Here is a 72089-nt window from a genome sequence, read left to right on the forward strand (position 1 = left end):
TGAACTCTCAAGAGGGAAATGAGGAAGAAACACACGGGATTCTTTGAAATAATATTTTCACGTAGTATTGCTGAGCATTTTCAAGAGGTGCCGGAACTCCATTCCACTGTGTTCCTGCTGGAGAAAAAACCTGGTTCAGGCTATGATGATTTCAAAATATTTTTTTGCTTTTCTAAATGCAGCCCTTAAGGCAGCTTTTTGGAGGAGGAGAATGTCATGAGGGAGAGAACTTCCCTCCTCCCCTCCACCTTTTTCCTTTTTAAAAACACCACCCTTGAGCCACTTTTACTCCCACTGGTGGAAAAATCAGGTACCTAGAAAGGGTTAAAGAGCCCATCTTCCTTTTTCTCACACTGCAACATTCTCAACTCTCAAAAAACCAGTTCCAGTAGCATAGCTGGAAAAGAGAACATAGTCTTTTAAAACAATCATGGAACTATACATAGCATGTAGTTCTTCTCTCAGCTGCAGATTCTGTGTAACGAGGCACTTTTGAATTGCTCCTTGACTTCCTTCTTAAATAACTTTACAATCACATCAACATTCTGATTATGTGAAATTCTAAACTCATTTCAGGTGCTATATTTTCTTTATTGTTTTTAATATACATTAAATATATTCTACTTGGCCCAAAGGGCTGCCTCAGTTCCCAGAACTGTGATTCCAAAAGAGGAAGACTTTTTCTGTCAGTAGTGAAATAGTTTCCCATCCCAGTATGGTCTGATGCTCACCTCCTTAGGAGATCTAGCCTGTAGCCCTTTGCCAACATATATTAAGCGACATCAAAGAGTGGTTTAAAACTGGAAGATCTTGGCACACCATGGGAGAGACAAGTATAAAATGCATGTTAAAACCCAAGTCAAATGTAGAGACAAAAACATTTCCTTAGTCAAAGATTTACCCTGAATGAAAAAAATAACTCCTGAACAGGGAGTGGCGCACTGTTATAAGTATTGTAATGATGACCGTAACAACAATTCCTATTATCATAATGAAAAGGAGAGAAGAAATGCTCTGTATTTCTTCCACATTTACCTATGCCCAGCATTTCGGGAGGAGCTGTAGCTCAGTGGCAGTGAATTTTCTGTGCATGCCAAAGGTCCCAAGGATAAAGGAGCAGGCACATATAGCAGGTGATGTGAAAAATCTGTACCTAAGACCCTAGAGAGCTGCTATCTCCCAAAGAAGATAATACAGATTTTATATATAAAAAGATAGTTCTGTATATAAGATAGTTCTGTGATTTCAAAACACTCCGGCCCCCACCTGGCCGGCAGCCAAGGGCCTGAGGCCGGGGGCCGCATATGCTGCCACAGAGAAAAAGTGGCAGCGTTCCCCCGGCCTTGTAGGGCCACGTGGGAAGGGGGGAAGGGGCTTGGTGCCTTAACAGCGCAGCCCTGCCCCTGTCCCTGCACTTGCCACCTTGTGCTTGGCCGACCCGCCCACCCAGTGACAGTGCAGTTTTCTGACCGGTCGCCTTCTGGGGGCCAGGAAGGAATTTTTCCTTTTTTCCCTGATTGGCCTTGGGAACTAAGTTTTTCGTCTACTTTGCACTGCTTGCTGAAGCTGTGGCTATTGGCTATGGTGGTGCTGTATAAGTTATCACTGGCAGGATTTAGTCAGGGGGATGTTAGCGGGATGGTGAGTACCCTTGGCACATCCCCATTGGTGGGGATATTGGGGGCCTGTCAGGATCGGCTGGCATGCTTTGTGGTGGCCAGTTGAGAGGGAAGGCTGCCTGGTGGGAGCCCCTGGAAAAGTCCTGCCCTCATGCTCCGTGGCGGGGGTGCTTGGAGCTTTAAGGGGGAAACCATATGCCAGGTCGGCCGGATCCCAGCCATACAGTTAGATGACTCGCATCCGGTGCAGCGGGTCTCGCCCAGACAGGTCAAGGAGGGGTCCAGGGGAGTGACCCCAGGGCTTGACCTGTACTGCTGATTAGGCCCTTGCCAGGTTTCAGTTGTTGCAGTTTATGTTGTTGCCATAAATAAAAAGTGGCCCTTTATTTCCCAAGCCTTGTGTCTGCCTCTTTATTTCGACTGAGGGTGCAATTCGCAGTTGTTGTGTTCTAAATTCTGACATGCAGACAGAGATTTGCAGCTCTTGTGTTTTGAAATCTGAAAAGATCAGTGCTTAACTTCTGAAATTAAAAATGTTTAGGCCTCCTCTGAAGTCAAAGCCTCTTGCTGGAAGCCCTTGTCTTTAATCTCAAATATGTCAGGATTGACTATGGTATTCACTGATGAGTTAAAGATGCACACCCTTAGCAACTTAATACTGCATATGTTCCAAGTGCTCAAATTAGGAGATGGCCTTTAATTAAATGCACAGTCTCCATCCATTGACTTTTCAGTGGTCCTTATAAGCCACACATCCTGCTCTGCCCAAATGATGCAGATAATTGTAGGGTCATTCTGAGTCAGATTTATGAAGTTACATGCACAGATGGCAATACAGAATTTGCTTAGTAATCTTCTGCCCTCTTCAGTTCAAAGTACAAACTGTACCAAGATCAACAACCTCCTGCTCCTGCTCCTGCTTTACTACACTGTGACTGAACTACTGGACTCAAACTTTGCTCATGCACTGAAACGGCAGAATATTTGGGTTTTTGTGTTTTTTGCTTCCTATTACCAACACATGTTTTGGTTCCTGTTACCCAAACCTCCAGCAATAACAGTCTCCCCTTTCTTCTCATTATGCTTGTGAAATGTAGGGTCCAGAAAGGAAAATATACCACTTCCCATTGCTGGGCTCATACAAATGACTCCCCCTGGAGAATGGGGAGCAGCATGAGGGGGAGTAGGAGGGCTGTCACAGCAGGGGGAATCTGGCAAAAATGCCACCCTCCACTTCTGAATGTAACTTTCTGTGGACCTGCAATCATCAATTCTGTAACTTTGTGCACTGGAATCTATCTCAAAATCTTTATATAAAATATAATGTATTTTGTGTGTGTGTGTGTGTGTGTGTGTGTCCTGAGAGCCAAGGAAGGTCATCACTGGATGTTAATGGAAATAATTAGCCCTGCATCAAGTTTTCTGTACTACAAATCCATCCACCACATCAAGCAGTATAAAGATTCTTATCAGTTCAATTTTCAGTTCAGGGTGGAGGGCATAGGATAGCAGAGATGCACTATGGATTATTCGTTTCATTAATTGAACTCCCGTTGGCCACTGAAGTCTCTCCACCTGTCGGTCTTCTCTCTAGATTGTGACAAAATAATATTCTCAGGAGACTCAACTTGTCTGAGGCTGGAACCAATCCTCTTGTAACCCCTTAATCCCAGAACAGATTTTTTTAAAAAAATGTTTGTTTATTTTTTTCATTTCCCATTCTGGATCTTTGCAAAGTAAAGACACTGGCTAGGCCTAAACATTTCTTCTGAGTAGAATTTGTGTCCCTCCTAGGGTTGCTAGCCTCCAGGCAGGGCCTGGAATTCTCTCAGAATTAGAACTGATCTCCAGGCTACAGAGTTTAGTTCGTCTGGAGAAAATGACAGCTTTTGAGAGGGTAGACTTTATGGCATCACATCACAGCTGAGATCCCTCCCAAACTCCATCTTCCCCAGGCTCCACCCTCAAATCTCCAGGAATCTCCCAACCCAGAGCTGGCAACCCTAGTCCTTCCCTCCACCAGTAAGCCCTCTAAATAGAATCCTGTCTTCCTTCTTAATGACCATTTGAACTAGATTCTTCTCAACCACTACTGCTCATTCCACTGCTAGATTCAAGGTGCACTGCTCCTTCTGCAGTTATTGTTCTCTGGGATGCTGAATTGACCTACATAGCCTCATTCTGCATGGGAAACTTTAAGCCCACTCTACTGAGTATTCACACTTATCAGCACTGAAGTGGCTTGGGCTCCTTGCATTCTGCACTGCATGATCTCAAGGCAAACTGGTGTCTGCTTTTTTATTCCAGATGAGTTGAGAAGCATCTGTTTCCAGCTGCCTTTTGTGGGGGCTGGAGTTGACATTTTTAAAAAAAATTCAGAGCATGCATAGTAATGTTTCAATGTTGGACTCCAGTTTGCTCACCACCACCCCCTTCTTCCTGTCCCTGCATTTGCTGATTGGGCAGTCTCATGCCCACCAGTTTTTTTTATTTTCAAATATGAGCCCCAGTTGTAAAGAAAGGAAATCAAAAAAGGAAATCCAAGAAGTGACCAGTAGGGAATGTGGATTGCCATCAGGGAATGGGACGCATGTTGTGCTTAAAGGGGTAGAATTCAGGAATATCTCACAGTATTGCAAATCTTCCCTAAAGGGGGTGGGAATTGGATGCTCATTTGGGACTTGTTTCAGGCTTCTCCTAAGCCCAAAGAGGAAAACACCCCCAAAGCAGCATATGGAAAAGGAGGGAGCGGTTTCCACAGCCATCTGAGAGAGGAGGATGCAATGCTACGATCCTTCTCTAAAAACTTCTCTGTGTGCCAGCCAAGATGAGTTTTTTTTTAAAAAATCTGTTTATTCAGACAAACTAATTAAAAGGCACAAACATGGAGCATATGTTTACATGACATTATAACAAGTATATACATTAAAAGTCTAGGAATGTGTTCTCTTTCTGCTACACAGAAAGCTCCTGAGCTTTTAAATATACAAAAGTTGTACAATTTGATGTCCTAATGTACAAAAGATCATTTACAAAATTATTTTACACTAAATTCTATTATTCCCCCCCCCCCCCCATTTTACTATGTAGTCCAAGCCCCTAGAACTGTTTTCACATAATGATCTGGGTAGCAGTTTCCCAACTCCAGACATTAGCCTCAAAAAGTATAGACTACGGTGCTTTCACATTGACACACTAGGTATAAACACAAATAATAGACTTTGACCCTCTCAGGCTTGCCAACATCCCGCTAGAATCAAAATACTGACCACCACTGCATTGTAATACCCTTATTCTGATCATACTCTCTCACCTTCTCCTTTCACTTAGTTCTTAATGCAATCTTAGTTATAGAGCATGATCTTTAAAAAAAAAAAGTGACTGACATGATAGCCTAAAAGAAACTTTCCCTAGATTTCCCATCCTGCTTTATGTACAGATAAAAAGTTAAAAGAAGTAAAAGTTATATGTAGGGTTTTTTTTAAGTATGACCATTCACAGGGGTTAGGAGGGGCATCTCCACTGCACTAGATAGGTCAGATAGTCACTGGGAACCACCCCCACCCCCGGTAACTATGTGTTAACACAATAAAAACAAACGTAACAATGATGTGGTTCCTTGCAGATATTTACAATGCTGGAGATCTGCACAACACTTAGAGAAGGAAGAAAGGTTTTTTTAAAAAAGAGAGAGAGAGAGGAAACACAAACAATAAGATGCACTCTCTTGGCTTGTCCTGAAGGGTCATCCTAACTAATTAGTGGTTAGAATAAAAACTGTATACGATTTTTATAGTATAAAACAAAAAGATAAAAACATATAAAAGACATTAAAATCCAGATTTTCTTCCCAGAAAACAGATTTTAAAAGACTTCAAATTACACCAATTTGCTATCAGATCAGACATAGTTTCTCAATTCCAAGGTGCTTTTCAAGAGGAGTGCCAAACTGGCTGGTTTTGGACAGACTCCTCCCTGCATGGACAATGTGTGGAGGCCCAACTTGACTATCCATAATATGGAGATGTTAGCCACAATGTTAAAGTGAGATGGGGGAATCTCTCCTAGAACTTCGGCCTCTGGTGAGTGACACTGCAGGGTACCTGACCAATAAATCATATTTCTTAGTACTGAACAGCAATAAAACATGTTTTTTCACTGAATGGGATATATATTCAAACATTCAAGACCTTCCTGTAAGTCAACAGTTGCTCCTGAAAGATTTATAATATCTGCATTGAGTAGGCAAGTCGATTCAATTTCACAGTTTAAAAAGTTGTCATATAATTTAGGTTTACAATCCTTGGCAGGAATAGCTGGAAGCTCAATTGGCTCGTAGATCAATGGCCTTTCTTCTTCATTTCCCTTCTGAAGATTGTTTGCTGATGTACATAGGAGGTCAACATAGAGCAGAACCACAAGTGACAAAAGGCACAGATTGGACACTTGTCAGCTTCCCTCAAGTTTTGATGGGAAATGTAGGCAGCTTGGTGGAATGTTGGACAAGTGACAGTTGAAAAGTCCATTGGACAGCAGTCAGAGAGCGAAGCTGCGAGACCAGGATGCCTACATTTCCCATCAAAACTTGAGGGAAGCTGACAAGTGTTCAATCTGTGCCTTTTGTCACTTGTGGTTCTGCTCATATTCTCAGATTCCTCCAACCTACTGACAATTCCATCTGGGTCATTGCTGGTCGAAGTCCCAAGAGGAGGGGAAGAAGAAATACATTTGGCATCAATTGAGTGTTTTGGATGGCCGTGGGAACAAGTTGGCTCCTTTACAGAATTAGGACTTGGCTTCCTTATAGACCATTCACTTCCATTACCACAGGGGGCTGATTAACACTCCTTCTGACAATAAGCGGCTGAACAGTCATATCACAAAACACCCAAACAGGAGTGATTTGGTAGGGCAGTAGAAAGGTTTTCATTTTTAGCAAAGTTAAGGGGAGAGTAGATTGTTCAAAAGTCAAAAGCGCCCTCTTAACTGCTGACATTGTTGACAGCCAGTTAATGGTAGTTAGATCTACTAACTGAGGATCTATTTGAAGGAGTTTACTTAAGGAATTGATGACAGTTCTATGTGAGGTCCAGCGTTCAGCATTCTGTCCAATACAAAGTATAACCTGGTTTAGCCGGAATATCCTTTTGCAACCCTGAAAGGTATGATCAGCCTCAGCAAAAGTTTGACAATGATTTAAGGGTGCAATTGGATACACTGGCAAGTTAGCTAATCTGATATCTTCTTCAGAGCATGGCGCCTTGGCATTAGAGGCTGAACAATTAGTTGAGGAAACATGTCTCTCCAAATATTTTCTTGTGAAAACTTCAAATGAGGTTCTCAGACATTCAGCTTTGCTGAACACTGAGGCAAGTTGCTTATAAATGTCAAGTATTGTTTTAGCTGTCAGTAAACATTGCTTAGCCACAAATTCCAAGACAGCAGAATGCTGTGTTTCATTGCTAACATGCTTTTGCATTTTTTCCAAACTGCCCTGAATGGACTCCTGTTCAAACATGGAGGTTTCACCCACTGATACAGAGCTATCTGAGGACCGGAAAGATTTTTGTTTCAAGCACAGCATAACTATTCCTTAAAGTGGCTGCAACAAGTCTTTTTACGTCCTCCCTCAGAAATTCAAATTCATCAGTACTTAGTTGTTTTGTTGGGGGAGGTGACTCAGAATTGGTACAGCTCCAGTTTTTGCGTGCCATAATGAGGAAAGAAGAATAAATAAAAAAGGAAACTCTCACCATCCAACAGCCAACTCCTCACACCTGGCCTAAATACAGGAAAATGCTGATATTCTCCCAGCCCAGCAACTTGTGTCTGTTTTTCAAAATATTACTTCACTTCAAGGCTGAATAAACATCCCACATCTAACTGGAAGCTGGAGGCTGCAGTCTGTGGAGGCTTGGCAAATTCTGGGTGTTCTAAATATCAGAGAAAATCCGTGGGAGAGGCTCAGCCCAGTGCTGCTACTCTATCGCCATCTCAAGATGAATTTTTTAGATTAAGAATTTAGAAATGAGAAGGAAGATTAGTGCAGTGACATTTCAGCATTACTATTCTATTTGTTTATTTTTAAAAAACGGAATAGGAATTTGGAAAGCTGAAGAGGAAGAGAGCTGTTTCCACAGCCATTTGAGAGAGGAGGATGCAGCGCTACAGTGCTAGCCATGCTAGCCATGATTCAGGTGGAGTTTTTAAGATTTAGAATTTACAAATTAGAAGGAATATAAATGCAGTAATGTTCCAGCATTACTACCCCGTTTAATTTAAAAAATTGCAGAAAAGGAGAACAGAGATGAGGGTGGGAGTGGTTACCGGCGAACAGCCAACCAATCAGCTCCTGGAGAAAGAAAAGGAGGGAGAGGAGAAGCAGAAATTGAGTAAGAGTTCCGCACATACATATGACGCACCAACAATGACTCAGAAGCGCCATTTTAAAAAGTCACGGTGTGTCCGCTGGGGGGAAACTCAGGGGAAAGAAGGACAAAATTCGATTCTGCGTCCCATCCCTTGCATGTGTGGAACTCTGGAGATCACGAGAAACAGAATGGAATCTGAACCACTGAAAAATGGCCGTGCATAAAGGGCCATAGATGAGAAACTTTAAAGAACTAAAAGTTCCTGCAGCCAGTATTCATAGCAGACTGTGAGGTAGCACAGACTCTTGTGGTGTGGCAAGAAAGAAGGACTATTTTACCAAACTAACAGAGCTTGCTGGAGCAGACCAGGCAGGCATCCAGTGGGCTAAAAAGAGATTCTACCAGGGTCATAACGTCATGGGATCTGAAGAAAGTAAACCAAACAGTGCAGAGCTGAAGACCAGGCTTCTCAGCCAGGCACATAATAAGGAACAATGAAGTAGAAAGAACTAGGAGCACCATGGCAGGTGTTTAAGTGGAAAGAGGTGGCAAATAATATATTTCCCAAACCCCTTTTAAAAAGCAGCTAAGGTGGCCCATCACAAAGGGTAATGGGACGGCACCCTGTAATTCAAGTCCATTTCATTCCGGGACTGAGTCTTGGCATTAAAACGTTTTAAGAGCATATAGACTTAAGTTGTCATTCCCCAAAATGCCAACCCTGGCAATTCCACATGTCCTTAATTTCCTGCTTTTTTTGCATTATGATGGCATTAGTTGTGACCCCACTATCATGACACACAGTTCACATGCCTGTTCATATGCCTTGACTTTTGTGTCTGCATCACACTTTCAGAAGTTCACATGCCGCAAAAAAAAAATCACTATAAATGGGTGGTGGATGAGCTTGTATCACAGCTGTTGAAAGCACATTCATGCCCATTTCTGTTTTTCTTTTTAACCCCATATGCAGATTTGTGCTGTATCGCTGTTTTGATATGTAAGCCTGGAACCAGCTCTGCCCAAAGGAAGCCTGTGATAGGCTGTTATTTTGCCCGCCAATTTCATTAAAATTGCTTGTCATGGTCTTCCCTTCCCTCTGCTCTCCTGCCACTCGTTAGCTTGGCAGCTCTGTTTCTTGTCTCGCTCCCTCTACCCTTGGCATCCAGGGAAGCCAGGCTTGCCCCATAACTCCCTGTTGCTGAGCAGCCATCCCCCCACCCGGTTTGCTTGCGATTCGATGGAGGGAGGTGGGAGGAAATAGTAAATACTATTTTGAAACAGTGGCAGGCTAGAGGGGGGGAAATCTTAAGTAAGCGGTTCTTCCCCCCCCCTTTTTTTTTGGTTTAGGAGAAATCTGATGACTCAAGCTAATTAAAACCAAGCTGTGAAGTAAGCATCCATTTTTTTGTACTACAAATTGCGAGCTCTACACTTGTCCCTCCCTTGGTCTCAATTAAAATCACCAGAGACGTTGTTAAAAGGAAGGAGGGTGTGTGTGTTTTGCCTCTAGCTGCCAGTTCTCTCCATTCTGTTTCATTGCCTCTGTTCCAGGACCTAAATTGCTTTTAATGAAAAATGCAATTGATTCCTTTTAAGTGAGAGATTGCAATGGCACAATTAACGTATGTTTTTTTTAAAAAAAGATTGGAAGGAAACTTTTGCCAGAGTCTGCAAAGGATTTCAGGATGAATATTTTGTCAGAGTCCGCAAAGGATTTCAGGATTTTGTGAGAGTCTGCAAAGGATTTCAGGATTTCAGGATGAATATTTGTCAGAGATGCTTTAGGCTGATCCTGCACTGGGCAGGGGATTGGACTAGATGGTCTGTATGGCCCCTTCCAACTCTATGATTCTATGATTCTTGTTTGTGGGCAGGAGCAACTGTTCTGCGGAAGCACAAACTGAGAAAGGAGGAGTGGCTGAGTGGGCATTCTCTGGAGAAGTGTTTCTAAATGTACTCATGCATGCCAAAAATAGTGCTAAAACACATTTCAAAGCAGAAAAAATGGCAAATCTATGTTCTTGGAGAAAGCGCGACAGTAACAGGAAGATGACAGGATTTGCATGGCTGGATTACAAGGATGTATGTACTAATGTGAGTATAGCGGCACAGTAGCAATACTGTGCTGCTAAAATAAGGACGTGTGAAAACTGCCCCTGTGTCTGATTATTCAAATTATCCATTATTTGCATATTTTGAACCATCTCAGAGTCTGTTCAGTATTTAATGAAAGAAAACCTTACTCCGCCCTGTTCAGCAACACCTGTTCTCATTTGTTCCATCTGCACACAGATGTCCTTTAAAGCAGACACAATCCTATATCTATATCTATGGTAAAATGAATAACATATTCCATTCAGCTCCTGGTACTGGTAAATAAGTCATAAATAAGTAAATCAATAAACTAGGATGCAAAGGTTAAATTACAGATGGTTTGGAGTCACTTGCAATGTTATTTCCTCATTGTGCAGTCAAAGGAAGACTGTGCTGACACAGTAAGTGAAGAAAAGAGACTGTTTGGCTTTTCCTAGCTTTTGGGCTTATTTTCCATCTACCTCATGGCTCTTTTCAGACAGTCTTGTACCTGCATGGTCTTCCTGATGGTGACAGCAATTCATGTTCAGGCACAGATATCAGGTAACTAGATTCTAAGGGTATGGGCAAACTATTTGATATGGGTTTCATTTTTAAAGCAGGAATGGCTGTTTAAATTAAGGTTCACTAGCAAACAACAAAAGCCAGAAATGTGGTTCATTCAGGAAATAAATGTCCTGTGCATTTCAATCTGAATTTTTTGCCAGGGACAAACTCTATATATTCTTTCTAACATTCTAACTAAAGAATTATAGAAGATCTTTTACTGTCCAAGTTAACAGTCTAGACAAAAACCTGACAATTTTAAAAGAAATTGATTTTGCTTTTGAATTAATTAAAAATTAATTTAAATAATTTGAAATTCCTTATATGAAAATGAATAATGTTATATTTTGCTGAGAATAATGAAGTCCTTATTTGTTATATGGCCTTTAATGTGTCCCTCCCAATTTATATGGCTGCAGATTCTTCAAAAAGGTTGACAAAATTATTTTTTAACACTGAAATGGTGATACAAGCAGTAACGTGCATTCAGGTCAAAAGGCAAATTGTCTCACACCTGTTTATTGTCAAATTACCTGTAACATTTGCTATTGAATGCTGTCATAGACAAGAGTGAAAAGCCCTAATTGAATTCGTTTTGGTAAATCTTATCCTATTGTTTGGTAACTTTGCAATTTCACTTAATCAAGATTTATTTTTTTTGTCTCACTAGATTGTTCTATCCGTAATGACAATCCTCATATAGAGGAGAACAACCTTCCTGGGCATGTGGTTATCACTATTGAGAAAGGCCCTGGTGTCACAATCACAATTGATCCTGAAACAGAGCATCCTGAATATTTTGAGATTAATGGCACACAGCTAATCTTGAACCATTCGTTGGATTATGAGGTAATTCATTGGAAAACCTACACAATTATGATTAGGGATTAATGGCATAATCTAGAGGTGGGCACGAACCGGGGGGAAAACGAACCATGCGGTTCATGGTTCCTCCCATTTCACGAACCACAAACCATGAACTTTCATGAACTTGCCTCAGTTCCCGAACCAGTTTGTGGTTCATGGGGTTTAAATGCCCCTTTCCCTACTGCTGCGAAGTGACAGGGAAAGGGGCATTTCACCCTGGCTTGGATCAGCTGCTAGTCAGGGAGATCCCCGACAAGCAGCTGATCGGGGGTTGAAATGCCCCTTTCCCTGCTGCTTCACAGTGGCACAGAAAGGGGCATTTCACCCTGGCAGGCATGGATTGACTGCTTGTAGGGGAGATCCCTGACAAACAGCTGTTTTAGGGGTTAAATGCCCCTTTCCCTGCTGCTGTGTGCCAGCTGTTCTGCTTCCCATGTTTGCAGGAACTGCTGCTAGCTTCCCTGCCACTTTTTCCCAAAGGGCTATGAAAACGCTTGGTTTTTATTGCCTTAGGCAAAGCCTGAAACATGCCTGGAAGGAAGGGGAAAGCAGCTATTTAATCCTTTCCTGGCTTTTAAAGCCAGGAGGAAAGTGCAGTAATGTTACAATGTTGCAATGTTGTTATGTTACAATATTACCACGTTGCAACACTTTCTTGCCTTTGAAAAAAAAAAGAGAGTGTGTGCATACTCCAAAGGAGGAAGGGAAAACCAGCCATTTAGCCCTTTCCTGGCTTTTAAAGCCAGGAGGGAATAAGCAAACTCCTGCAAACATGGGAAGCAGAACAGCAGCACGCAGCAACAGGGAAAGGGGCATTTAACTCCTGAATCAGCTGCTTGTCAAAGATCTCCCTGACAAGCAGCTGATCCAAGCCCATCTCTGGTTGCCTAGGAAACTGATTTATCCGTGCCAGGCTGTCTGCAGTGACGAATTGAAAATGAATCAAACGAACCAGCCTAAAGTTCATCCAGGTTTGTCAGAAATGGGCTCTGATGAACTGCTGGTTCGCAAACCATGAACCATCCCAGTTCGTGAGGAACTTTGGTTTGTATTTTAGTTCGTGCCCATCTCTAATAGCGACTCACCCCCATATGGGGACCTTGTGATGACACTCAGGGTAGGCTATGATTGCCAACCTCCTAGTGGAGCCTAAAAATCTCCCAAAATTACAATTGATCAATCATTCAACAAAAACAGCTCTCTGTCAAAACTGGCTTCTGCAGGATGAATGTTGCACTGACTATCAAAAATAGCAACTTGTCAGTTTTGGTTACCGGTGATATATTTTGATGATAGCTGGTTTGTTCTGCTGCTGTTGCTGCTGTTTTTTCCCATCAGGAACACACAAGAAACCAGGACTCTGAACATGCACAATATGGGGGCGGGGGGTAATGGTTTGGGCTTTGGGGGGTACTAACTATACTGTCAGAGTTGCTATCAAAGAGTTGCTCTCCTCCAAATTCTACAGCCAATGACACAATTCCTCTGAGTACATTCAGAATGCATTAGGGCACTGGTAGCTTTCTATTAATGAATGAATATAATGGTAACATATTCTTATGGCTATGCAATTTCTGTTGCACATCCTGTCAGGTTCCTGCCATCTTCCTCCTCAGGCTGCCTTTCTGATGAACAGTCCATTTCCATTGCACAGCTCATCAGAATGCGGCTCTCCCAGCGCGGCAGAATGCCGCTGGAGCTGGGAGCCGTCCTTTGAAGCCCCGCCCGGTGGAACGGAGACAGTCTCCCTTCCTGGGCATCCGGGGCTTTGCTGGGGGGGGGGGGCGGAGCCAGGAGCCATTTGCTGGCTGCTCCGCCCTTCCCCAACTCCAGTCTCTTCGATCGCTCGGAGAGGCAGGAGGCTTTTTGCTCCAGGCTTCCCCGAGCATCGAAGGGTAGGCCCTCCGCAGCAACAGCTGCTCGTCGGGAGGGCCTTGGAGCAGCGATAGCAGTCAGCTCTTGGAGGCTGTCAGAGGCGGCTGGCGGCTGCAGCTGCAGCGCACAATACAGGCCAGGGCTTCAGGGCCTGTTGGGGCTAGAGTAATTGAGCAGTTTAATTGAGCAGGCTGGTGGGGCACTGGGGTGGCAGGCAGCTGGGCTGTATTGGAGGGACTTTGGCCCAACTTGGGTGGGGTCTCTCCCCTTAATAGTTGTCTTGGAGAAAGTGGGTGGTGAGAGCCCTCTCCCCCCCCTCCCACTCACACATAAACCCCTCTTCCTGCCATAAGCCTGTTTGTTTCCATTTAGCCTCCCCACCACCACCGGCAAGAAGTAAAATAAAGTAACTTAAAAACAGAGCCGGTGTTCTTCACTTTGGCTTACTGGTAAAGCGGCACCTAAGCCTATATTCTTGTGGGCCATAAAAGAGGGCCTGTCTCTGCCTGATAGCCATTCTGTTAGCAGGCAGATTTGCTCAGGGCTGTGCTCGGCGCCATCTTGTGGTGGAGAATTACTGGTGGCCTGTTTCTGCCTGACAGCCATTCTGTTGGCAGGCAGATTTGCTCAGGGCTGTGCTCGGCGCCATCTTGTGGTGGAGAATTACTGGTGGCCTGTGGGGGCGCGAGGGTCTAAGCAGAGGCTTGACCCTTGCGGTGGCAGGAGATTTTGGGAATACGTTGCGGGCCGGTGAGCCCCTCTGGCATTTCCCCATGCGTGGGGTGCAGGGCTGCCAGGATGGCGGGATGCTTTTGACGGCTCCTTGCTAAGAGGGCAGGCGCCTGAGGGGATCCCCAGGAGCAAGGCCTAACCTCATGTTTCACGGCTGGGGCGTAAAGGGTGCTTGAGGGGGGATCCAAGGCCTGGCTGCCGGGTTCCAGCCATTCAGGAGATGGCCTATACCCGGGGCAGTGGGGCTCGCCCAGACAGGCAAGGCGGTGGTCAGTGGTATGACCCCAGGGCTTGACCTGTACCGCTTAGTTAGCTCTTGCCGTGCATTACATTTATGGTCATTTTAATAAACGCCCCTTTATTCCAAGCCTGTGTCTGTCTCTTCCTTCCGGCTGGGGTTTCAATGCGGCTCTCCCAGCGCGGCAGAATGCCGCTGGAGCTGGGAGCCGTCCTTTGAAGCCCCGCCCGGTGGAACGGAGACAGTCTCCCTTCCTGGGCATCCGGGGCTTTGCTGGGGGGGGCGGAGCCAGGAGCCATTTGCTGGCTGCTCCGCCCTTCCCCAACTCCAGTCTCTTCGATCGCTCGGCCCACCCACCTCACCCTATTTTAAGTGCAGGACTAGCTGGCTGCTGGGCTCAGAGCCAGGTAGGAATTTTTTCCTCTTTTCCCTGATTGGCTGTTGGGAAGGGGGGGTTTTCGCCTACCTTGCACTAATGGCAGTGGTTGAGTGATTGTTGGGTTGTGCTGTTTAGTTAATAGTTGGCAGGAGATTTTGGGAATAGGGTGCGGGCTGGTGAGCCCCTCTGGCATTTCCCCATGCGTGGGATGCAGGGCTGCCAGGACGGCGGGATGCTTTTGACGGCTCCTTGCTAAGAGGGCAGGCGCCTGAGGGGATCCCCAGGAGCAAGGCCTAACCTCATGCTAGTCGGCTGGGGCGTAAAGGGTGCTTGAGGGGGGATCCAAGGCCTGGCTGCCGGGTTCCAGCCATTCAGGAGATGGCCTATACCCGGGGCAGTGGGGCTCGCCCAGACAGGCAAGGCGGTGGTCAGTGGTATGACCCCAGGGCTTGACCTGTACCGCTTAGTTAGCTCTTGCCGTGCATTACATTTATGGTCATTTTAATAAACGCCCCTTTATTCCAAGCCTGTGTCTGTCTCTTCCTTCTGGCTGGGGTTTCAAACAGCATCCCATCATCTTCCTCCACAGGCTGCTGTTCCTGAGCTGTCGAAAAGATACAAACACCGGGAAGTTTTGGCTGCCAGTGGTATGTTCTGATAGCCATTGTTTCGACTGCTTTTTTTGTCCCTTTCTTTTGGCCTTTGAGCAGGAACATACGGGGGGGGGGGGGCGGGTGGAAGAAAAGATTTCTGGGGCCCTGGATGGCAACAGCCTTTTTACCAGCACCTGCTGCGGTGGTGTGCATTTGCCATCTCCCCTGTCCTAGGTAACTTCCTGTACTAATACAAGCTGCTTTACTGATGGTAGTTTGACTTAGGCTGTCCCTTTCATGGGTGTGCAGTAATAGTGACAGCTCTGTGATCTTGCTGTTTTGTCAGTGGTGCTCATAAAGGCACAAGTGCCATGCTTCAATAAGAGAGTTGGCAACTCCCCTCCTCTGACTTGCATCCAACTTTCCATTATTTTCTTTGTTAAATAAAGGTGTGGCCTGTTTTATGGCTGTATGTCCTTCATTTGAATAGGGTTGGGTAGTCGTTCCTCTTCTCCTCCTTAGTACTCTTAGCTATCATAAGCATGAAACACCCTGTTGGAGAAACCCCTACATAATGCTAGGAAAAGAGGAAGACCTAAAATGAGATGGCTTGACTCAATAAAAGAAGCCACATCCTCCAGTTTGCAAGATCTGAGCAAGTCTGTTAACAATAGGACATTTTAGAGGTCTTTCATTCATAGGGTCACCATAGGTTGGAGGTGACTTGATGGCACATAATGCACACAGCCCAAATCATCCTTTTCTTAACTCCGCTCCCCCCCCCCCTTGGTACAGGCTCAGTGGCCTTGTTTCCTGCATGTTCCTAATGGAACAAAAAAAAGCAGCAGAAACAACTGGTTATCAGAACATATCACTGGCAGCAAAAACTGCTAGACATTTGTTTCTTTCAGTCAGCTCAGAAAGTGGTGGAAGCTGGCAGAATGCTGTTTCTGTTCCCCGATGGCTTGGTTCTATAGTGTTTGGACCAGTGGGACCTTCTTGTTCCAAGTCCATATCACTGGACATCCTTGGTTGTCAATACCTAAAGAAACAAGAATAGCGAAATTACAACGCTGTATGATTGGACTGGTTTTTTGCTCTACTTACCTGTTGAACTTCTTCCTCACCAGCTGGACTATGTTATAAATTGTACCTATTGTAGATATTTTTGTAGACTGGAAGGCCTGTGGATTAATTATTTTTGTATGTATTACTGTATTTATTAATGTTGTCCTGAGTCTGAGGCTCATCCCCTGGACTTACCAGGAAGTGGGGGTGGGAGGCAGTTGGGGGACCACTACCCAGCCACCCCAACGGCCACCCTGGGCCAGCACGGACCACCAGGAGAGGGGGAGAAAGAGGCTACCTAGCCACAGGAAAGTGGAGCAGCTCCCAAGCCCCATAGGGTCAGAAGGAGAAGGTGGAAGCTAGCCAGCCCCACCCTCTAGTGGGAGACTAAGAGCCCTACTGGGGGCAGGAAGGACAGCCAGGAGAGGGCCAGGGCAGAGGGAGGAGGCACAAGAGATAGGGACAGCCAGCCCTCTGCCAGCCAGGCAGTTACCTTACCGGCAGGACAGCAGAAGCAGCACAGAGCCACGCCCCAAGCTGCAAACAGGGAGGAAGGGGATAATAGAGACCAGCTGGGGCTGCTGGAAGCTCAGAGCAGAGGAGGCTTGGCAGCCAGCCAAGAGAGCACACCTGTAGCTGTCCAACACAGCCCAATGAGCTACCACAGGTACAACTGCTTGGGGCTGTCCAAAGCAGCCAAACTAGCTACCTCCAGAGGCAACTGCTTGAGGCAGCCAAGGCCAATGCTAGAGGGCCAAAGAGGGGTGTGGCTGGCAGATAGGGCCAGGAATGAGGGAAAGGATATAAGGAAAGTCCACCCACAGGGCATGGTGGGTTGTGTAGGAGGAGCAGAGTAGGAGTTGTTGGAGGTTGGATGGAGAGAATGAGAAAGCGAGGAAGGAAGGTGGCAAAGGTGATGAAGGAGTAAGGTGGATGGTGGATGGTGGACATAGGGGCGGGGCGGGGCGGGGCTAGGTTGAGCAGACTTGCTGGTGGTCTGAGAGGGTGCATGGGTGATGTATACCTCCCCTCCTACCACAAAACGGGGTCCTGCATAATCCCTAGCGGCACCCAGATAATGAAGCCAGGTGCCCCAGCGCCCAACGCAGCAGTGCCTGGGGGGAAACCTGACAATTGTATTTATTGGAATGGTTTTTTATTAATAACACTTGGAGCACTTTGCACTTCCATAATATATAATTATAAAAATTTAAAAATTTAATAATATTGCTAAAAAATTGTAAATTGTTTGTGCTTGTTTATAGATCAGTTGATTCCCTCCAGAAGGGGTTTCCCTTGTAGGTTTGCAGTTTGGTTCCGGAGGTGCCCTCCCCCTTGCTCTTTTGTGTTCCCCTGGTGGAGGTAGACTCCTCTCCCCATCACCACTCATCTGGCCGGTGTGGGAATGGGTCTGCTGGGGCATGCTCCCTGCTCGGCTTGATGTCACTCCCAGGAGTGATGTCATTGTGCAGGCTCTGGGAGTGCTCCTGGGCTTTGCACCAGACTAATTCAGTCTGCTTGGGGGACCAAATCAGCCCAGCACAAAGTCCAGGAGCACTTCTGGGGCCTCCGCAGTAACGTCACTCCCGGAAGTAATGTCATCATGCAAAGTGTGCATGTGAGAAGAAACTACGGGTCCTCCCCACCACCAGGAAGGTAAGGGGACTTGGCAACCCTACTAGTTCCTTAACAGAAGGCTACCACAGCCCTAACGCAGTCTGTACGTACTCAGAGGCATTGTGTCTTTGGTTGCAGAATTTGAAGGAGAGATGGCAGCAGCTCTGTTCAAACCATGGTGGGACAAATGTTGCAGCTGTTTGAAGCCCAAACCATCCTCCTCTTACAAGCCCCCTTTCTATGCACGCTCAGAGGCCTTTTTCCTGCATGTTCCTGAAAGGAGAAAGCATCAGTAACAGGGTTAAAAACTGGCAATAAAAAAGCTGCACCTCTTGCTGCTTCAGTTGCTGCCACTGACCGTGCTCATTTGTAACTGGGCATGGTCAGTAGCATTTAGAACCAAATGTGACAGGGATGCTCTTTTTAACACTACACATCCTAATGCCACATCTTGTAAAAACCAGAAGTGACAGGACAGAAGCTCTATGTTTGGACATGAGTGGCATAAGTCCGATACATCATTTTGTAAAAATTCTCCTTGAGAGTGGAACTCAAAGTAAATTTGAGGCCCTTAACCCACATATTTTCCCACTGATCCATTTGTATATTATACCCAAAATGTCATCATACATTCTTTGACAGATTCTTCTGCTGCATTATATATTTGCATAATTATATGATAATCATTTGTACATATTTCGTTTTCAAAATCTGTCCTCTCTTGCTGAAATCCCCATTCTTTTTTTATCCAATTTAAACCTTTCTAGCAATTGCGCATACAAGAACCATTCACATTTATAATCTCTAGCTAATAATTCTTCCTTTGTCTTCAATTTACACTCCTCTTCCAAAAACACTACTATGTCTCCATAAGTCAACGAGTCCTGTTTTGTTTTCATTTCCTTTCTATAAAAGGCTTTTTGTAGTGAAATCCACAATGGCATCTTCAGGCAGTCTTGGGTTATACTTACTCCATATTCTCAGAATTCCTGGAGAAGGGAAGTGACCATAAGGAAGGACCTCCTGGTGGTAGTATTCTAGCTAACAAGGGGACAACAACAGAACTGGATAAAGAAATGGTCAGGAAGCAGCCTATCTAGCCATTCATTGCATGGAAGCACCACAACGCTATGGGAAAGCATCTAATCAGGAACAAACACCAGTATAGATAACCTTAGCCTGTTGCAGCCCAGAATAAAATCAGAGGTAGTAATAACAGTAATAATTAACAGTATGAATTAAATAGTAATAAAATGTATTCCATCCTGAGTTTTCATCCGTTAAATTTTAATTGAAAAATAATTGTTTTTCCTGTTACATCTGTGACATTAAAATCAACTTTTTATTGCAAAATAATTTTTTCCTGTTAAAAATCTGCCACATAGAAACCATAAGGAATTGCATAACTTAAGGGTAAAGTGGACATTAGGGTTTCCAGGTCTGTTTCCCTCCTGGCAGGAGGGAAGGGCCTGACATTTACCTTTTTGATTTCTTCTCACATGCGCTTTGCACAAGTGTGCTCCCGGGGGGGGGGGGCGGTGCAATGACATCACTTCTGGGAAATGATGTCATCGCATAGAGTCCAAGCGTGCTCCCACACTTTGCAGAGGGCCAGTTTGGGACCCCAGTGGGCTCAATTCAGGCCATTTGAGGCCAATTTGGCCCAGTGCAAAGCAGAGGAATGCTCTCAGGGTGACACAATGATGTCACTCCCAGGACTGACGTCACGCTGCCCAGGGAGTGCGCCCAGGAAGCCTATTCCTCAGACTCCCCCCTGGTGAGGTGAGTGGTGGCAGGGATGGAGAGGGAGCAAGGGATCCCGTGCCCCCACAGGGACCATGGCAGCCCTACATTATATACAAATACATATCATGATGAATCCTTGACAGATTCGTTTTAAAATCAACAGCAGTTCGTCAAATCCCATTTCTGATGAACCGCCATGAACTTTAGGCTTGTTCGTTTGGTTCATTTTTTGGTTTGTCACTGCAGACAGCCTGGTGCTGATCAATCAGTTTCTTAGGCAACAGGGGATGGACTTCCTGCATACCTTCTGCTGACCCGGAAGTGCTGATTTTCTGACCTGGATGTGACGTTTTCATGAACCAAATGAACCGGTTCACGAACCAGGAGCAAGTTCGTGAAAGTTCGTGGTTCATGAAATTTGATGAACCATGAACCACATGGTTCATTTTTTCCAGTTCGTGCCCATCTCTAGTCTCAGCAGCCTGCAAATCTGAACAGAAAGATGGTGACAAGAAGTGTAAATACTAAAATTTATTTAGATTTGTTCCATCCCAATGGACTGGGACAAGCAATACCATTTAATACATTAAACTCTTTGATATCCTCAAACTAAAATAGCACTAAAAACAGGATATTGCATGGCCAGATTTGGACTTTCTTTGCCCAGACTGAGACACATGTGAAAAGGGGAAAGTGGAATACACAATTAAGAAGGCAATCCTAAATATGTTTTTCTCAGACTAAGTTCCACTTAATAAAATAAGACTTTCTTCTGAGTAATTCTCCCTACGATTGCTAAGCAACTTCCATCTTATCTATCTTTCTTCTCCTTGAAAAAAGTGGATGTGGATTACATGTCAAGTTAAAAGCATTTTTGGCTATTGTTACATTCTCTGTTTCCAGGCTCAAAAGCAATTCCAAGAGTACAAGCCACAGATGAATATATAAGGGCATTCCCACCAATAGCCTGGTCCAATAGCCTGTTCACAATAACAACAACAACAATGACAACAATAAAAAGGTGTTCCCACCATCTCTGGTCCAATAGCCTGTTTGCCATAACAACAACAACAACAACAACAACAACAACAAACAACATTCGATTTATATACCGCCCTTCGGGACAACTGAACACCCACTCAGAGTGGTTTACAAAGTATGTTGTTATTCCTCATGACAATCACCCTGTGAGGCAGGTGGGACTGAGAGAGCTCTGAGAAGCTGTGACTGACCCAAGGTCAACCAGCTGGCTTCAAGCAGAGGAGTAGGGAATCAAACCTGGTTCTCCAGATGAGAGTCCCACTGCTCTTAACCATTACACCAAACTGGCTCTCTTAGATGTCAGGGTGAATTTTCCCATGTTTATTGAGCCTTTACAATAAAACAGAATGAGATACTGAATTCCACCAACCCATACATACCCTGAACTCCAGCAAGCAGGATTCCCCCCCCCCCAGCTATATGGAGGAAGCCATCAGAAAAATCTCATTGCTTACCTGAAACTGTTATTTTTGCAAGTGGCTGTCTGCATTGATACTAATGGGCTTTGTGCATTTCAGAACTCCATTTCAGTAACTTCAAGAACTACAAATTAAGTGCAAATATCTTTCTCCATGAACACAGGTCTGGTCCACACATAATCCAGGGAAAGAAGGTGCTCCTTGAGAGTATGGCGCAGCAAGAATGGAGAGGGAGGTAGCCAAGGAAGTGTGAATGTGACAGTTACACGTAGACAACCTTTTTCCATCTTCTTTGTTGTCTCTGCACATCACACTAATGGGTGTGTCAACTAGCAAGCTGATCTACCCGGTGGTATTATTCTTGTTTAGTTTTTTTATCATTTGGTCCACTATAACTGGTTCCTCCACTACAGCCAAATACAGGGCAAGCTCTGAGATACCTCTGGCAGAAAATATGGAGTTCTTATCCACTTACCGCCTAGGGCTGCCAGCAGACATGGAGAAAAATACACTGTAGAGGCTTAAGGTGAGGAAATGAGCAGTTGAAGCTTTCCGTGGCATGGAATTAAAGAACATCACCTGGTAGCATTCACTCAAGGCTAGATTTGTGAAGGCCTGGGAGGGGAAAAAATCAAGAAAAACACTTTTTATCAGTTCTCCCCACCCAAGGAGTTACCCCCTTTTTTGTGTCATGAAAATGTTTATGTAAGACATATTTTTAAAAAGACGATAATTCCTATGTAGACTGTAGATGTAGGGAGCTTCCATATGACGAGGATTCTTTATGGTGTTTTTACTGCTGAGGCATGCACATAGTTCGATCAAGATTCCAGACATGGGAGTTTTCTGCACACTTCCTTCCATCTTGCTTCTGTCTTTCACATGTGTTCCATAGCAACTTTGCATTGGTCTTAGGGATGCAGCTGTGATGACTCGCCACTTTTTTTGTTCATCATGCGTGTGCTATAGCATGCATGAAGAACAATGCTGTCTTAACATTTGAAATAGCGATGGGCATGGCAATCACTTGTGCAAAGTAAAGGCGTTACATGAAATGGTTTGATACAGAGCTTTCTAACTCATGTACTCACAGCAAAGTAAATCTTCACAATGTATTTCAATGTATTTCATATTTAAGATTTTCTTCCTGCATGAAAAATATTTCTATATTAGAAACACACCCTGAAAGAAGTGGTCCTCAGACAAGTGGGCAAGTTGCTCACAAGGTGTTTGTATTGAATCAAAGGACTCATGCTCACAGGGTGCTCAAGAGAAGTCAGCTGACCTTGCACTTGCAGAAGCTATTTACTGGCATTGATTCATCCCATATGCAAACAACATAAAGACACTTCATAAAATAGCATTTAGTATTGAACAAATACTACAGAACAAACAATAGCACTGAATAAATAATAGTATTGAACAACTTATCTATTCCATCCACTATGTCCTTTCTCTTGAAATCAATATATTAATGTAGTTTTCAAAATGTAGATCTGTACACGCTCATGAATTGAGCACATGTGTCAGTGCAGCATGTATGTATGTATATAGGGATGAATTTATTGAGGATTTAAGCTGTAAATCAGCAGAGTAGTATAGTTATATAACTGTGTGCCCATAAGGTGCTAAAATCCCACTGCAAATGCCCAAAGGAACAAAGAAGCCTAAGCAGCATGTCTGTACTACAGAAACATATTTTCACTGAAAATATTTCTTTTCAATATAGACTACATCAGCAATATATGTAAGGCTAAAGTGCTGGGATAATGGTGCGGTGGTGAGTAATTTTAAAAAATATTCCTTAAGCAAGTTGATTTTCTCCTCTCCTCTATTGTATTTGCACTCAGTTCACTGGGGTGGTGGCATAAAGGGGAATATCCAAGAGGCACCTGCAGAAGTCATACCAGCATATACACACATCTATTGTCCCAGTGCTATTCATGTTCCTAGGGGATTGTGTTGCTTTGTCTAAGGCCCAGGTTGAAGTACAGTAGAAACTTGTGCAACTGCTTTGACCAGAAACCCTGGTGGGTCTCAAAAAATTAAAGTGCGTATCACAGGCCATAAGAGATCTACAATACTGCCTTCTGAAAAACTATCATCTACACCTAAACATCTCAATTGTCCCTTCTACTGAGGAAGTCCTCATATTTGATCTCATCTGGTCTCTGACCATCAAGGAAATGGGGTGGCGCTACGAGCAAGTGAAGATTTGCGAAAACCATAAGCTAGCACTCTATCTCTGCAATCTTTCTGAATAAAGAGGTGATATGGAGATGAAGGATTGCAAAGGTGGCCCAATAATATTTAAATGAAATATAAATTTGAAGTTCAAACCTATTCATCCTACTGTCATAAGCCCAATCTTAGTTTATACTTGTTGCCCCACTAGCTGTATTCTATGTAACTACATGTGAACTTCCTCTTGTGGAAGAGATTGTACTACAATATTTTTTGCATGTTATAGTCTGCAGTGAACACAAAGAAGAGGGAAGGAAGCCATGTGACACAAGGGCTGCACTCTTCACTTTCAAATGTTATATCTCTTTGTTACTAGAGTTGCCAGGTCCCCCCGTCCTCCCAGCAGGAGGCGGGGGACCCGGCACCTACCTTATCTGGTGTTTCTTGTGCATGTGCAAAGCTCATGCACACTCCTGGGCCTGTGTGATGATGTCACTTTTGGGAAGTGACGTCATTGTGTTGGCCGCAGCTGCCCCAGGAGTGCTCCCGCACTCTGTGGGGGCCCAAATCAGGCTGGATTCAGACCGATTCGTCCTGGATCAGGCCGCTGCGAAGTGCAGGAGCGCTCCCGCACTCCATAGCAGACCGATCTAGGTCGATTCGGATCCAAATCGGCCCAGATTGGGCCCGGATTGGCCTGGAACAGGCCACTTCAGCATGCGGGAGTGCTCCCATGCACCACAGCGACCTGTTCCAGGCTGATTCAGGCCCAAGTGTGCCCCTGGGAGGCCCATGCCTCCCCCGCCAGTCGGGTAAGCAGAGGCAGGGGGAGGGTAGGAGTGGGGGATCCCCCGCCCCCAGCGGGGGACTGGCAACCCTATTTGTTACACTATTAAAGTATGACAGACAGAGAACAAGTAGGGGACCTGCAAGGACTTGCAAGAGGCATCACATTTTCCTTTCATCACTATTTTCACTTTCTCTTCCCTGAAAGCCCCCACAGCTTTCCCCCCTTTTCTACTTCCTTTTCTCTTTCCCATCCCCCAGCCAAGCTACTTTTATCTGTCTCCCTGTCTTCAGCTTTCCTTCCTCCCAATAACCCTACCCAGGAAAATTCTGGCCTAGTTACACAGTGGCTGCTGCCAGTCCATGACCCAGTTGCACCTTAGAGAAACCATAAGGACATGTGAAGGAGGCACCACACATTCCTTTGTACCGCTGCCCACATTATTTCCTTTTCCCTTGCTCTAGCAGTCCCTTTACCTACTCTCCTTTCCCTGCTTCCTTCTTTTCTTCCCATCCATTTACCAACTAACCTTTTATCTGCCTCCATCTTCAGCTATATTTACTTTATTTATTCCTTGTCTCTGTTCACAATTGGGACCCAAAGCAGCTTACATCATTCTCCTATCTTCCACATTATTCTCACAAAACCCTGTGAGGTGGTTTACACTGAAAGAGACAGACTGACCTAAGGTCATCCAGTGGCCTTCCACAGCAGAGTGGGGATTTGAACCTGAGTCACCCAGATCCTAGCCTGAAACTCTGTTATGCCAAACTAGCTTCTGTGAGGTAGCTTCTGTTGAACAGTAGAAATCAGCCAGGCCTGGGTGAGTCATGTAAGTCACACCAGTAGCATGTTGTCTGGTAGTTGCTACCAGGCTTAGCCCCAATAAGTCCTTCCTAAAGAGCCAAAACAGGTCTGGAAAGGGAATAGTCCTCTCCCCTGCCTTTAATGACAGAAACTGCGGTTTGAGGGCTGGCAGTACTGTGTAGTTGCTTACCAATGGCCAGTGGGGGTATTCATTTCTTAAAGCTATGTATAGTTGCTGCTTCTATTATTTTGGATTTAGCCATCTACCAAGACCCATTTTTTGTTCTGTTGTACTTTTTATCTGGGATCTGTTGGCCTCATTCTCTGGATTTATGTATCCACAGATGGGACCATGTTGAGAATTAGCGATATTGATGCTGGAAACTAGTGGAAATTAGCGGGGTGTGTGTGTACTCATTAAAGGAATTCTTACAGCTGGTTCACCCATAGGTTACCCTCATTTGTAATCTCAGTTTATATTTGTTACCTAATAAAGTTGCCATATATTCCTTGTTGGACGGAAGTATTCCTTATTTCTAACACCAGAAGCTCCATATATTTCTATTATTATTTATTGTCAAGATTTGTTCACTCAAACAACAGCTAGCCTCATTCTGCTTTTCCCACAACCAGATAAATACTTTGGACATAACTGTGTCTGTTATCAACATGAATGATAATCCTCCTGTGTTTAAGGAAGCTAACATCACTGTTAATGTTGATGAGGTAAGCAGTATTATTCATATGTCACCCTAATAAAAGAGAATAGGGTCATAATTATAATCTGGTGGGACTTTAATCGTGGTAGGAAAATAACTTGTATCTGCAATAATGAAAATAGGCATTGTAGTGCACTCCTAAGCAGTTATACTCTTCTACACACATTGACTTCAATGCTTGGAAGGGTATAACTCTGCTCTGGATTGCTCCAAGGGGCTATCAAATGTCTTTTGGGCCCATTTTATAGCACCCCCTTTTAGAGTAGCCCCTGTGTCTTTGGGAACATCCTCACATCTTAAAAAAAAATAACTACAGCATGATGCAGGACTTCACTGTAGACCATAATTCAGCTTTTCATGCCTCCATGGAGGAAAAAAGAAAGTATACTTTTTATATCATAATTATGAGTGATTTTACTATACTGAAATCTAAATTAAATTTATTATCCATCCTTGCTAGCATATTTGCACATTTCTCTACCTTAGTTCCTTTGAGACAGGTGACATATAGCTAAATTTATTAAGAACATATGGCAGAAAAATAACGTTCCTTTGTTTTTCAGGATATCAAAGTGAACACAATTGTTGTGCCCCAGGCGAATGTAACTGCTACTGATGCTGACACTGACACTGTATTTTACAACCTTACAGGAAATCCACTGGTTAGTATCCCGTTTAATTTAGCCCTTTGGGCAGGGGATATAGAAATACAAATAAATCAACTGCTAAGTCAAATGAAAGGAGGTAGTAAAAAGTTTTTCACATGAATTGGCATCTTCATGTTGTTACTACCTTTTCCATTGATCACTTATTTGTGCGATAAGATGGTAGAATTCAGGCAGTCCATTCTGTCTTTCTTCCTCCAAACAGGTGATGGTTGTCTTTCAAAGAGGACAGTGCCACCATACATTTGGAGAAGAGAGATCCTCATGCACCGCAGTGTGCGCAGAATGCTGTGGGGCTCCTCCTGCCCTTTGGCCGCTGCTTGCCCCTCCATCTCAAATTCTCCTAGCAGTAGATCAAGATGGGTATTCTGTCTGTAGCAATAGAAAAGAACAAGAGTCCAGTAGCATCTATAAGACTAATGAAATTTGTGGTAGGATATGAGCTTTCGTGAGTAACAGCTCTGAAGCTGTGCCTGTGACTCACAAAAGCTCGTACCCTACCACAAATTTTCTTAGTCTTATAGGTGCTACTGGTCTCTTGTTCTTTTCTTCTCCTAGCAGTAGAGGGCCTGCTAGGCTTCAGTGAGAAGAGGGAAGAGTTTGCAACATCAGGATGATCCCCCCCCCCCACCGACCTGTACTCCTCACTGCTCGGAGCAAGATCAGCTGCAAAATTTGTGGCCTATTTCTGGGCCCTCTTTTAATAACCACTGGGAAGCAATACCCTATTGGCCATCCCACCCATGTGACCTGGAAGAATGGGAGACTGGAGGAAAGCTCATAGTTCTGCCTGTCCCCGTCCTTCTGGCATTATGTCATATGCCTTTTTCCACCATCTATCTTCAAGGCTGCTTCTTAATTCAAAGGCCAGCTCTGCTTTCACCATCATGAATGAAAACTTCTCTGTCAAAAGAAAAAAGGTTGAAACTGCACCAATCAGTTCATGCTGAGGTGTAAGACTCTTGCTGTAAGAGACAATTCAGTTTTGTTAGCAGGCCAGCACCACAGAAATCTCAATAACTCATTTGTGAAGATAAAACAGTAAATAATGTGCTTTAAGTTAACAGAAATTCCATTTTATTTACTTATAACTTTCTCCAAAGCGGCTTACTCTCTCCTTCATTTTAGACCCTATATGTCTGATCTAGGTTGCTACTCCCTCTTTCTTCTTGGTTTCCAGGAAGCAACTGACTATTTTAATATACAAGGAGTTAATAACCCAGGCATATACTTGCGGAAGGCCCTGGACTATGAAAAAATGAACTTCATGCAGTTGACTTTATATGCCATGGTGAGTAAGTGAACCATGTTTATTTAAGGCCTACTGCATCTATGTGTTTCATCATTCCCCAGAATAATCCCCAGTGTGTTTTCAGAATTTATGTGGAGATAGGCAGTATTGATGACTGTCAGACCCAGAGATACATGAATTCCAATATACACCTGAGGTTCCTATTACTGCAAAAGCTTGCCCATTCCTTCAATGCAGAGACCTGATCTGCCTGTCAAAGGAATGTGGAAGTACATCCTGCATTGAAGTGAATAGGGAAGGTTGCTGGTGAATGGTTATGTACATACAACAGAAGGGACACAAGATACTTAATCAGGGGCATTGTTGTCAAATTATCGACACAAGTCAATGTAGCAGATGAATTTTGATTAGCGGATGAAGCTCTATCCTGCTCATTTTGGCAAATATACTGGTAGGGGTTGTTCTAGTGTTGCAATTATATCCTATTACATATTTTTCCATATGGTCATGTTCTAGTTTTCTTTGTTCTTTTTTTATATATATAGGATGGGCGTGCTGGTGCATTAGGTGTTCACACAGCCACAGCAACAATAACCATACATATCCTGCAGGCTGACCTCAGACCTCCCTGGTTTCAGCCATGCATTTTCATTGCAGACAGCAAAGTGTGTATCAGTCGTGGCTACACTGGCAGGGTCAACATCTCTGAGATTATGGTATGTATCCAGGATTCCTAGGCTGTGTCCACTACACCAGAGTGCCTCACTTAATTTTGGTTGGTTTCTGTTCTCTGTAGTTTGCCCTTTCTTTTTCCTAAACGTTCCTGTGCGGCTCATTGGCCATTTACAGTTCTTAGTTTCCAGAGGAGAATACGACTTCTTGTGAATAAGCGCTTCTGTTTGCCGTGTCAAGTCCAGAATGAAACAGAGGATGTCAGCTGGAAAGAGCTATGGACTGCAAAGACTATTCCTCCAAAAAGGGTGGGAAGGGTGGGAACCATTATGCAAAATGGATCTTTTCCTCTTTTAGTCCAACCAAATATCCTGCACTTGAGGCTCTTACAATATATTCCAATGCTCTGCATTTTTTAGGATGAGCAGAAGAGAAGCTTGAGGAGGGCAATTTTGAGCTGAAAATGACTTGAAGAGGAAAAGGTTAAGCCCAACCACACATTTTCCACTCAGATGCAGCCTGCCAGCTTAGGGTTTTAAAAAACAGAGGGGAAAATCATGGCACTCCACTTAATCTACAGTATGAATCTTAATTCAGAAAGAGCATGATCAGATACATGAGTGTTTCCCCTCTACTTCATGACAAGCTGTACTTTTCTACATTAAACTGCAGTGTCTCTTAAACTGTGACGTTCTGCTCCACTGTGGATCAGCTGGCACTTCCACATACCAAAAGCCTCCATATACGGCTTTGGTCCCTCATATCTGTGGAAACACCTCTTTTCCTATGCTCCACTACGGTAGATTTGTTCATCCGAACAGGGCCTTCTGTAAGTGCCACTCTGCAAATGGGCAAAATCAACAGCTGCCCATACATACCCACTCTCTGCAGCAGCCCCCACCTTATGGAACAGTCTGCCAGAAGATGTCAGGAAAGCTTCCACTCTCCTTGCTTTCCACAAACTGCAAAACTGCATTATTCAGGAGGGCTTTCTTACACAGGTAATAGGGCTACGCTGTAAGGAAATGGTTCAGAGAGATGCTTTGGTACAAGTACAGGTATACCAGTGTTTCCAAGCCTGTGGGTTGGGACCCAAAAATGGGTTGCAAAGCCTCTGAAAGTGGGTCGCAGGTCAGCCCTCCCTCATGGCCGCTCCTGCACTTTACATCCTTCTCTTTCTCTCTTCTTTCTTGCCAGTTCTCACATTCTCCCCTCCCCCTCCTGCTTTGCAACAATAACAAGGGGAGAAAGCTGTCTGGCAACTAGTGACTTTATGGAAGTAGTTGGAAGAAGGGGTGGAAGCTGCATAGTTAGGTGGGAGCTGTTTGATATGCTATGGAAAAACCACAGGAAGAGAAAGAGGTGTGTGCAAAACAGCTGTTGAGTAGCATCTACACTTCTATGCATGGTGATTCTTACCAGGGCTTTTTTTCTGGGGAAAGAGGTGGTGGAACTCAGTGGGTTGCCCTCAGAGAAAATGGTCACATGGCTGGTGGCCCCGCCCCCTGATCTCCAGACGGAGGAGAGTTTAGATTGCCCTCTGCACCGCTGAGCGGCCCGGAGGGCAAGCTAAACTGCCCTCTGTCTGGAGATCAGGGGGCGGGGCCACCAGCCATGTGACCTTTTTCAAGAGGTTCCGGAACTCCGTTCCCCTGCGTTCCCCCTGAAAAAAAGCCCTGATTCTTATCCAGTGATAAAAGAACAATGTCTGTTTTCTAAGTGTAGATGGAAACTAGGTCCTTTTAAGATGATTTACTGGCATTGGTATTTCTGTCTGGTAAAGAAAAGAACATATGATGTCATGTGTAATGAATTCATCCAATTTTGCCATCTCAGTAAGCAAACAATTGTTGGTATATTATATACACTTGAGGTTAAGGTAGTTCACCTAGGGTGCCAAAAATACCTTGGGCCAGCCCTGGGTGGATAACCATTAAAAGTATATTTGGACTTGTGGGTCACACCATACTAAAAAGGTTAGGAACCACTGGACTATACTACTGTGGACTGTCTGTTGCTGTAAGTATGGTCCTAATGGATAGTTCCACACTGTTTAATGTCATATCAATCTGCTTATGTTTTGTTTCAGCATTGTTTTTCTGCTTTGTGTCAGATGTCTGCTTGTTTTTCAGCTGTGTTGGATTTTTGTTTTAAAATTTCTGCTATCTTTACCCCATTGTCTAGTTTATTGAATGTCTCAGCCATTGATCATATTGACACACACTATGTAATCTGTCTTGAATTTCACTGAGAAAGGGTAGTATAAATAATTTAAAATAAATAAAATTTAAAAAGATAAGAGTCAGAGTCAGGAAAAAAAGATGCATTGGATGAAGACAGGTGCAAGAGAGGCCAACAGGAGGACAGAAGGAAATTTGAGAGACTAGGAGACAAGGCCCACACCTCTTAGCTCCTTGAACTGATAGCTTGAGCAATTCACTGTTTAAAAGCCCCCTCATTATTGAGATAATGTTTAGCATCAGGCCAGCAGGGACTAGAGGCCCAACTGACAGTTTCATTGCTAGCAAGTGTCTCTTTTGCCTATTCGATATGCTTCTTCCAAATGGAGATCAGGAAGGGGCTGTGGCTCAGTAGAAGAGCAACTACACTGTATGCAGAAAGTCCCAGGTTCAAGCCCCAGCATCTCTGGTTGAAAGGACCAAGTAGTAGATGATGCAAAAGACCTGAGAGTCTGCATGGCCACTTCTAATCTGAGTAGACAATATTGATTTTAATAGACCAATAGTATGGTTCAGTATAGGGCAACTTCACATGTTCACATTCTACATATCTCACAAATTGAGCCCTATGTTAGTGTGAGCGTATATGGTATGGTGTCTTTATGGGCTTATTCACCATGAGAAGAACCTGCAACTTTGTACGTTAAGTATATGAACCGCACTGAGGTCTACAGTGACATATGGCATTTCAGGTTCAGCCCATCATGGCAACCTTGTTTCCTATGAGAAAAGCAGGGATAGATGGGGTAAGAGACAGGGAAGCCACTAGAAGAAGAGGAGGTCACATGGAGCATCTACAGGGTCTTGGCCTTCAAGGATGAATTCAGGCACTTAATCATCATTCAGTTGCATGCTCATCCTCTGCATCCTCATTTTACAAGCCTGGGTCAATATAAAAGATGTGAATGTAACCCAAGGCGGCAACCCTAAGCACACTTTCCTGGAAGTAACTCCTGTTGAATAAAATGAAACTTTCTTCTGAGTAAACTTGATTAGGATTGCTCTTTAGATGAGCTGGTGCCTTGATCAGGAAATAAATGAAAATGGTGTGCTGTGTTGTTGCAGACTGGACCTTTGATTCTGAAGCCAGGACCTCTCTATGCTGTAGATGGGGACGTAAGTTTGAATGAAAAAACAGAGTATCGCATAGTTGATGGTAAGTAAAAACTTTCCCGCTCAGAAATAATTTTTCAGGCTACTGACATTTTCAAGTTTCTTATCAATGTAATCAAGTCACAGAGTTTTAATTTTTAAAATGCTTCAACTATATTTCCATAGGAGCAATCCTAAACAGAAGTACTCAGAAGTAAGTTCCATTTTATTAATCAGGCTTACTCCAAGAAAGCGCCCTTATAACAGCATATATACCCTAAATCGAGAATTGCATCGTAGTTTCAGTTGTAATTTTTTGTCTATTCAAACTGATCCAAATTTTCCAAATACAATACAGGTAAAGGTAGTAGGTTTCTCTCTCTCTTGCACATTCATGTACACTCACACACAGACACATACACACTCATACAGAGGGATGCTGATCCTAATGACAAAGTTTGGTTTATTTTCCCATAGTTTCTTTCTTTCTTTTTAGTCATACTAACTTAATTAGCCATTACCCAAACCAACCATGTTATCAAACACTATTGCTCAGGACTAAAAATATATATGAACCATATCAAAACATGTTATGAACCCTGATTTTCAAGTACTTTAGGGTTGAGCCATCTGTGATGCAGGGCAATTCATGACTGAACCTTGCAACTTTGCTTTTTATTTTAAAGCGGCTGCAGGACTCTGGCAGTGGTGCTGTGTGTATGAGAGAGAAATGTACATTCCCCCATGCCTCTTTCCAAATTTAAATAATCCACCACCAAATAGTGTTAAGGGGGGGTAGGATTTGAAAGAGACTTCAAATTCTTAAGAGGGAAAGAAACAGAATTCTGGGAGAAACTTAGTAAAGAGAAAGTAAGAGAATTCCTTGTAACCCCCAAACTGCTGTCACTTCTCTGTGGACTTTTTAATATAAATGAAAGGCTCACCTTCTATGAAACAGCTATTACTGGATGTAAGACATACTTATGCCCTTGGTTTTGACTGGTAGATGTAACAATATTCCATTTCCTGATGTCTAGTGCTCAAGAAATCTTAGCATATGTGTGTATCAAATTTCAGTTTCTATCAGTTGTGGAAGTACCATACCCATTTTGAAATTTTTGTCAGACAATGTGTTCCAAGACTACTTGCAGCACAGTTTAGCACAGTGTGTGCTTTATACTTTCAAATCTGTTCTCTCAGATGCGCCATGAAGTAGCTTAAGCTGAAAGATAACGTTTCACCCAGAGTTACCCCATGAGCTGATATTTAAATAGGGATTTGGACTGGATTTCGGAGTCAATGTCAACCAACCTTGAACTCAGGAGATCTTGTCTCACAGCCTGGGACTCCTTCCTGCTGAGCTATCTGTAGCTCAAAGCTTATGCTCTCTTCTAGGCCATGTCCCCTTAGTGCCCCACCCACAAGTGCTGTGGTTGATTACTGCTGACCTTGCACTCTCCCTGGATTATCTCCTTGTTGCTCCTGCTCCTTCAGCTTCCCCCCACATCTCCCTAATCCTGCTCCACATTTCCTTTAGCTCAGGATAGATCTCCCAGTATGATGCTTGATTTACCTCTGAAGTGTCAGTCCTTGGCTACAACTGGCCCTGAAGTTTTGGCTCCCCATTGGGGCCTGAAATTGCCTGTTCCTCATTACTGGCACTTGGGCCCCTCAGGTCTAAAGTCCAGTAGTATGACCACTGCATATCACAGTGCAATACCTCCATACCACTCAAACACTAAGTAAACACTTTTTCATTTTCCTTAGGAAATGACAATGACACATTCTCAATAAACAAAGATACTGGGAACATAACAATGAACAAGCCTGTAAATACCCTAAGAACATTTGTGTTGTACGTCATGGTAAGTCTTTTGATAATTGCAAGCTCCAGTGGCTCAACTCCAGTCTGGAATATATGTTTGCACAGGAGGAAGGTGGTGCAAAATGTCTGGGGAAATGTATACAGGAACTTGGAGCGAATCCTGCCTAAACTTGCTGAAATGGCTGAGAATTAGGACATTTGTCAAGTTTGTTGCCTTGTGCCAGTATGCTGTGCAACTATATAAATGAAAGGACATGTAGATTAAGATCACATCCTGTCTCTGTATCTCTGCTCGTGTTATTACGACAACCATCAACTGCCATAAGTCAAATAATTGAAATGGCTACCTATAGTCCTTCCCAGCCAGCTGACTCCAAATCCTTCCTTGGGGGAAGATCTGCCAGCTCAAATGGGCTCTAACAAGCTGTTTCGAGGGACGGACTGGAACCATTCCCAAAAACAAGGGGAACCCAGTCCAAGGATACTCTGAAGAATATTCCAACAGTCTAGCCAAAGTAACAATATAATGCCTTATTTATAAAGTGCAGGTGCTCAAAGTGCAAAATAGATTATACAACTATAGCTATAGACTACTTTCTGCCACTAGGGTAAACACCTCTGAGAATAAGCTGTTAAATTCAACCAATGCTCCAATCTGTGGTACATATACCAATTAACTACAAAAATATAAAGTAAGTTCATAGAATATAGTCCCTTTCATCGATGAAATCCTTTTGTTTATATCCTTTAGCAGGCAAATAACCGTCGTGAAGGACCAAGTTTCATTCAATAGGAAGCAGTGATCTGGACGAGTTGGCAACGGGTGCGCTAGCAACTAAAACATCCTGTTTCGCAAAGCTTCTTCACAAGCCATATTCAAATTGTTCTGGAACAGTACCAGAAATATAACCAAAGTGTTTAAATAATTTATTATGTATGGATTTGCGATTTGAATATGGCTTGTGAAGAAGCTTTGCGAAACGGGATGTTTTAGTTGCTAGTGCACCCGTTGCCAACTCTTCCAGATCACTGCTTCCTATTGAATGAAACTTGGTCCTTCACGACGGTTATTTGCCTGCTAAAGGAAATAAGCAAAAGGATTACATTGATGAAAAGGACTATAGTCTATGAACTTACTTTATATTTTTGTACTTAATTGGTATATGTACCACAGATTGGAGCACTGGTTGAATTTAACAGCTTATTCTCAGAGGTGTTTACCCTAGTGGCAGAAAGTAATCTATAGCTATAATTGTATAATCTATTTTGCACTTTGAACATCTGCACATTATAAATAAGATATTATATTGTTACTTTGGCTAGATTGTTGGAATATTCTTCAAAGTTTCCTTGGACTGGGTTCCCCTTGTTTTCGGTACGTTTATTGGAGATTTCCCTTCTTGGTTTTTGGTTGGAACCATTCTCAGACAACACATCTACTCCCAAGAAACTGAATGGTGTCTGATCAAGAAGTACCTCTCTGTTTAGGAACTTGCTTTCCTGCAACAAATATTGGAAGTGAAATTCCACCAGGAAGTTGTGTAAAAGATAGCAGTTTTTCCAGGGACATATCTCTAGAAAATAGCTAGTGTAAATACAACCTACTGCTGTACAAAACGTAGTCCAAATAATTTATGCTTACTTATTTATTTACTTTACTTACAGCTTGCCTTTCTTGCTGAAACTAAAGGCGAATTACACAATATAGAACAATGTAATCTGATAGCATGAAACATCCAAGGAACAATGCAATAGAACTAGAATTACATTTTTTTTAAAAAACGCAAAAAACTTATTAGAAATAGCCTTTCTTAAGCAATGCAAAAATAGAATTACAGAAATGGAAGACAATGCCATAAGAGCAAGATAATACATACAATAAACAATGGAGTAGAGTACAATCCTGTTTCCTTTGTAAAAGCGCCTTCCTGAACCATTCCATCAGGGCTTTTTTTCTGAGAAAAGAGGTGGTGGAACTCAGTGGGTTGCCCTCGGAGAAAATGGTCACATGGCTGGTAGCCCCACCCCCTGATCTCCAGACAGAGGGGAGTTTAGATTGCCCTCCGTGCCACCGAGCGGCGCAGAGGGCAATCTAAACTCCCCTCTGTCTGGAGATCAGGGGGCAGGGCTACCAGCCATGTGACCATTTTCAAGAGGTTCCGGAACTCTGTTCCCCCACGTTCCTGCTGGAAAAAAAGCCCTGCATTCCATTATACTACAGACATATTTCCATTATGAAAATGCCCTGCTGAACATTTTTGTTCTATTCATTCTGTGGAATAATGGAAGTATGGGAGCCTTTCTGACCTTCTCAGGCAGGCCATTCTACAAGGTGTGAACCACGACAGAGAATGCAGATGTATGGACAATTGTCCATCTTACTCATTTGCAGGATGGCACTTTCAGAAGGCTTTGCTCAGATGAATGAAGCTGTTAGGGTGGAACACAACAGGAGAGGCAATCCTGCGGAAGTCCATGAAGGGTTTTTTATATGATAGCAGGTACTTTGAATTGAACCTGGTAACTGAGAGGTAACCAATGGAATAGCTGCAGAATGGGTGTAATATGGGTGTAATATGCATACTCTGCCTAGCTTCTGAAAGGAATTGAGCTGTGAAATTCTATACCAACTGAAGTTTCCAAGCTGCATTCAAGGTCAGATTCATGTAGAGTATATTGTGATTGTCTAGTCTCAAGGTCACTGTGGCATGGATCCAGGTGCTGGATCAACCAAGTATTAAAGGGTATTAAAGGCTAAAGCACCCTACAAGGTTACAGTTCAGAGAAGAGCAAAATACTCTAATTTCAATTCTTAAGCACCTACTAAAAAGAATCTCAGCACTTTCTTTCCACAAAGAAGAATGACTGTATTTGCGTGTCTCACTATTTTTTTCCTTCAGGCTTCCCAAGTCAATAATTCATTGAGATTTTCCCAAACTACAGTGGAAATCCAGGTTGTGCGCAGAAATGACCACAAGCCCAACTTTGAGAAGGCTGCTTACTTAGGAACAGTGTCTGTGAACCTACCTATTTCCAGCCTGGTCATGGATGCAGGAATATCTTCAAGACCCTTACAGATCTTTGCTGCTGATGAAGACTTTCCTGATGTAAGGAATAAAAGAGATGTCAAATATAACAAGGATAGAGACATTATTAAGAATTATTATGAATGGAGAATTACCCTTTTTAGAGGGTTGGAGTGCTCTCTGGATCCCTTCCAATTGACCTAATTATAAGTTTGTATCTGTACTTATACAAATCTGCAAATCCTTATCGGAGACAGACATGGAATGAACGGAGCCAGCACAGATTTTGGACACTGAATGATCCACAGCTTTATTAAATACAAAAAGGATCTGGCAGCAACTAATAATACAACTTAATTACAATGTGAATACCCTAAACAGGATGTAGAGGAGTCAGGCTCCCTCCATGTAAGCATCCAAAAACATCTGGATAAATGGCTCTTTATTGCCAATTACTAATATATGTTTGAAGACAGATCCTTTCTCCCTAGCTACAAAGTCTTTGGGTCACGGATCATGGCAGCCACCAACGGTGCCCTGTCCCAGTTTCTGCAGCCACATTAGCACTGAGATCCTGGTCTGAGGAACATTCCCTTTACTCTTAAATTGCCTCATGGTGGTCACCGTAATTACCTTTTTTAACCAAACCATTTAACCTGTACTGCAACCTCCAGCTGAACTAACATCACTGACTGAGTAGAGTCTTAACAATTTTCTACTCTGACCTGCAGAGCAAAGAAGGTGAAATAAAAACCCTAAATCAAAGCTAATCAAATTCAAGAGGTTTAAAAATCCTTGGTTGCAAAAGATAACCAGGTTCAGCCTGCCCTACCACATGGAGGGAGGGTAGGTGTTACAACTGAAGGTGGGCCAAAACACCTTTATAGCTGCCTCCAGCCCCCTTCTACTTGGCCCATTGGACCACATAAGAGCTTTTTCCTCTGTGGACTGCCCACTACCCACCACTCCCAGCCCCTGTGGAGAAGGGCAGAAGCAAGATATACATCTAACCTGAACGCTCTGTGGTGCATCTGCCCCTCATCTGCTTGAATTGTGCAAAGGCATATAGATCTATCACTCTGTTGCAAGAGAAATCCAGAGAGAATACTTCCTTTAATACATCTTTAACCCTTTTCTATCAAAAATGTTTCCATGGATTATCATAAATTTTTCTTTTTAGAAAAATTAGTTTTAAAATGTTGTCATTTGGAATTGCCAGATGAAGGGAAAGACTGGTGTGGAACATTAATGGCCATTCCAGAATGAGGTTTGAAAGAGACGGACAAACACCCTGCAACTAAATTACATTATTGATGGAAGGATGAGGACAGACTGATACAGTCCCAGTCACAACTGGGATCCCAAACACGGGTCCAAGTGAAATGGTGAGGAGCTCCACACACGGAACTCTCCGCATTTCAGCTGGTTTATCAAGTCAAAAGGAAATGTTTTGAAAGTGTTGGCAATAATGGACAGGTCATACCAGCAGTCAAGCCCATACCCAGGACATTGGTACAGCATGACAAGAGTGTGGAGAGAACAGTAGAGCTGACTTTTGAAGCTCGTTCACTTGGTTAATGCCTAATGCAGATTTATGTTCACCATTTTCAGAAAGTCAATCCTGATATCTCATACCAAATCCAAAACAGCACAGATTTCACAGTTAGCCAAGATGGATTCCTCCTTACTACTGTGGTTCTGAACTCAGCCGCCACCATAACATTTTTGGTAAGTCAATAGTCTCCAAATTATGATTGCTATATTAATTCTACTGATTGCTATATTAAAAGGTTATGATTGCTGTATTAGTTCTGCTGTAATGCCTGGTGCTACAAGGCACATTGTCATTATCATCTCCCGTTGTCAATCATAGTCATCATGGATAATTTAAAGCAGATAATAGATAATAGGTGGGGGAAATCACATGGGGCTATTAACATTATGATCAGGATCACAGCCAAATAAAAATGCCAACAGCAATGTACATTGTACCTAGATTTTAATGGAAGAAGTACTATATAGGTTAGTTTCTGTAATCATGATCATGAGATGAAAATACTGCATTGACATCAGTTACTGTTGGACTACTGGTGGAGTGGAGCTTTGCCCTACGATACTGAACATTAGTATGGCTTTGTGTGTGTTTTTATATGTATAAAAAAGAGTTTTCCAAACTACTATTTATGGAAGAGCAGTCAAGCTCTGTCATCCTGTTACAGAATACAAGTGAGGGACCTGTCAGATATTCTCAGGGGAAGGTGAATCCTTATGGTAGCAGTGCCTGGCTCCTACCCCATTTGATCTCTTACTTGCTGCTCTTCTTCCTTCATTCCACTTGCCTACCTGCCCATTCCTCCTTCTCTACTCTGCCCACTTGCAAAATCTCTTTAGTGGTGGGAGGGAGTGGTGGCAGCTCTGGGAGGAATCCAGTCCTTCCCCCCTTCCTTTGCTTGTGTGCCTGTCCATCTGTAGTGTTGCCACTTCCAACATGGTCCTGCTCCTATCCCTGACAGGGACCCCCCAAGAAACTTGTGGAGAAGGGGAGGTTCACTTGCTCACCCACCCCCTGCTCTCCCAGCCATTTAGTGGTGAGCAGCAGTGTTACCTGTTCTCTCCTCCCCTCCCCCCACTTGTCAGCAGACGATGGCAAGCTGACAGAGCCACACTGTCTCTCAAATGCATTAAATGCTTCTTGCAGGGGGAGGAGCGTTTCACCCTTCCATCCATTTTTTTAGTTTTCAGACTTTTTTGTGAAAACCCAAAAACTCCCCCAAGTTTGTAGAAATATCTGTTTTTTCTGTACATGACATGATCCACAGTTTTAAGTATCTGCAGATGGGACCATATTTGATAATTAGATACATAGATGATGTGGGTTATATAGCCACTTAAATTGGAGGACGTTTCCATAGGTTGGAGAAAGTCTTTAAACTTGGCTGAGCAAAGACAGTAGGATACATATTATTGGTATTGGCAGGTTTTGCTATATTTGTCACAGGGAATTAGAGTACAAGATCATTAAGGTTATATATATAGAGAGAGTGAGAGGTATGCATGCTGGAAGAAGACAAGATAAAGATTTTTTGTGTAACCACAAAGTTTACCTTTTCCAACAACAATTGAAGAGGGTACAATATGCCTGTGTCTGTTCTGCATCTTTTACATAGAATAGTGACATTGTTCAATGTCAATATTAATGTGAAGGTATTTAATTAAGACACTTCATTTTTAACAAAATAAAACAGAAGTTCTATGCAGATGTTCTAACTGTGTCTGTGTAATCATGATTGTGCTGGGCTGGCTCTGCCATGCCAGCCCGCCCCTCCATATACAGACACATTTGTATAGGCGCTTTCAGATTAAAATAGTGCAGCATTCAAGGGCACTGATTACATGCATAGACCCCAGAATGCATAGGCTCCAATTATAATAACATCAAGGCTAAAGGGATGTGGCTATTTACTGTGAGACTGCTCTCCTCATACAATTAGTAGGTCTGCATAGGGCTAAGCAAGTAATCCATTGTCTTTTACAATGGGCTGACAGACTCATTGCATTTATGTAAGGGATTAACATTCATTTTCATATCTGTGCAGGCTATTGCTTATGATAAAACCACTTTGGAAGAGGCAAGCACACTGATCACTGTAGATGTCACACCATTGGCAAGTATGTTGAAGATACTTTTGTGGTTCACACAGGCAGATGAAATCAGTGGTCTTAGAGACTGATGAAACAAATTTAAAGCTTAATCCTATGTATATTTGCTGAGCGTGCCCCACTGTCTTCAGTGGAGCTTGACCTTAGGAAATGTGCATGGGATTGCATCCCAAGGTTACTTCCACATTAGCTGTTTTGGCTGGAGTTTCCACAATCTAGTTAATAGTTATTATTGAGAGTCCAAATGATGTTGCTAGCCATGTTCCAGTCCAGGTTTTCTTATGCTGTCCTGCCATGGTTTTTCATGGTGACATTTTTGGTCTTGAATGAGACAGGAAAACTAGCCTGTCCAAAATGTTATTGATTCACTTGGCAGAACAAGAGGTTGGACTGGTGAAATGATTGGTAGTGCCCTGCCATTTCCTGGTTGTACTGCCATTTTAAAATGGCATGGTTTCACCCCCTGTTGCCTATAAACACTCTAGGAATTCCAAATGAAAATAATATCAGGAGGGCCCTTCATGTTTGCAGAAAATCCCAAAGTATAATAAGAGGATTTTAAAAAGAAAAAAATTGTCTGTGCTCCAAAGCAACACTGTTGGTGAGCATGGGGAAAGAACCAGGATCCTTCACTGCCAACAGCCCAAATCCCAAACTTGCCACCCACTGGCCTACCTCCACCACCACTTGAGAGGGTGGGCAAGAAGAACTGGGAGCTTCCTGCACAGGCCTCAACATCACACCTCCACTGTCACGCTATTGCCACAGGAGCTCCTGCCACCTCCACCACTTGGGTGGCCGAACAGTGGAAGGGGTAATGGCCTGACAGGCAGGCAGTGTGGCAAGGAGGGGGCAAGTGAGCAAGATTGATCGATTGATTACATTTATAGCCCGCCCTCCCCACAAGCAGGCTCAGGGTGGGTTACAGGGCGGTTTAGGTAATTACAACAGATAAAACAATAAAATCACATCTCGACATAGCATTATAAATTTCAGTATCCAGGATAGGGCGCCCTTCCCCGTTCCCTGCACACCATACACAAAGGGAAGAGAAGGGTAGAGGTGTGAGTTGGTAAACTCTAACTGTCTAAGCATGGGGGACGCCAGATGGACCATATGACCCCCCCAACTGGTAGGAGACCAGCTGGGAGGCTACTTAGAGGGATCCAGTGATGGCCTCAACCATATGCCTGGCGGAACATCTCTGTCTTACAGGCCCACCGAAAAGATATAAGATCTTGGCGGGCCCGAATGTCTTCTGACAGAGAGTTCCACCAGGTCAGGGCCAGGATGGAAAATGCCCTGGCCCTGGTCGAGGCCAGCCGAGCCTCCCTGGGGCCAGGGACCACCAGTAGATGTTTACTTGCCGATCTAAGGGCTCTCCAGGTACATACGAGGAGAGGCAATCCCTCGGGTATGCTGGTCCCAGCAGCTACTGCTGCAGCCACAGTCTAAGCCAGGCAGATGGCCTTCTGAGTAAATGGTGGGGGTGGGATATGTGGCTGGGCACTCAGAACAGGGATGGGGTTAGTCAGGCAGGCAAGCACAGCGGCAGGGAGGGGGCATGCAAGCAAGACAGCCCCCTGTGATTCTCATGGGGAGAAATTAAGAAGAGAAAAAGGGGGTGGAGAAGAGGGGTGAGTGCAGAAAGAGAATGACAGAGAAGGGGTGGGGGAGAGGAGACAAAGCAAAGGAAGATGGAATGGGATGCCCCCTCCCCACAAGTTCCCTGTGGGTCCCACTTGTTATAACTAATCCTGAACATGACCCTAGATGCAGATAATTAAATCTGCAAATTAGGGTCATTTACAGAGGCAGCAGATCTTTCTACTTGGGGGAATCTCAGGTTTGGAGAACAATCTTAAATTGTAAAACCATAAGGAAGGCATTTTAAAAGCTTTATAATACCAAGATCCCTCAGGATTTCCTCTTAAAAATGACTACTGCAGCTTCATTTTAACCCTGGAGCTAAATTCAGGAGTGTTTTTGGGGCTTAGGCACAAGTCCAGTATGGGCCCCAGAATCACTGCCCCCACTGGGGACACCCCTGTAGGGCCAAGCAAGGGGTGATCCTCACAGGAGGTGCCACCAGAAGCTGGTTGGCAGAGTTCTAGACAGGTCGGATGCAACTGGCCACTGCCAAAAGTCAGCTGCCTGAGCCCCAGATGGGGTAGGCACAAGTACCGGTGGTAGCGAAAGCCTTCTCTTTTTCTTCTCCCTCTTAATCAGGGGGTAGGGTTCTCGGCAGTTGCTTACTGTATATTGGTGCAAGAATGGGCAGTCAGGCAAGATAAATCAAGGCAAGAAAGAAGAGAGCTGGGAGAGAGAAAGGGGAGTAAAGGGAGACTGGATGGAGTCAACAAAGAAGGAAAAACAGAAAAGCAGCAAGGGGGGAGGCAGAAAGGATGGGAGGGAAAATGGCAGATGGGGGTATGAAACTGATAGGTGCGAGGACGGGAAGGAATCAGGACAATGAACAAAGCTGTGGGAGCTGTGATGAGGAGGGTAGTACCCTGGAACTGATGCAGTGACATCACTTCTGGAAGTGATGTCACTGCGCGGGCCATGCGAGTGCTCCCATGCTCTGTACAAGGCCGACTCAGCCCATTTAGGGTCCAAACTGGCTCCAAACGAAGAGCAGGAATGCTCCTGTGGCCAGCATGATGTCACATCAGGAGATGATGTCGCTGCGCCCCCAGGGAGTGTGTGGATGGCACATGTTTCCTTGGTACTTGCTGGTAGTGGGCAACCTCCAGGGGGCTTGCTACCTTCCGCAGATACCTGGGCAATTGGTGGGCAAGGGGTCAAAACCTCGGCACCTGGGAACCCTGCCTACCCCCCATTTTAGTCTCTAAAGAACCTGACATTCATAATAATGTTACCAATATATATCAAATTTTATACTTGGCCAAACCTGTGAATTAGGGTTGCCAAGTCCCTACACTCTCCCAGAGGGAGGGGGGATCTGGCACTTATCTCATGCCACTCATGAGGTTATTCTTTGCACATGCGCAAAGCACACATGTGCCCAGGTGCTTGCGCAGAGATGTCACTTCTGGAAGTGACATCATCACACCGACCACGGGAGTGCTCCCGCAGTTTGCATGGGGACAATTCGGCCTGTTTGGGGCCCAAATTAACCCCAAATGAAGCATGGGAACTCTCCTGTGGCCAGCACAATGGTGTAACTTCTGGAAGTGATGTCACCATGCCCCCGGGAGCGTGCACACTGCATGTGTTCTTGAGGTGCCTGCTGGTGATGGGTGATCTCCGGGGGCTTGCCACCTCCCACTGATGGGTGGAAGATCAGCAGGCGATAGGGTTGGCAGTCCTCCGCTGGAGGCAAGGGATCCCCCGCTCACACCCTCCACCCCCTGGCACCGCTTACGTGACTGTGGAATGCGCCTCCTGGATTCAGGCTGAAATTGTCCTACTGTGGCACGCAGGAGTGCACTGTGCTGCCTCGGAGCATGTCCTAGGAAGCATGTTCCTCCACCCTCCAGGCAAGCAGGGGTGGGGGTGGAGGGTGGGAGCAGGGCATATTCCACCCCCAGTGGAGGACTGGCAACCCTACTTCAGGGCCAGGCCTCGTAGTAACCACTAGGTGACTTGCTACTATGTGACTTGCATGACTCACACAGGCCCGGCTGCTTGTGACTGTTAAACAGAAGCCACCCTACAGAAACCAGTTTGTCAAAGTCAGTAGAGTTTCAAACTAGGATCTGGGAGTCTCAGGTTCAAATCACTATTGTGTTATGGATTCTTATTGAGTCTCAAAATTTAGTTTTGTTACCAGAACTGCTATTTTATAGGGGAAATTAGCAAGAAGTTTGTCTTAAATTAATGCAGATCTTTACCAATGTATACCAGAGCCTGAATTCCAGATTGCTCATACAATAAAGAGGAGGCGAACAGTCAAAACAAACTGTGTTTACTGAGATGTTGCATAAGCCTACAATAACACGTGCATACAAGAAACATACAAGGGCTAAGAAATAAAGGTTGGAAGAGTAGAGCCGTTCGCATTAGCAGGTACCCGCTTGAGGTTGATGGAATGGGGTAATACTTTACCTGGTCACAGCGAGAAGCAGGGATGACAGCAGTGAAGAGGGGGTGATATCTAATGCCTGTACTAGATACGCAGAGTGACGGTTGGGGTTGGGAGAGGAATGGCACATGCCTCATGGCAGGCAGAGCCTGCTTAAGTACCCAAAAATGTACCCTGAGGCAGGGGCCTTCCGGGTAGTTCTCAGGAGGTGAAACAAAAGCTTGATGGCTTTACTACTACAGCTAATGGGCCACTTTAGGGTCTGAATGTATGATTGTGACACCTTAGGAAGAGGGGACAAAGGAGGGGAGGGAGTGCCAGGTGAATTGATCGGGCCTGTCAGGAAGCTGGAGTTGTCTTGATGGCATCTGCTCTGGAATGTGATGGCTGTATTGATACGCGTCCATTAGATGCTCTGGACAGTTGGTACGTAGTTCCTGTCTTCGGGCGGCTTCCAGCAATATGCATAAAAGGGTGAGGCTGGACTCCGTGAACGTGACAGGAGCCTGACCTTGGAATGGCGGGCTTAGAGCAAACTGTCCATGGTGACTCTCTGCTGCCTGGGAACATGGCTTCTCCCGTAGCTCCTTGTGTGGCATGCATCCATGGGCTGGCTAGCAGGTGGCCCAGTGGCGGGGGCAGACCCAGTGGCCATCCTGCAAGGAGCTCCCTGCAGGAACTGACCAAGGGGTGCCTGGCCAGGCTCGCGGGGGGTCCTCCCAGATGGCACTGTGCTGCTAGTGGCATCGTTCCGGGCCCATGTGGAGTTCGTGTTCAAGGAGGCAGGAAACAGGTGCTGGTGACACAGTCCATAACAGCAGAGAGGCAGAAGGCATGCATAGGCAACACTGCTCCTAACAGAGTTCTTGGCAGTCTTAGAACAATGAAGCAGGAAGCTGACATAGTCCATAGCAGACTCCATAACAGAGAGGGTCACTGGCAACAGTCTGTCTCTGAACTTTTGTAGGTTTTGTTGGCAAAGTGCCTATGCAGCAGTAAGGTCACTGAACTGATTAAGAGTAACAAAGGCTTCATTAATAGAACTAACGAACTGAAAGCCAAACCACAAGTGATGCCTGACACAGGTTGGATACTTGTCAGCTTCCCTCAAGTTTTGATGGGAAATGTAGGCAGCTTAGCTCTCCGACTGCTGTCCAATGGCCTTTTCAACTGTCACTTGTCCAACATTCCGCCAAGCTGCCTACATTTCCCATCAAAGCTCGAGGGAAGCTGACAAGTGTCCAACTAGTGTCAGGCATCACTTGTAGTTTGGCTCTGAACTAGCTATCTTGCTAGTTGAGAGTGTTCTAGAAGAGTTCTAAGAGTAGCATTCTGCAGACAGATAAGGAGAAAACCCCTTGTTAGAAAGAAGGAATTCCCTTTACAGTCCTGTCTAGCTAGAACTTGCAGCCCCCTGCAGGACTGTCTCTTCTTCTACACAAAATGTTGTTATACTTCGAATATGTTTCAGCACAGAAAGATTCTTATAATGTTATTTATTTTTCCTTCATCCTACATGCATTTCATAGGAACTAAGTATTAGATTTCTAGAAGTAAACTTATAAGACTTAACATTATAGCTAGCAAAGTGGCTAATCCACTGCCTGATGTATTTTCAGGTACAACCACTGTTCCCACAACTACCACCACTACAGCTGCCCCAAACACCCCTGAGACAAGGACCACTGTTGCAAATCCCTCAAGTTCATCATTAACATCGGGGATAAATAACACTCGATCTACAACTCGTTCTGGATCTTCAGCAATACCTCCTGAAAGTACAACTAGAAATGCTGGCTTTACAGGAAGGCCTGTAACAAATACAGCATCTGTCTCCATCATCTCTCCTTTGGTAACTACAATAACGCCTCCCATCATCACAGTGAACACTTCACAGTCTCAGACCACCAGATCTCCCATAACTGGGATAAGCCAAGCAAGTAGAACTAGTACTGCTGGTATCACAGGAAGGCCTGCTACAGTATCTGGATCCATCATACCACCTTTGGTAACTACAATAAAGCCTCCCATCATCACAGTGAACACTTCACAGTCTCAGACCACCAGTTTTCTTGTAACAAGAAAAAGCCAAGCAACAGTTGACAGTTTCCAATCAACTTCTCAATCTATGACTGCCATAACTACAACAGATGTTATTTCACTGTCTACTGCTAGAATAACTTCACTATTTGAAAGCATCAAACCTTTGACAACAACCAGAGGGGCAGTTCATTCCAGTGCTCACTCTTCAGCAGCAGTAAAAACTACCCAGACCACAAGTATGACATCTAGATCTACCACAAGAAATATCACCTCAGCAACCACTGCATCATCAGCAAGCGCCCAAATATCAACAGATAATAGATCAACAGGCTCTATGTTCTCTCCAAAAACTCCAACAATAGATACAGCAACAGGTAAACATACATGTTTTTGAGCATCAAAGCCTTTCTCTCATACTGTTTTTCAGTGATTTCCTCCCCCAAAACCTTGTCTACATGTTTTATTGGCTTTTGTTTAGCTGCAAGGGAATCCCTGACAAATCCATATGGAAATTCAAATACCTTGCCTTTAGAGAGATGTTAAAGTTGAGTGGTTAAGGTAGATGTGAACCCTCCACGGTCATGTATGTGACACCAGGTTGGTCTCCAGTTCATACCTGGTATTCAGAAAGGAGCCCCAGTCCTGAGGGTAGAGGTTAGGATGGGATGAACTGCAAGGTTTGGCAGGCAAACAAGTAACAGAGTAGAATGAAAAATGAAAATCCAAAGTTATCCCCTTGAGGCATACTATATGCTTGTAGGAGATTTGTGACTGGATAATGTGCTTGGTAATGTGCTAATGACATAATGGCATTTTCTTTCAGTGTGTTTCTAATCTTTGAGCTTTTCTGATGGCAACTCTATTTTCACCACTGGAGTAAGGTTTATTTTTGCCCTCAGTTGGGCAAACAACACTTCAGAAGGCGTGATCTAGACTGAGAAAACAACTGCATAATGTTCAGTTAAGGAATACATAAGAGGCAGCCCCGGCGTCTAGAACCAAACTGTGAAGTGGACAGGCCACAACCCGGGCCAAAGCCCAATAGTATCAGAGAATGCAAAGTATATCAATCAATTCAAATTTATCAAATCATCAATCAATTTAAATATAAAGTGACTAAGTGCATACATATAATAATGATAATAAATAAATTTATACAAACAGGTAAGTCTATATTAGAACATTCCATAAGGATATCACAAAGCCATGTATAAAGTCAGTAACTGTTCTGTAAAGAGGGCAAAAGGTAAGTCCAATCCTGTGGTTAACTTAATTACTTATATTTCCAGATGCTTTCCTTATAGATGCATTCAGCAGAAGCTTGAACAGTCCATACTTAAAGTGCAAGTGTGTATGTGCAGAAGATCCTAGGCAAAGAATAACTTGGACAACTCGGACTGCTGCAAATATATCTTATTGCATAGGACCTTGAACCCAGGGAGTGCTCCCGCTGGTCCCTTGGTCACTGCCCAACAGTGGGCTGGCAATTTAGACCATGCGTTTCATAAGAAACCTCCTCAAGGGCATAGATATGCAGATCCAATTATAATCTCAGTTGCACATGAAATGTTATCTCTGCATACTTCAAACCAAGAATCATCATCAGAACGGCCACAGCATCTATCCTTATGGAATGTTCTAATATAGACTTACCTGTCTGTATAAATTTAGTAATTAATTATTTATCATTACTATATATATGCACTTAAATTGATTGATGATTTGATAAATTTAAATTGATTTGATAAATTTAAATTGATTGATATACACTGTATTCTCTGATACTATTGTGCTTTGGACCAGGTTGTGGCTTGTCCACTTTACAGTTTGGTAATGTTCAGTTAAAGCAATGTTCAGCAGTTGGGGGAACTGGAGAAAAGACTGCAAGATTCAGAGACAGTGGGACTTCAGGATCTTGGGAGACTGAGGTGTTGCCTCAGCACTTGTCTTTTGAGGCTGTCTAAAATAGTCCTGTTGGGAGATGTCCCACCTCTGTGACAGGAGCTTCTCTCAAATCCTAAAGCAAACACTCAGGCAGAGCTATGAGGCTTTGTTATTGCTTCTGTGGTGGCAAGTTGGTGATGGTGGGATTCCCCGTAGCTGAGGGGATTTCAATGAAGGACATGGACAAAGACATTTCCTCAGAACTAAAGAACAGAGATGTCATGGTCCCTTGTGCTTCTTTCTCCTTTTCACCTGTGGAAATCTCTGGTGGAGGAGTTGCCTCCATGGTTGCTTCCTGAGCTGCGTCACAGAAAGAGAGCTGTCTATCCTGTTGGTGCCAAGCATGCTCTGCAGATGCAGAAGTGTCTGATTCAGAGTCCGGACCATTACACGTGCTCTCACATGCAGAAGTTCAAATCAAGCTAAATTAACGAAGGCCTCGTGTTTTTCAGCAGAAGGGGCATTCTTTTTATTGGAATATAACCATGTCTTTTGTACAAAGAAGAAGAGAAGATCCTGCACGGGTCAGCAAGCTCTAATTATGCAGGACTGTAGGGAGAGTACTTTCTTTCCAATAAGGATTTTTCCTTTTCTGTCTGCAGAATGCTTCTCTTAGAGTAATCTCCTCTTTATTCTCAGAACTCTAGAAAACTCTTTCAACTCTAGAAAACTCTTTCAACTCTTTCAACTAGGTAACTAGTTTATTTTCTTCTCTTTCTGTTCAGTTTGTTAGATCTATTAATGAAGCTTTTGTAATTCTTAATCAGTTCACTGTCCCTCCTGACTATTACACAATCACTCTGCCATCAGTTTTCTGTCCCTCTCCTTCTACAGAGAGCCAAAACACACGTTAAGAAATACCTAGGTTCAGCACGTGTTCTCTTACCTCAAGGTTTGCCGGGATCTGTAGGCGTCCTGGAAGCTTAAAGTTTAGCATTTACAGAGCAGCAAAAAGGGGAAGGGAAATACAGGCGCCTGTATTTTAAGCTTTAAGCTTCCAGGACGCCTTTAAGCTTCCAGGACGCCTACAGATCCTTTAAGCTTCCAGGACTTTAAGCTTCCAGGACGCCTACAGATCTTTAAGCTTCCAGGACGCCTACTTTAAGCTTCCAGGACGCCTACAGATCCCGGCAAACCTTGAGGTAAGAGAACACGTGCTGAACCTAGGTATTTCCTAACGTGTGTTTTAGCTCAGAGTGATTGATAAGTGAAAGGGGGGACAAGGTGGTGGCAGTTGGCCAACCAGAGATACTGATGCCAGAATGGAGTGGGCTAGTTGTGATTAAAGTGTTAACAAAAAATGTTTCTTAAATTGTCTGGAAAGTTGTTGAACCTCACATTGCTTTCCATTTATAGTTGCTGTCACTTTATTTTAAATGTTTTAGTGCTGTTTTATTATTATTTTATAGCTTCCATTTTTTGCTGAGACTCAAGGAGGATTATATAAGACTGCAATCAGACAACATAAGACAAACAATGAACAACACAAAGTGGCTGATGTTAAGCTGTTTTCTCTTTCTCTCTCTGAGATTAATGGTGTCCAGTTTAGACTCAATTCCACATATAAATAAAACAATCCTCTCTCATACCCTGTTGTCTTCAAAGGGCTTTCTATTGAGGCTCTATAATCCTTATGGCTAGTTGGTGATGTGAAATATAAGATTGCCTTGTACTCTCAAGACCACTGGTCCATTTAATTCAGCTTTGTCTACACCGATTGCCAGTGGCTGTCCAGTTTATCAGGTGGAGATCTTTGCTACCTGAGATCTTTTAACTACATTTAACCCTGATCAGGCAAAGTATTTCCTTAATACTGACTTAGGCCTCTCCCCATTCTTTCATAAAGCAGTTCAATGTATTGCTTCTACAGATTTCTGTACGGATCACTACTTGTGGCATTGGCCATAGCTGTTAAGATGAAGTCTGATAAATGTGCTAGTCCTTTCAGTTCAGGTTAATAATAAACTATTAGGAGTAACCAAAACATCTAACCAATATTCTAAATCCATAATGCCAGAGAGGGTAGGCATGAGAGTAATGTTCAGGAACATTTTTATTACTCTCCAAGACTTTATAGTCATTAATAAAACAGATTGCTCTATAGTTATGGCATGAACATATGAATTGTAAAATGAGAAAGTACAGTTCTCTGGGGGAGGCAAAACCAAGTCAGTCTTGGAAAACCCTGGCCTGTATCCCTAGACTAGAAGGAAACTTGTTGGACGCAGGGACTAGATTCATACCTGGTATGCTAATTAAAAGCCTGGAATGGCTTTTAAGAATATCACATTAAGAATACCAGCCAGACTCTGAAGGATGAAGAGAAATAAAGATTTTACAAGTTGTCCATAGTAGTATATTACAATAAGGGAGCAAAAGAGGCCTTTGTGTGCCTCCCCATCTCTGCTACTTGTGGATTATTTATATAATGCTTCTCTTACATCAAATACATCAGTACAAAAAAAGCAACCCACAGGAGAATACCTTTTAATCTGTAAAGCATTCAAATGATGTTTATATGACAGAAACAGGAAGGTGTAATTTTAAAATCAAATTCACATTCTAATAATTGTATTTTGGGGAGCTCACTTTAAACGAGATTTACCAATGGGACCTCACACACACCCAGTGTCTATTTTAAATTGGGCTGCAACATAACAGATCCTGCAGTGCCTACAACATCAACACACTAATCTCTGGTGTGCTTACATTGCACACATAGCATCTGAGGGCCCCATTTAAATGAGAAACTGGATGTATGGAACATTGCATGGGTAATTTATTATCGCCTGTCGGGGTCCGTTTAAATTTCTGTCTGCATGATACAGCCATAAAACTTTTTTTTCCCCTGGAAGCAAAAAAAGTAAAAATAACCTTCTTTCCCATGCAATTTTTCTTTCAAAATGACACCTACCTGTCTGCATGATGGTGACAAATATAAATCCAGCCTTGCACATGTGAATCTTCCCATAGAGTAGTCTTGTTCCCATGCAAGGGCTTTCTTAGGGGGCAGGGAAAGGGTGAGGCTAGAGGAGAGGTGGATAGTTGGGTGTGGAGGTAACACAAGCCTGACTTGCTAGCAAATTGAGCTCCTCTCATTATTTTCTCCCATGTCAGGAAAAGCTTCAGGCTGCTATTAAAAGTATAGGAGCAGGGCAGTAAAAAAGGCAGCAACGCTACTGCAAGTTAGGTGGCTTCTTCAGCACTTGCCTCAACAGCTAAAGCAGTTCCATTGATGTGGGACATAATACACACTAAAAGAGGTCTTTGTTTCCTTGCAGTTGAATGTTATTGTGAAGAAAAGGACATGGTTATTCTCGGTGCCACTTTGGGAAGCTTATTAGCAATTACCTTGGTCCTGCTCGGACTGATCTCCTGCAAGTACTACACAACCACAATGAAACAGAAAGACGGAGAAGACAGCGAACAAGTAAGTGGGTCTTTGCCATTCATTCATGGGGGGGGGGAGAACAAACAAGTATAAAGAAAGGGTTTTTTCTTGCACAGATCATAGGTGTGGGATTTTAAAAGAATTTTTAGTGCAATATCTCATCTGTGGTGTTTCGATAATGGCAAAACAGCACTGATGCACACCATTACCCAAAACACCCTACAGCTGTACATATATTTGACTATGGAAAGTGCAATTGGGGCCCCTGGTCATATGCAGTGTTTTGTTTCAGCCTGAACTCCCACCCTAAACCCATCCCTGACCCAGCCAAAGATCAAACATATAGAAGCTGCCACCATCAGGTCTCCAGTCCAGAATATCTATTTAATCCTCCTATAAACCTCCTCCCCCCAGTATTATCTGGGTTTACATGACCAAAGCATGATGCAAGAAGGTAGGTAAGAAATCCCAAAGGCACAGGGGAAAGAAGAATTTACATGGCATTGAAAAGTCAAAGGCAAACAACCCTTTTCTAAAAACAGCAAAGGCATTCGAAAAGAATAAAATGTAGCTTTCTTATACTAAACGGAGCCAGATCTTAAAAGCTAGTCTGAACACAAAGCTTCTTTGCCTTGGTCAAAGAATGATTCAAAATGAAATCAGCCCCCAATGCTTCCTCCTAACAGAAGAGAAATCAAGGAACACAAGAACCGAACCTGCGCTAGGCAAATCTTAACACAAGCATGTGTCAACTAACTTCCAAGAACCACTGAATTTGAAATCCCTTGGGCTCATATTTATTTAGTTGTTTTAGAATATTTATCAACTACCTTTCCACCTAGAAAACTTCAAGGCAGTTTACAACAGATCCTAGCTTAAAACAATGTCACTATAAAATTCATATAAAATTAACCAAAAACAAATCTAAAACAAGTTTGGAGGTACAACAACAGGTGCTGTTCCTTATCTATTCCAGTTTGTAGAGCTTCTGGAAAACAGAAGTCTTTAATCCAACCTGGAAGGCTTGTAGAGATGGCACCAACCTCTCTTCTGAAGAGAGGGGTTCCTACAGTCTTTGGACACTGGCCAAAAAGCTTTCCTGCAAGTTCCAGCCAACCCAACTTTCACTGAGCTTCTTCCTACAGGAAGGCAGCATACATAGATCACACAAGACCAAAGCAAGTTAATATGAACCCAAAACATTCGGGACTTTAAAAGGTTAAAACCAGACTGTTCAGTTGAGCCTAGAAACAAAGTGGGAGCTGCTGCAACTGAAATAGCACTGGCTTTAATATGATTGTCCCAGCAAGGCATCTACCTACATGTTGCAACAACTGAAGTTTCTGAACCATCTTCAAGGGCAGCTCCGTCCACATACAGCATACCACAGGGTGGGTGAGTTGTTTGCTTGCTTGCTTGCTTGCTTGCTTGCTTGAAGTCCACCCTTCTCACTCAAGGCAGATTATACAGTGTAATGTAATACGATCAACAGCTGGGGCATTTGATTAACAATCCAGAGAAGTATACAAATACAATTTGAGAACAAGCAGAAATCCAGTACAGACCTAAAACAATGCTGAAATAAAGCATAAGTAATTAAATATGAAACAGTGCAAGTGGCCAGATTGGCTGTGTCAAAGTTTGGGGTCATCCTCCAGGCTAGATTGAGTTGGAAGAAGGACTTTTTTGTAGCTGCATTAATTTGCAGCAATGCTGGATCCAGTATAACGTCTAGGCTCTTAACCAGGTCTGCAGGGGTCAACTGAATCCCATCCAAAGAGGAGAGCATAATGTCCTTCAAGATCTCTGCTTCCTAACCAACATCACTTCTGTTTGGTCTGGGTTCATTTTCAATTTGTTTGTTTCAGCCATTTAACTACAGCCATTTGACTACAGCTGTTCATTTCAGCCGTTTGACTACAGCTGTTAGGCAGCAACTCAAAACCTCTACTGCATCACCAAGATATAGTGCTGGGTGTCATTTGCATATTGATGACTTTCAGTTCCATAGATACAAATGATTTTTCTTAAATGCTTTTACACAGAGGTTGAATAAAATGGGGATAAGATTGTGCCCTGTGGAACCCCATGAGATAATTCCCACACTGAGGATAGCTAGTCTCCAAAAGCAACCTTTGAGTCCAATTCATAATTTAAACCAATCCAAAGCACATCCCCTGATACCTATTTCTGCCTCCACACACCTCTCAGGACGTCCATAGGATATGATGTCATAGAGCCTAACATCCAAAGCAGCCATTTTCTCCAGGGAACTGATCTCTGTTGTCTGGAAAGGAGTTATAATTTTGGGAGATCTTCAGGCCCCAGCTAAAGTTTGGCAACCCTCCTCTATTGCTTGAAACAGCCCCATGGTTGTCATGATGCCCTAAGCCTACAGTGAGACTTCATTATGAATGTAGAAATCTTCCAGTACTATCAATCTGGAAGTCTCCAAAACCAACACAGAGATCACCTTGGACAACTCAGAAGGGGAGGTTGATAGGTAGCAGAGTGGATGGTACACCAACAGTGCAGTTCTGAACAGTTACCTCTTTTAAGCTCATTGACTTCAGTGGACTTAGAATACTGTAAGTCTGTTTAGGATGACACTGTAACATGATCTTTAGGGTCAGATACAAACCCTCAAAATTTGGTGAAAAAGTTGCCTGGTAAGGGGAAATGGAATTACTACAGACAAAGGCGACTCCAGCCACAAGGCCTAGCCTGCTGTGGCACGAAAACCTTGGAGGGTAAAGTTTTGGCAGCCTAGCCCCTCCATGTTAAAGGCAGGTCTCAGTGAGATACAGGCCAAGTTGGCCAGCTAATCTGGATACAATCATGGATTAACACTGTATTTCCAGTCACTGACCCAGCAGCAGAGCTTTTTTCCCAATGGTGGACTGACATCCCCAGAGATTCTTTGTTTGGAAAAGGGATCAGAAGGGAGATAAGTTCCTAATTCTCTTGGCTCTACTCTTCTTACCTGGTAGCTCCTATTTCCATCACAATACCTCCCTCTGCACAAGTTAATCAGGATCTCTTCAACCTAGGGTTGCCAACCTCCAGGTGGGGCCTGGAAAACTTGCTTAATTACATCTGATATCCAGACTACAGAGATCAGTTCCCCTGGAGAAAAATGGCGGGTGGAGTCTATGGCAATATATCCTGTTGAGGTCACTCCTCTCCCCAAACCCTGCCCTTCCTCGGCTTCATCCCCAAATCTCCAGAAATTTCCCAAACTAGAATTGGCAACCCTACTTCAACCCCATACCCCCACCAACTTCCAACAGACCCTCCTCCCAAACACATCAGTTACAAAATCCAAGAAAACAGCGAACAACCAAAATGGAATATCTTGTGGCATTCTAATTAAAACAGACAACAGTAAAGCTAAATTAAGAGCACTTAAGAGAAGAGCAGAGAATATAAGTAATAAGTCACTAGCTAAAAAGCTTCATTCAGTGATCACATGGCAGTCCTGGAAACCTTCTCTGTACTCACTAAGAAACATGACTAGCCAATATTCCCTTATAGGGACCTTGAAGGGGTGACACATTTGGGGTGACCCAGAGTTGCCAGCAGGTGCTGAGGGAACTCACCCACCCCAGAGGCCACAGAGCTCTCACTCAGTGGGCAAATGTTATGATCCCAAAGGAGTTGGGGCCTCCTCATCCAGCCTAGTGCACACTGCCTGGCTCCACTGCCCTCAGCAGCAAAGAGAACAGGATTAAGTAACAAGACAGAACATGGGTGCAGAGCTTACTCGGCCTCCTAGCCAGTCCATTTAGTATGGGAATGCTTTTCTTATTTGTATCCCTGCAACTGTGTGGAATTTTGTCTGTCTTTTGCAGCTCTCATTGGGCTCCACCAATCACAGCTTCCAAGATGACGAGAAGCCTGAGTTGGGTGAAAAAGACAATAAGTCACTTGTAAGTGATGAGTCTGAGAACAATGACCCAGTTACAAAGGTGCGGTCAGGCACCCCACCTCCCTTGCAGAAGGCCATGGAAAGCAGTCAGGCCTCATCAGGTTCTGAAGGAATAGGGGAAGATGAAGATGAGGAAGATGATGACAGTGAAAAAGAAGTAAAATCCATTCTCACTAAAGACAGGAGGCTGGCGGATGATGGATATAAGGCTGTGTGGTTTAAAGAAGACATTAACCCAGAAGCTAAGGATGATGTTGTGATTATTGAAGCTGACAGTGATGCAGAACAGAACAGGAATGACAATGATAGTGACAATGGAGATGATGAAGGGGAGGGGGATGACAGAGACAGTGGTAGAGGTGGCATTGACGTGTCCTTCGTTCCAGGTGTCCTCTCAGAAGATGATCCAACTGGCCATCTTTTTCACACTGTTTGCTAAATTGTGTTCTTCAGGATTATTAATGAGTAATAAGCATTAGAAAGGAACAGGCATATGTCATGCTTTTCCCAGTATCTTTAGCATTTGATTATTGATATATTTTAAGGAATCATTATAATCACTGGGACCAAGAAAATTAATATGTACAGTGCCCAGGACTGTCACAAGACATTTTTATGCCTTAGGCAGAAAATTCAGATGCCACATTCCCACACAAAATAGGAAGTACCTCACAGAAGAAGTACTTTTTATCACAGGTGTTTTGAACTGCCCTTGTTGCTTTTAAGCAATGGCTGCTATTCATCTTGTGCTTATCCTGTTAGTAGATTTGAACTAGCAGAAGTCTGTATGGGGATCTGATCAGCTGTGCTTGCAGGCATGCCCATATACCAGGAATCCACAAAGACCGCATATGCAAGAACAACTTCAGAGCAGTTCAACTATGACATAAACCACCTAGGGAGCAAAGCGAGAAGGATTTTAACTAGGTAAAAATAATGAGTATTGATTGTTTGATAGATTCGTCTTATTTCCACAAATATTTGAGTGCATTGGAACATCGCCAATCCAACAGTTAGATCTGGATCCAAGATTCTTCCTCTCTCTGCCATGGACCTCATTCATGGTCTTGATCTTATCACTCTCTCAACTGCACTTTCCCATCTGTGAACTTTGCCTGCATCTATACAACGAGGATTCTCAGCGTTGTATTCAGTTCACTGCCACTGCAAGTGCATTCACTATATTTATTCCCCACACAACACGGGAGGGCTTCTATAAATCAGCTGCTGCTGTGGCCAGAACAATGACCAGTTCCTCCCCCCACCCCACAAAAAGCCTTCCAGTAGGGTAGCAGGGGAAATGACAGCTGTGAGGGGCTAACAGAAGGGAAATGGTGACAATGTGGACAGGATCTTGGAAAATGTACATCTTCTTGTTCAGGTGGCATAATAATAACATTCTTGGACTGCACTCTTCCCAGAAAGACTGCAGAAAATCTGGTTTGGGAATCAGCATGCTGAGGACTGAGAAATGATGAGTGGAGCACAATTAGAGCAGGATGTCGTGTGAATGCTCCAAAAAAAGTTCCAGTTGGATGGCTGAAGTAGAAAAAAGCACCTGTGTGGAAGCAGCCTTAGATTAATAATCTCAGTCAAAGTCTGTAAAGGTGGTGTTAGTGGTCCAACCCTCCCTCACAGCTTATGAATATGGATATATCATAAGTCTTTCCCCCATGTGCTTCAAGCACATGGCATGTTGCCTGGCTAGGCAGGATTGTTCCCAACTCTGACTGGAGATGGAAAATTACTGAAACGTGAGTCATGAAGCAGGACTTGCTAGCTGCCCCTCACCCCAGAGATGTGCACAAATAGACAAGGTCTTACAGGAGTTCCTGAGTTAATCACCCACTCCCTGCTGATCTTCCTTCACCCACCTTCCTAATCAAGGCTACTCAGGGATCTGATAGCCCTTCTCATCCAACAATTGTGGGTCATCAATCACTATTTTCACCTTTAGTTACACTCAGGAAAGTTTAATCAAGCCTTTTCCATTTTATTGTCTCACCTCTGGAGGCAGCCATTTAGCTATTGTTTTTGAGGAGAATAAGTGATCCTGCCCCAGGGTACATTCCACAGTATAATTGGACTGCCCTGCCATGCGTGTGTGTATACTGAACCCATGCATTCACCCTCAGATACATCTGAGCCCTCCCTTCTTCTCTTCGTGAAGCACTAGTCATTTTTTGTTGCTGCCTCCATGGAACTTTCCTCTTCAAGACTGGTAAATATAGCTCTCCCTGGAACTGCTTTTCCATTTCCTCACTGATTTCCTAGTTAGCCATGTATGTGTGTGTTGTGTGTGTTCTGTGCAATTGTTCTTTTACTGCTCCTTTAATAAAAACCACTCCTGTTGAACACCCGCCTGTTTATTAGAGAGTCCTCTGAGAGAACGATCCTGGTATATGTTGGTGGAGATCCTGCTAGTTACCACCTCTTCCTGCATCTCCTTGTAGGCTAATTCTCCCAACTCACAAGAAGACCCCCCCCTCATTTAGGGTAACAGTGGGGGCAAATAGATTATTAATGTGGTCCTAAGTATACTTACTAGTTTACTGGAATGGGATTTACTTCCAGCTAAACAAGCACAGGAACAAGCTGCAAAAGTGCTATTTAAATAAATATCAATATATACATTTTCATTTTAGCCAGTTTGATGTAGTGGTTAAGAGTGGTGGGACTGTGATCTGGAGAACCAGGTTTGATTCCCCGCTCCTCCACTTGAAGCCAGCTGGGTGACCTTGGGTTTGTCACAGCTCTTTGGAGCTCTCTCAGCCCAACCCACCTCACAGGGTGATTGTTGTGGGGATAATAATAACATACTTTATAAACCACCCTGAGTGGGTGTTAAGGTGTCATGAAGGGTGATACATAAATCAAATGTTGTTGATGTTATTTAATACCCACATTTTTTGGTTGTCATTGTAGAATTCTTTTGAAGAAAATTATACAAAGTATTCTGGTTCTTAATATAGAAGTTGAAGTCCAACATTAGATCTGATATATTGATAAAATAAAATAAAATAAAATAAAATAAAATAAAATAAAGATGTGATGGAAGCACCAAGAAGAAGAAGAAATCTTATCAATTTGCTTAATGGCTAAGAATTATTGGTAAAAGAGAAGAGAAGAAATAAGGGGGGTGTAACAGATTCACTAATTTTCTTATCAGTTTATGTAAGAGGTTTTTTTAAAGATCAAGAATTGTCCTCCGATATGATCGTGACAATAAATAAGAAATACTGAAGGAGGGAAAACTCTTCAATGAACAGATAAATAATGGGATACAGCACAAAGTCAAAAATGACAAGTTGTGTTTGAGTTAAAAAAGGTAGACAAAAGACTAATATATTCTATGAAAGGAGAATCATAGTAGTCTATTATTAGAGGAAGAGAAATGTTTTAAAGCTTAATTATATGACTTGTGCAAGCTTGCTATGATAACTTCTCCAGCGGTGGGAAAGAAATCATAAAGATGCTATAAAATGTTGAATTAGCCTTTGTAAGAGGTGGATACCTGTTTAAGACCTCAAATAATATTACTTCATTAAAGTCCACTATAAAAAGTAAAGATGGAATAATCTCATTTGTTGTCAGCTGTGATATATTCATGTAATACATGCAAATGTATAAAGTTTTATATTTTTGTTTCTACATTTTCTCTGAAAAGCCAAGAAAACCCTTTTTTATCACTAGGCTGTGTAAAAGTGGGCCGGCAGGGGAAGTTCTATGCCAGAAGGGTAGGAAGCTGAGGAACGAAGACAAACTGACCAGAGTGGAGCAAAAGGGAGGGAAAAATGAACAGTCTACTCTCTTCCTTCTCCTCTCTTTTTTGCTGCTCAGCAGTGGTGTCTGATGCTCTCCTCTTCCAAGAAGCACCTTTAGCTGATCTAGGCCTGGGCTTGATACTAGTTCTACTCCTGACGCAGGTAGCCTACATGAGGAAGTCTGAGCTGCTAGAGACTCTCAGAGAAGAAGCAGTGTCAGGTGGTACCACACTCAAGGTTGGGAAATTTCTAGAGATTTGGAGCCAGGAAAGGGTTAAAATGCTGCTGCTTCATCCCCTCCCAGCAGCTTCCCTGCCACTTTGTTTTGAGGGAGGGGAAAGCAGCCATTTAACCCTTTCCTGGCTTTTAAAGCCAGTAAGGAATAAGCAGCAATGTTAGGAATCATTCCTGGCTTTGGAAAAAAAAACAAGAGAGTGTGTGCATACCTGGGAGGAAGGAAGCCAACGGAGAAGCAGACTTATGACCCTCACCTCGCTTTACTGATTAAAATGGCGGAAAAGGAGTTCACAGAGTGGAGAAGGATGGGTTAATTCCGCACAGACCAATCAGCTCCCAGGGAAAAGGAGAGGTGGAAGAAGAGAAGCAGAAGGGGAGTATAGAGTTCGCACTGACATTAATTGGGCCAGATGCGACTCGGCAGCAGCTTCAAAATAAAATCACGTATGTCTGCAGGGGGGGAAATGGGGGATACTGTGGACTAACATTGGTACTGCATCCCATGATTACCTTGCAATTGTGAAACTCCTGCAAACATGGGAAGCAGAACAGATACTGAAATGCTTTAAAGTCCCAGTGCGAAAAGGACCAAAATGATCTGATGTATCTTTTATCTCCAGAGTTTCATGCCCCCAAACTAGCACTGAAAGAAATAACATTGTTGCTTTATGCTAATTATTCGGTTCTTATATTCCAAACTAAAATTGATTTGAAGAGGCTGTTGAGATGTTTCTCAAATTGTTGCCTAGATGGGGAGCTGCAAATACAACAAATATCAACATAGGCCTTTCAAAATGGTCCATAGCAAATTTTGACATCAAAAATGTTAAGAGGTTTTGCTGTTTGGGGATTGTCTTCTCAAATCATTCTTGGCTCCCCCAGAGTAATTTTGTATTGAATAAGATTAAACCTATCGTTGGAGTGATTTCTATTTTTTTTCTTCACAGCGGTAGTAGGGGGGGGGGATAAATTCTGGGTCCAATCCAGGAGGTTAATGGTAAAATAATTTCACAGCTACTATTTGGTGTTGCTGTTTGGATTAAGGTGATCACAGAATATTTTGACCATCCTCTTTATCAGTTTATATGCAGATTAACAGGCGCTGTTTGATCAGGTATATCTCTTAGGGCTGAACTAGGCCAAAAGTGGTTGGAAGCTAGAGCATGGTTTAGTGCTCTTAAATTAAGAATAAGGATCATCTTTGCCTCAGAAATGGAAGGTCTGCTGTTTTTTCTTAAACAAGATGTTTTCTATTCTGTATGGATGCCAGATTACAGCAGTTGGGGTTTACAACTGAGGATATTCTCTTGCTAGGAAGCGGAAGAGATCCTATCTTTTATTAAGTGCCATCTTATTGAGCTAGATTATAATAGCAGCACTCATAGCGTTTGCTCAACTCAATTCTTTGGTATTTTACCTCTTCAGTCCTTGCCTTCCTACATGAGATATTGAATGCCTTTTCATTATGTTGGGGCTTTTGCCCTAGCTCAATTTAATGCTAACCTCTAGTGTTACTGGAAGTGGTCTCCTTGCAATAAATATGATTTATGGGGGGAATTAGCAAGCAAGGAGAATGGCTATATGAGAGGGGTAACAAGCGGGAAATCTCCACCAATTTCTACCAGGTCCCTTCCCAAAGTAGCAAACGATGTTGGTTCTTGAAGTAAAACAATAACTTTTATTGAACACAAGAACTTCGTGCGCATACACACAAATTACTGGGGAAAATAATTACACAGAGAGAGAGAGTCCTAGGAAATGTAGTCAGAAATTGGGAATAGAGAGAGGGAGTAAATATATCTACCTATTCTTGAGAAGGGGTCCAATCCATGGAGGACTAGAGTAGCTTCAAACACCAGCATCCTCAGCCAAGAGAGCAAGAGGCTTAGGGAAGTGACCCTAAGGGAGAAGCCAGAAAGCTTGCATGATTTGAATGAGGCCAGGGCCTACCTTTATAGGTAAAATGTGCCCTGAGGTGGGAGAACCCACCTAGCAGTCAGAACAAAGACTACAATGGTCAGTTCCTGGGTTTAACAAAAGATATGATTGTCTTGAGTGGTAGCTGCCACTGCGCATATACATTTGTGAATACAAATGTAAATCTAGTTCTAGAGCTGCACAAAAAGGATAGTTTGCTGAAGAAGTCCACCAGAGCTAAGTTAATGAATTTAGGTGGGGAATGCACTGTTCCAGGAACAACTGTATATACTTATCAGAAAGAGTCCAGTAGCACCTTTAAGACTAACCAATTTTATTGTAGCATAAGCTTTCGAGAATCAAGTTCTCTTCGTCAGATGCATGATACAAACTGGTCAAATACAGAAGAGGAGGGTGGAGATGGGAGAGAAGGGGACATATATCAGAAGGGGACAGGATGCAATTAGCGGGGAGGCAACCAAAACATTCCTTTGCTAGTAAACGTAAACATCTCCTTTTGGTGTGGAGTCAGTTTGCTGTGTTAGTTTGCAGCAGTAAAAGCATCCCATTCCCATGTAGTATAAGTCTTCGATAACCACAGCTCTCCCTGCCAGATGCATCTGACAAAGAGAACTGTGGTCCCCGAAAGTCCACACCAGGCGCCACTGGGCTTCCCCAGACCACGCCGCTGTAAAGGAAATCTGTTACCTGTGATAATGTGATAACCATTCATAGTCTCTATTCAGTCCCAGCTTGACAGAGTCAAATTTGCATATGAATTCCAATTCAGCAGCAATTTGTCCAATGTACAGAGCAGAAGGGCATTGTTGGCACATGAGGGCATATATCAGATTGGAGGATGAGCAGCTGTAAGAGCCAGAGACAGTGTAGTTGATGCCATTGGGTCCTGTAATTGTATTCCCTGGGTAGATATAGGGGCAGAGCGGGCATCTGGGTCTGTTGCAGGGCCTGGTACCTGTGCTGGTGACTCTGCTGGCCGATTCATGATTGTGTGTGAGAAGTCGTTTAAGGTTGGGGGGCTGTCTGTAGGCAAGGAAAGGTCTTCCACCCAGGGCTTCTGAGAGAGAGGTATCATTTTCCAGGATGGGTTGTAGCTCACTGATGATACGTTGGATGGGTTTGAGCTGGGAGCTATAGGTGACCACCAGTGGTGTTCTGTTGTTAGTTCCTTTAGGTTTGTCCTGGAGCAGACTGTTTCTGGGTACTTCCAGTTCAGCAGCCTCCCGTTGGATTTTGTTTTTGAAAGGTTTCTGTTGGACCACAGCGACCTTTAAGTCTTTGATGGAATGTCCTGGTAGATTGAAGTGTTCTCCCGCTGGTTTTTGGACGTTTCCATTTCTAATGTCAGATTTGTGTCCATTTATGAATGTCATTTGATTAGCTCTTCAGTCATGGACAGGAGATCTCATCACGGAAGGAGGGAAAGGAATGTGCTAAGTGGGGATGATTCTGCAAGACCTTTGTTGCACTGGGCACTGGCGGGGCCGGAGAGATAGTAAATCCAATTGCTTCTCAATCACTCCGCATTCCTGTGCAGCATTTCATGCATGCCATGTTCTCCCAGGCAGGATTCAGCAACTGCTGGAGGTCCTCTGGTGGCCACACAGCAGCCATTTTAACTCCAAAGGCCTGAACATTTTTAATATTACATATATGAAACTGCTATTAAAATGGCAGAGGCTGGGCCGACTGCTTACACTAGTATTGGATTGGATGATAGATTTCATCATATTCCATATTCAGTTTGCTTCTGCTCTTGTGGCCAAGGTAAAATTGATACCTTATTTGAAAGTCCTCTTTTTACAGTTTTTAGGAATCGTTGGTGTCATGTATGCCATGCATCCATGCCATTGTTGTATTGTATGCCATCACTGTATCCTGATTTTTATACTGAGAATAAAGTAGACAATTGTGACCTCCTGCATTTTACACTGCATTTTATATTATAATACTGTACCTTATGCATTTTATGAGAAGACTCCTGAAGGTGTCCAAACTGCTAATATTAATTGCCAAAGAAGCTGGCAAGCTCTCCCTTATCTCTAAGAAATAAGCGCTTTCATTTTTGTGTGGCCTTGGCTAAGAGCTTGCAGCTGGGTACTAACATGTATCTGTTTCATAGGAGGGAAGATTCCACTGTGTACCTTATCTCATCAGACTAAACTGCTTTTTGTTCCCATGTAACTTTTTAGGCTTTCGCACCTAAATGCAAAGGGGTGGGAGAACGTCCCTCTATATCAGTAGTAGTCCTATTGTTTGCGTAATTACTTCTGCCAACTTTCCATATGAGTGAATACCTGAACTGAATGGATCTCTGAATAAAGTTCTTCAACCAATGCATTTGTTTGCTTGCTGTGAGGGACCTGGGGATCTCACTGCCAGGGACTTACCCCCTAGGACTGACAGTTGGGTTTTATCTGGTTTAAGTAATGTCTCGTCTAATCACTTTCAAGGGGATATTCTTCCCTATCTGATACTAGAAAGTGATCCGAATATAACCCTGTTGGTTGCCAAATCCTATCTAGCATATTTTTCTTTAAAAATGAACTGCTTTTAGTCATTGCTCAAGGTAATTTGATCATAGGAGCTCTGAAAAAAGTAAAGGAAAGTAGCTATTACATTTTATAGAGTATCTAATTCACCATCAGTATCTCCCTTCTCTTAAACTGGCTGCTGTGACCTAACTTTCTTGAATTCCAGTATATTAAAGAAGGGCCATATATTAGGCAAAGGGATGCCAGCTGTGCTTTTCTAGTATTGCTGAACTTCAGAATCATCTCGGTTTCCATAGAAAAGCTAACTAAGAGAGGGGAGAGAGTGAGACACAGAAGTCCTTATGGTTCAAATGAACAGAAGGGAAACTTTCTCTAGAGCAATAACAATTTAACAATTTACAGTAACAAACTGTAGAACTTGACATTGGGGATGAGGGACAAATTGACCTTTAAACAGCAATCAGACCACTCTGCTTCTGCGCTTCATTGTGATACAGTTTCAAAATGCCTCCATTGCATTGTCTAACTTTCATTCTATTCATTTCCTTTCACTGTTTTCAGGGATTGGCCAATGAGACCATTAAAAAAATTCTTTCTCCTTCCTTCTCTGCCTCACAGCCATGCTGGAAGATGAGGAAGGTGGGCGGAGACTTGCTACCCTGCTACAAGGAAGGCAGGTCCTTCCTCCTCTTGCAGCTGCAATGGGGTGCTGCCTTGCCGTGCCGTGCCTTGCCTTGCCAGTGGCTTCTATCTGTGGTGGAGCATGGGTGGGAGGAAAGCAAGTCAAAAGCAAAGCAGTGGGGGGTGCAAGCAGTTGTGGGGAGGGAATGAGGCAATGAATGCCAAAGTCCTTAGGCTGCCCCTAAATAGAACTGGGGACAAGGACATGAATGTTTCTATTTGGGAAGAAAAGCAAAATAGTATCAAATGCTACTGAGAGATCGAGGAAAATCAACAGAGTCACTCGCCCTCTGTCCATCTCCCAGCTCAGGTCATCCACTAGGGCATGCTATAATTTGGCCTAAAAGCAGATTTGAAAGGATCTAAATTGGCCTCATCCAGGAAAACTTAAAGTTATCCAGCCACTAATTCAATCACCTTGCTCAGGACCGGAACATCTGAAACTGATCAATACTTATTGAGATCTCCTGCCACAGCGTACATACTCCAGAGCAGCCATTTCATTAGGAAACTGGTTCCTGCAGTCTGGAGATTAGTAATATTTCTGGGAGAACTCCAGGCACTACCTGGAAGTTGGCAAGCCAGTCTATCACAGGTTAGCTACTGCCTCTGTCTATAACAACACTCTTTTCTAACAGCCTCTGACTATAGGAACCACCCATCATGGAAACAAGAAGGAAGGACCCATTCCCCCACCATTTGAGTTAGGAATTTCCAAGCTTCGTGTGTATTTTGATCTCTTTTGAATGTATTTTGCTAGCTAAGAAATCCAAGTTCTCATGCAAGAAAAGTTACAGAAATGGTTGCACAAATAAAGGATTGTATCTGTTCTAATCATGGTATGGTTTACATGTTTCCTCTACGGCAAAAAGGCCAAGAGGATATAACGCATCGGTGAGTGCACTGGAATGGAAACACCCCTCTTTGATCATTCTTCCTTGTTGGTGCTTTCATTACACAAAGACATCATTATGGTTCACACAGTAAAATCAGACAACTACATTCATTTGATTATATTTGTTTGGGCCAGCTTAGTTATGTCGAGTTCCTAACTTGGAGTTCAAACTGAGGATGTCGTGAAAGTGTAGGCCTAACTGAAGTAATCCTCATCACCATTACCACCATCATCACCATCTTCAGAGACTGTGGATGTCACAGTATCCTATAAACCTTTTAGCTCTGCATAGACATGTTAGAAACCTACTGCTTACTCATACGCTTTAATTGGGTTTTGGTTCCACTGTTTATATTTTTCCTCTGAATATATGTATGTACCTGCCAATCAAGATGAAGTGGGCTATAGCCCATGGAAGCCTATCCCACAATTACAGTGCAGTTCTAGGCAGGTCAATTCAAAATCCTCCTGAGGTCTATTCAGGTCTACCCCAGGAGAGTACTTCTAGGACTGCACTATAAATGTGTAAACCTTTTACTTTCCACAAGATTTTGTTGTTTTTGTAAAATGAGTTAGCGTTTCAAGAAACAAATGAAAGAAATGATCCCATATAAATGCATTTCAAAGTTTTGCAAGATATTCATGTAACATGCCAGATATTGTATTCCCAAGGTATTTAATATGAGCATTGTTTTTGTATGTTTCTATGTAATATATAAAGAGCAGGAGTTAATCCCAGACATTCATTCTGATTAAAGAATTTTACAAGATCCAGCTCACAAGGGAAAGAGTGTCACCTGCTGGCAGCAGCTGGGATTTCTCAGTCATAAAATGAAGAGAAACTCATAGAAACAACCAAACATGCACAAAAGCGTATATTTTGTCTATCTATAATTTGTGTATCTTTCTGTGGCAATGATGGTAGCAAGGCATTCATATTTCTTTGCCATCATTAAGTCTATGCAAAGTCATCCAACAAAGCTGCTCTGACTTCAAGTGGTGAGAGGGCCTAGGGATGCCAGCCTCCAGGTGGGGCCTGGAGAGTTCCAGGAATTGCAATCGATCTCCAGACTACAGAGATTTCGTTTTTTAAAAAAATTGTACTTCATTTATACACTGCCTTTCTCCCCAGTGGGGACCCAAAGCATCTTATATCATTCTCTCCTCCAGTTTTCCCTCACAACAAACCTTGAGAAGTAGGTTAAGCTAAGAGTTTGTGACTGGCCCAGGGTTACCCAGTGAGCTTCCCTAGCAGAGCTGGAGGAAATGATTGCTTAGGAGGGTGGCCTGTATGGTATTATATCCTGCTGAGGTTCCTCCCCTGGACTCCTTCACAGACCCTGCCTTCCCCAGGCTTCACTTCCAAATGTCCAGGAATTTCCCCATCTGGATTTAGCATTCCTAATTACACCTGATCTCCAGACTACAGTTTCCCTGAAGAAAATGGCAGCTTCAGAGGACAAACTACATGGTATGCTTTATATTCTAACTGAATACCTCCCCAAATTCTTCCCCCGCAAAAGTATAGCCCCAAATCTCTAGGAATTTTCTAGACTGGAGTTGGCATTTCCTGTTGATGTGGCTAGTGCACCTGCCAATGCCCTAGTGGGTTTCTGGAATGAGGAAAAAACCAGGGCAGTTGACACAATCGCTCCCAAGCATCAAGTGGGAGTTTAGTTTACAGAAGGTTTGCAGGCAAAGAAAAGACAAGAGAGAGAGCTAGAGTGGCAGTGGAGGAAGACTTGGGATGAATCCAATGACGTGCTAGAGCTCATTTTAAAGCATATCCCTGTGGCGGTAATAACGGCAAAGAAACAATTTTTTGCCATCATTGTGTTTGCACAGTGTAAGCCAGTGGAGCTGTTCCAAGTGGTCAGCAGCCTGTTGGGATCTGGCCTGCAGGATAGGAATCCCATTCCCCTGGTGGTGATGGGGGATCCCCTGCTCCCAGCCTCTATCCTTCGCCACCTGGAGCTTCGGGAAGTGACATCATTGTGTTCACATGTGCTTTGCACGTGTGCAGGAACCTCTTTCAGGTAAGTGCCAGGTTCCCCCTTCCGCTGGGAGGGTAAGGAAGGAGACCTGGCAACCTGTAATCTCAGTAGTGGCACCAAAACTCTTTAACTGTCTCCCAAGGGAGATTCGCCTGTCCCTTTCTGTTTTCGTCTTCTGCCAGTAGATGAAGATTTTTTTTGTTTTGCTTTGGCATTTTCTTAATAATCGTTTCTCCCTCCCTCCCCAGTGTTTTAACTGTTGTTTTTATATTTTCTATTGATTTTAAGCTCTGATTTTAAATTGTTTAATGGTCTATTTGTCTACTGGTTTTAATAGTTTTTAAGATGGTAAAATGAGCTAAAAATTTGGGTATAATATAATGATAGATCAGTAAGAAAATATGTTGATAAAGGGGCTTAAATTTACTTTGAGTGTTAGACAAAGAATTTTTTTATAAAATGCTGTATCGCTGGTATATGTTCCCTGACAAATTAGCTAAAATGAATAAAAGTATGTTGAATAAATGCTGGAAATGTGAGAAACAAGAAGGAACATTCTATCATCTCTGGTGGACTTGCCATAAGGCTAGGAAATTTTGGATTCAAATCCATATGATAATACAAAAAAATGTTAAAGACTACTATACAGTTTAAGCCAGAAGCCTTTTTTGTTGGGATTAATGGACAAACAGTTGGAAAATCAGTATGGGGTTTTATTTTTGTATATGACTACAGCAGCTGGGCTTTTATATGCGCAAAAATGGAAAAGCACAGAATTGTCTTCAACTGAAGATTGAATTATGAAAATGATGGCGTTAGCAGAGATGGCTAAACTTACAGCTTGATATATGCCCTCATGTGCCAACAATGTCCTTCTGCTCTATACATTGGACAAACCAGCCAACCTCTACGCAAAAGAATAAATGGACACAAATCTGACATTAGAAATGGAAACGTCCAGAAACCAGTGGGAGAACACTTCAATCTACCAGGACATTCCATCAAAGACTTAAAGGTCACTGTAGTTCAACAGAAACCTTTCAAAAACAAAATCCAACGGGAGGCTGCTGAACTGGAATTCATATGCAAATTTGACTCTGTCAAGCTGGGACTGAATAGGGACTATGAATGGTTATCACATTACCACAGGTAACAGATTTCCTTTACAGAGGTGGGGTCTGGGGGAGCTCAGTGGTACCTGGCGTGGGCTTTCGGGAACCACAGATCTCTTTGTCAGATGCATCTGGCAGGGAGAGCTGTGGTTATCGAAGGCCCATACTGCATTGGAATTGGATGGTCTAGCTGTTTGGCTTCTACAAACTAACAGGGCAAACTCCTTTGAAGCCAACTGATACACACACCAAAAGGAGATGTTTACATATACTAGCAAAGGAATGTTTTGATTGATGTATTGTCGAAGGCTTTCACGGCCGGAGAACGATGGTTGTTGGGGGTTTTCCGGGCTGTATTGCCGTGGTCTTGGCATTGTAGTTCCTGACGTTTCGCCAGCAGCTGTGGCTGGCATCTTCAGAGGTGTAGCACCAAAAGAGAGAGATCTCTCAGTGACACTCTCTCTTGAGATCTCTCTCTTTTGGTGCTACACCTCTGAAGATGCCAGCCACAGCTGCTGGCGAAACGTCAGGAACTACAATGCCAAGACCACGGCAATACAGCCCGGAAAACCCCCAACAACCATCGAATGTTTTGATTGCTCCCTCCCCCTCCCCCCCTAATTGCCTCTTCCCTCTCCTGCTCTTCTGTGTTTGACCAGTCTCTGTATCAGGCATCTGACAAAGAGAACTTGATTCTCGAAAGCTTATGCTAAAATAAAATTGGTTAGTCTTAAAGGTGCTACTGGACTCTTTTTGATCAGAGATAAAACATTGTCTACTTTTTTTGGCTAACTGGAATCCCCTTCTTGACTTTCTGAATGAAACAAGGGAAAATGGTTTGATGATTTGTGGCTTTGATTTTTAAGAAGATAAATCTGGGAAAAATAAATAGAAGGGAGGCAGTAGTGGAAAAGAACATTTTGGAGAGATTAAATTTTTAATATGATGTTTGTTAATAAAGATAAGTGTTGTAGAGAAGAATGGAAATGATGTGTATGATTGTTGTTGGGGGTTTTCCGGGCTGTATTGCCGTTCTCCAAACCCCCAACAACCATCGTTCTCCGGCCGTGAAAGCCTTCGACAATACATCGATGTGTATGATTGTTTTCTTTTATTTCTAAGTCCTGTCATTTCTTCTTCTTGTAAGCTTTTTATTATCCTTTTCTTTATTTTTCCTTTCTGCCCTTTTTATTGGGCTTTTAATTCTATGAATAAAAAAAAATGTTTTTAAAAACAGTGTTTAACACTTGAAGTATAATGGATACACTGAAGAACACTGTCTTGATTAAAGAGCATTTTCCAAGTTAAAAAATTGCTTAGATAAAATAAATTGCTTTGGGCTAATAATGTGGGATACTTGCGTGGAGGAATCAGGCCTGCCTACCTACCTAGGAGCTGCTCAGCCCAGTGTTGGTTCAACAGAATGTGCTTCCGAGACCACCCCAGCTACTCCCTCACCTCACCACTATTGCCAGTGCCACCTGCCAGGAGCTGAAACAGTGAATGGTCCCTCTCTCTTCTTCCATCCCCAAGTGTCTTGAAACACATTGAGACAAACTGCATGTGGCCAGCAGGGCTTCCCATAACTCATAAGTTCAAGGAGCATTATTGGGCATGTCCACGTGTTTCAAAATGCCAGAGAAGGAGGGGGGATGAGGTGTTAGCAAGAAGCAGGTAGAGGTGAGGAGTAGGTAGGGCTGCCAAGCCTCTGGTGAACATGGGGGATCCTGCTTCCTGTGCTCCTGTTATCTGCTACTGCTCCAAGCCACAATGGGGAATTTTTTAAAAAAAGTGGAATTGCAAAAGTGTGACAAGGTCACTTCTGGGAAAAACCTGGAAGTGATGCTGGGTAGCTCTAGGAATTGCCAGAGCTATCCAACATCACTTCTGGGTTTTTCCCAGAAGTGGTGTTGTCATGCTCACAATGCCACTCCCCACCATGTTCCCACCCCCAAACCACCCACTGGTTTCCAGTCTTGGCCTGGCAACCCTAGGGATAGGGCTGCCCGCATGAGTCTGGCCACCAGTGGGAGATTCACCCAGTCTGGAGGGACTTTGTTGGTGATGTAGAGATGTCACTGGTGCCATGATGATGTCACTTCTGGGGTAACCAGAAATTATGTCACCGAGTCACCAAAGAGGCTCTAGCATTCAGCCCACACTCTTTTGTTTAACTGTGCTGATGTCACTTCATGGCTTTGACAATGCTGATGACCACACACACACCTCATTTTTCTCATGCCACCCAGCTGAACAGCTACAGGAGGGACCAATAGAGGGCTGAAGTGGGAGACCTGGCAACTCTAGCGAGCAGCAAAGCCAATGAGGTTGATATGGGGGGGGCTGTTGCTCCCGAAAATCCATTGACTGATGTTCCCACCTTGCCTCACTTCGTTATAGGGCCTGCCTTGGCTCAGCCCTTGCTCTTAGAGATGGGCACGAACTGAAATATGAACCAAAGTTCATGACAAACTGGGCCAGTTCATGGTTCGCAAACCAGAGGCTTGTCAGAGCCCATTTCTGACAAACTGCCACGAACTTGAGGCTGGTTTATTTTTTTGGTTCATCACTGCAGACAGCCTGGCGCCAATCAGTGTTTCCTAGGCAACAGGGGATGGACTTCCTGCAGACCTTCTGCTGACCCAGAAGTGACCTTCTGCTGACCTGGAAGTGATGATTTGCTGACCTGGATGTGACTTTTCATGAACCAAATGAACCAGTTTGTGAAACGGGGCAGGTTCATGGAAGTTCGTGGTTTGTGAAATGCGATGAACCAGGAATCGCATGGTTCATTTTTTTTCTGGTTCATGCCCATCTCTACTTGTTCTTCAAGATTAAGAAGATTGTCTGGTTGGGTCCAGGAAAAAATGAATACTTCCTTAAAGGAAAGAGGAAATCATGAAAACCCATCAGGAGGAGCCTTCCTTGGACCCTAATGATCTGAACAGCTATTGGCTGTTGAAAAATATTCCCTTTTTGCATAAACTGCTTAACCTAGATTCAAGATGCAGTTGCACACACCACAAAGGAACATGTTCAGAACTTGAGGGTGCTTTTGGATCTGTGTCTACAGATAGAGGTGAAAGTCTCATCTGTGATACAAAGCACCTTTAGCCAACTTCAGTTGTCCCTTTCTTGAAAGCCAGGAGTTGGTCACAGTTATCTGTATTCTGATTACATCCAACTGGATTACTGCCCTGTGCTTTTTTTTGTCGAAGAGAAGAGGCCAGTACTTATATATAAAGTTACATTGATTACCACAAATTTCATCCTCATGACTTGGAAGAGTTGAAAAAAAGGAGCCAGAGTACTGTCACAAAAGGCCCTGATTACTGCAATGTGCTCTTCATGGAGCTGCCTTTGAACTCAGGAGCTTCAGTTAGTACAAAATGTAGGAAACATACCTTGCTGATCAACTCGCTGTTGATTTTTTTCCATGGGCATAATTCAAGATACTGAAGTGGTCTATGACCATGGAATTT

The 72089-nt window shown here is 43.4% G+C and overlaps 1 protein-coding gene across 1 annotated transcript; it reads left to right on the forward strand.

The window, feature by feature from the left end:
• Window positions 1–10505: 10505 nt before the first annotated feature.
• CDHR5 (cadherin related family member 5) lies at window positions 10506–59059 on the forward strand. The gene is made up of 15 exons (XM_054972234.1): window positions 10506–10630; window positions 11304–11482; window positions 22938–22988; window positions 25620–25712; window positions 26269–26367; window positions 27551–27661; window positions 28168–28338; window positions 31600–31690; window positions 33394–33491; window positions 36352–36558; window positions 38089–38205; window positions 40074–40146; window positions 45805–46602; window positions 51454–51602; window positions 55415–59059. Exons 1-15 carry the CDS (start codon window positions 10552–10554, stop codon window positions 55928–55930), a joined length of 2832 nt encoding a protein of 943 aa, XP_054828209.1. The 5' UTR covers window positions 10506–10551; the 3' UTR covers window positions 55931–59059.
• The last annotated feature ends 13030 nt before the right edge of the window (window positions 59060–72089 follow it).

This window comes from Eublepharis macularius, chromosome 2, assembly GCF_028583425.1.
Source record: "Eublepharis macularius isolate TG4126 chromosome 2, MPM_Emac_v1.0, whole genome shotgun sequence".
Classification (NCBI taxonomy): domain Eukaryota; kingdom Metazoa; phylum Chordata; class Lepidosauria; order Squamata; family Eublepharidae; genus Eublepharis; species Eublepharis macularius.

Bases quoted from the DNA above. Each gene is read 5' to 3' on its own strand.
- CDHR5 (XM_054972234.1), top strand. From the start codon at position 10,552: ATGGCTCTTTTCAGACAGTCTTGTACCTGCATGGTCTTCCTGATGGTG. The intron at 28,339-31,599 runs GTATGTATCCAG...GTGTTGTTGCAG, and splicing joins TCAACATCTCTGAGATTATG to ACTGGACCTTTGATTCTGAA. The intron at 31,691-33,393 runs GTAAGTAAAAAC...CATTTTCCTTAG, and splicing joins AGAGTATCGCATAGTTGATG to GAAATGACAATGACACATTC.